This window comes from Mercenaria mercenaria, chromosome 5 (assembly GCF_021730395.1).
Source record: "Mercenaria mercenaria strain notata chromosome 5, MADL_Memer_1, whole genome shotgun sequence".
In the NCBI taxonomy this organism is placed as follows: domain Eukaryota; kingdom Metazoa; phylum Mollusca; class Bivalvia; order Venerida; family Veneridae; genus Mercenaria; species Mercenaria mercenaria.
In genome coordinates, this window is record NC_069365.1 from 8,904,432 (window position 1) to 8,976,520 (window position 72,089).

Sequence of the window (72,089 nt, forward strand, 5' to 3'; positions counted from 1 at the left end):
TATGGTAAAAGTCCACCTGCTCAGTGTGATGAGCAAAATGCTTTAGATATATCATAATCATAGGGTTCAAAGGGATTAAATGAATTGCTTAGTCTGTCCTACTGCTGCAGCCATCACTTTTCGAGTGAGTGGTGTTTCACTGTGAGGGTAGAAAGCTTGATATTTGGTAGTACTTATTATTCTCACCTGAGCACAGTGTTCAGGGTGAGCTGTTGTGATACCCAAGTGTTTGGCATTGTTCATCAGTTGGTTTATAAGATCAGAAACAAGGTCTTGGTGGGTTAATTCATAGAAAATCTTTGTTCTTTACCTGAACCTAGTAAATCCGTGTAAGAGTATTTGTCTTCATGAATTGTAGGTAAAGTTCAAAACTGAGTTACCCAGAGGTCAAAAACTGGGTTAAATCATAAAAAAGGCCTGCTGACACTGTAGAGGCCACATTTTCTATCTTTTCATCATAAATCTTTGTCACAATGTTTGTCTCTATGAAATCTAGGTCAAGTTCAAGTTTGGATTACTTGAGATTTGAAACTAGGTCAGTAGGTTGAGAAAAACCATGTTAACCACTCAAGAGATATAAGACCAAAAACTATGACACTCAAATACATGTAATAGAAAAGACTATTAGCACATTGTGTACCTGGTGTTCACAAACCTTTTGAGTGTCTATAAAGTATAGGTGAACTTTGAAACTGGAGTAGCTATGGTTAGAAACTAGGTCACTAGGTCAGGTCATATCAAAACCTTGTTAACACTCAGTAAGCTACATTTTCGACATGATCTTCATGAGACTTAGTCTGAATTATTGTTGGTGTAAAATCTAGGATTACTTTGTATCTGAGCCGCTTGAGTAAAAAAAAAATAGCCACTATGTCAGATCATTAAAAACTTGGTTAATGATCTGTCTGGTTTACATAAAATATGCTTGGGTTGTATTTTAGGAAATCTAGGTCAAATTAGTATTGATTATTAATTAGTAATCTGAAATTTTTTACATTGAACTGATGATGTCTTTCAAGTCCTTTAATATGTGTCACTTATTTTTGGAAAAAATTTAATATTGTTATGGAAACTGCTGAAAAAATGTTTTTTGTTTATGATTTACAGACTGTAACTGTTCAGTGTGGTAGAGGGGAAACTACAGACGAGGAGAATGGAAGGCCGGGTACTGTGACGTATCAGACAGTAGTCGTGCAGGTGGGCCCAGTACTTACCCAGATGATGCAGAATGGATTATCTCATGCATCTGTGAACGGAGTTACAATACAGAATGGCGTAACCACACAGCAGGTATCTATCCAATTTACGCAAGATCAGGTATACTAAATGTTGTAATTAACAATTCAGCGTAGCCAGATTAAGGAGGATCTCTAGTGTGAAGCTGAATTCTCTGGGGTAAGCTGACCTAAACAAATTGTAGAGTGTGGCCAATTTCACCAAGGTCATTTGAGATAACTTGTCGATGCAGTACATTGTGTGATGTTGAAATCATTAACAAAAGTAAGAATTATTGTTGTGGCCATAAAAGATTGCGGGTTGTGTAGTAAAAGGTAATACTATATAATTTACAGGTATGCATTGCTGATAGTGAGAATGCGGACAGCCAAATTTTATTACTCTTACAGACAAACAATAAATGTGCTACTGGGGAGGAAATTCCTGATAACATAATAATCAGTGCGAGATGTCAGTACGGGCTCCCCGAGGATGTTGTTGTGTACTGCAACTTTAACCAGCTGTATAAGATAGATCCAGAAACCTTGCAGATGTGGCTGGACATTCTTAAGAGGGTACCAAACAGTGTTCTGTGGCTACTCAAGTTTCCAGCTGTTGGTGAACCAAACATCGTCCAGAAGGCCAAGGATGAAGGGATAGATGGCAGTCGGGTTGTCTTTTCTAATGTAGCCCCAAAAGTAGGTGTCCTAATTATAACTTTCATCCAAAAATATATTTTTGAAGTATTTTTTCTGCTTTGACTATTTTATCAGGTTAAACTTTATTTGATTTTAAAGAGCATAATTAACACCTAATCCATGTTTGGAAACAGTTTTCATCTTGTTCTGCTTATGCCTGGCTTGTTCTGTGAAGAGAGCTTTGAATATGGATTAAAAGTTTGTAATTTTATTAAGTCCCAGTTCATACCAATTTTAAGATGTAAAAGATGCAAGAAGTCTCATCTTCAATTTTGTATAGGAATTGAACTTGTAAATAAAAGTCAGAAGTCCAGAGACTTGGTGAGATCATGTGTCACAGTATGTTAAAAAATTCGAATATAGTATCTCAAAGAAAAAAAACAACATTTTAGTCAAAAGTGAAAACATTATGTCTTTTAGAAAATGCTAAATTTGTATTGTACTCGCTGTATGAAGAATTATTTGCATAAGAAAAAATATGTGCATGTTAAGTACAATCTTTGGATGTTGTTGCATGGTTTGTTGTAGGAGGAACATGTACGCCGTGGACAATTAGCTGATGTATGCCTGGACACGCCCCTGTGTAATGGTCACACCACAGGAATGGACGTGCTGTGGGCTGGCACACCTATGGTGACAATGCCTGAAGAAACCCTTGCTTCAAGAGTGGCCTCCTCTCAGCTGAAGGCACTAGGTTGTCCAGAACTTATAGCTAGAGATAGAGAACACTATGTGAATATAGCAGCCAGACTAGGAACTGATGTAGAGTAGTAAGTCAATTTTATGATAGGTTCTGTTATCAGACTTCAGCTCAGAAGTAGGTGATGATTAAGAATTGGAATAAGTGATGTATGTGTTGCATTCTTGCATTCTTCTGCCTTTATAGTTCAGGAGGTCAAAAAGTTCTTTGCAAATTACTTCCTGCAGCTTGTTAATCCTGTACCATTTCCATTTCACTTTGATGTATATTGTATACATTTATGTCTGATGAAGAGAATAAAAAAAAAGGTTGCAGAATCATGATGGTTATGTTGTAAGTTATTACATTAAGTGAAATATGTGTGAAAATTATCAACTATATTTTTCACTTGTGCAGGATAAAATGAGTAAAATATAGTTTAAACCTTTTTAAACACTTTAAGATCAAAATACATATTGTAAAGCTGCTCTGTCAGGTTTGTTCAAATGATGCTGCTTCATAGAACATAGGCCCATAAGGACTTAGAAAATTTTTAAGCAACTTTTTGTTAAAGTCTTGATAAGGCAGTATTAATCTTCACTTGCTGTATCTTTTTATGGATCTTCTCAAGTTTGTCTTAATGGTTTCTCCCTGCCACACAGTTGGGTCTAACTTGCTGAAAAAAAGAAATCTTACACGACTCTTCACTAAACTTGGTATGTTGCTTGTTTGCATTGACCAAATTCAGCTTGAAAAGACTTCCAGGGTGCTGAGTGGTTGAGGTTGCTGACTTCAAATAGCCACTCACCAATGTGGGCCTGAAACCTCACTGGGGATATAAAATTCTTCATGTGGGGAAGACATCCATCTGGCTTCCATAAGGTAAATGGCTCTACCCGGGTAACAGCCCATGCCTCCACCATCGTAAGCTGGAAAAGTTGCCATATGATCTAAATTTTGTCAGTGTGACTTTGAACGCAACAAAAGAAATAAATGAAAAGATTTCTCTCAATCTTGCTACACACCAGAACTTTAAATGATGTCATCCCAAAAACTACTTGATGTATTTTCATGAAACATGATATTCGGCATGGTAACATTAATTCTCTCAAGTACAGATATGAGAAGCAACCTGACTTTCTGTATGCCTTTCGACTTGATTTTCTTTTTGGTATTGGCCTTTTAATTTTAATGATTATTTTTACGATATTAGATGCCAGTAGGAATACCAATGCAAAGTAATGAATAGTGGTGTTCTTACAGCCACTCAGGAAAATTCTGCATATGATGTTTGCATGGTGAAAGAAATTTCTGTCTTGCAGTGAAATAAATCAATAGATCTGCATATGTGTATCTCACAAGTGCATGATTTGTGAAGCTGTTTGATGAAACCTTTGCCTAGATATGGTGTGGAAATGTGCAACATGTGTTCTTCTTCCATTTCAGTTTACAGGCAATGAGAGCGAAGGTATGGAAGGCACGACTAACCAGTCCATTGTTTAACTGTCAGATGTACGCACACAACATGGAGAAGGTGTTCTGGCAGATGTGGAACACCTGTTCACAGGGAGAACCTCCAAAACATGTAACCCAGCTAGATTAACTACACTAGTTTTAGGTTTTATTTTTAAAAACTGTGTATCAGTTTGTTAATTCTTCCCCACTCCACCACAACACTACATGTACTAATACTTGAACCTTTTCATTTCTCAGTGTTCATAGGTTGATAAAGAGCATTTTCACTGAAGTCTATGTGATACATTTACTTCTATTAATTTCAACAGTTTGCACAAAGCTGTCATTCATTTTTGAAGTAATTCTTAAATATTGGTCTAGAAATAATTTTTTGAAACATACATTTTTTCTTTTTTTTTAAAGGCATTCATTTTTAGCTCATCTGATTTTTTGAAAAAAAATGATGAGTTATTGTCATCACTTGAGCGGTTGTCGGCGTCGGCGTCGGCGTCTGCGTCGGCGTTGCCTGGTTAAGTTTTATGTTTAGGTCAGCTTTTCTCCTAAACTATCAAAGCTATTGCTTTGAAACTTGGAATACTTGTTCACCATCATAAGCTGACCCTGTATAGCAAGAAACATAACTCCATCTTGCTTTTTGCAAGATTTATGGCCCCTTTTGTACTTAGAAAATATCAGATTTCTTGGTTAAGTTTTATGTTTAGGTCAACTTTTCTCCTAAACTATCAAAGCTATTGCTTTGAAACTTGGAATACTTGTTCACCATCATAAGCAGACCCTGTACATCAAGAAACATAACTCCATCTTGCTTTTTGCAAGATTTATTGCCCCTTTTGGACTTAGAAAATCAGTTTTCTTGGTTAAGTTTTATGTTAGGTCAGCTTTTATCCTAAACTATCAAAGCTATTTCTTTAAAACTTGCAACACTTGTTCACCATCATAAGTTGACCCTGGTATAGCAAGAAACATAACTCCGTCCTGCTTTTTGCAAGATTTATGGCCCCTTTTGGACTTAGAAAATATCAGATTTCTTGGTTAAGTTTTATGTTTAGGTCAACTTTTTCTCTTAAACTATCAAAGCTATTGCTTTGAAACTTGCAACACTTGTTCACCATCATAAGCTGACCCTGTACAGCAAGCAACATAACTCCATCCTGCTTTTTGCAATAATTATTGCCCCTTTTGGACTTAGAAAATCATTTTCTTGGTTGAGTATTATGTTTAAGTCAACTTTTCTCATAAACTATCAAAGCTATTGCTTTAAAACTTGCAACAGTTTTTCACCATCATAAGTGGACACTGTACATCAAGAAACATAACTCTATCCTGCTTTTTGCAAGAATGATGGCCCTTTTAAGACTTAGAAAATCATGGGTAGGACAATATTTCTATTACACAAAAAAAATCAGATGAGCGTCAGCACCCGCAAGGCGGTGCTCTTGTTGTTTTGTTCAGATCTGTTTGACAATGTTTACCTGATGATGTGATGAGTTTTTGCTTTGCAAACCACCTCTTTTCCGTGCAAAAATATTTGTAAAGTTGAAAGCTTCTCGTATTCATTTAGGTTAGCTTAAGATTATGATCAGTTTGGAGAATTATTGATATGATTGAAAAACAAAACATTGAATTAATCTGAAAACTCTGTACTTAGATTGAAGTAAAAATTTTGTTTCATTAATTCAAATTACCCATAAAACATTTCAGAAATAACTGCATACACCAGTTTCTCACAAAGTTCTTGACCTGTTCAGATTTAGTATTTTATAAAACTTCTTGTGATGATTCTGTTATACTTCTTCTAGTGATACAGATTTAAATACTTATTTCTATTTTATTTTTAGCTCGACTATTCATTGAATAAGTAGAGCTATCCTACTCGCCAGGGTGTTGGCATTGTATTATAACAGTCACTATCTGTAGGCAGGAGTACATAACTCTGTCAACTATTTTGGCTGAATTATGGCCCTTTTTGGATGTGGAAATTGGTTCAGTTTTCGTACAAGTCCAAGTTTTGTCAAAACTATTTGACGTGGCTTTTAAGAAACTTTGAACACTTACTTATCATCCTGATTTTCATCTGTAGGCAAGAGTACATAGCTCTGTCAACTATTTTGGCTGAATTATGGCCCTTTTTCGACTTGGAAATTGTTTCAGTTTTCGTACAAGTCAACGTTTTATCAAAACTACTTGACATGTGGCTTTGAAACTTTGAACACTTGTTTATTGTGATGATTTCCGTGTGTAGGCAAGAGTTCATAACTCTGGCAACTATTTTGGCTGAATTATGGTCCTTTTTGGACTTTGAAATCAGTTATATTTTTCATACCAGTCCATATTTTGCCTAACCTGTTCGTCATATGGCTTTGAAACTTTGACCACTTGTTTACCATCTTAGTCTACATATGTAGACAAGGCTACAGAACTAGGACAAGGACTTTAGCTCAGTTATGGCCCTTTTTTGACATAGAAATTAGTTTCGCATACCATTCCATATTTTTATGCCCCCACTTTGGGGGGGGCATATAGATTTGCTCTTGTCCGTCCGTCCTTCCGTCCGTCCGTCCGTCCTTCCGAAAATGTTGTGTCGCGCGTAGCTCTGAAAGTATTTGACGTAGAGTCACAAAACTTTACAGGAATGTTGGTCAGCATGTGTAGTTGTGCACCTGGGGTTTCGCTTCCGGATTCATTCAGTCATGTAGAAGTTATGGCCCCTGACTTTGTAAAAATTGGTCATTTTAATGTTGTGTCGTGCCTAGCTCCAAAAGTATATGACCTAGAGTCACAAAACATTACAGGCATGTTGGTCAGCATGTGTAGTTGTGCACCTGGGGTTTCGCGTCCGGATTCATCCAGACATGTAGGAGTTATGGCCCCTGACTTAGTAAAAAATTGGTTATTTTAATGTTGTGTCGCGCATAGCTCCAAAAGTATTTGACCTAGAATCACAAAAGTGTACAGGAATGTTGGTCAGCATGTGTAGTTGTGCACCTGGGGTTTCACGTCCGGATTCATGCAGTCATGTAGAAGTTATGGCCCCTGACTTTGTAAAAATTGGTCATTTTAATGTTGTGTCGTGCCTAGCTCCAAAAGTATATGACCTAGAGTCATAAAACTTTACAGGCATGTTGGTCAGCATGTGTAGTTGTGCACCTGGGGTTTCGCGTCCGGATTCATCCAGACATGTAGAAGTTATGGCCCCTGACTTAGTAAAAAATTGGTCATTTTAATGTTGTGTCGCACATAGCCCCAAAAGTATTTGACCTAGAATCACCAAAGTTTACAGGAATGTTGGTCAGCATGTGTAGTTGTGCACCTGGGGTTTCGCATCCGGATTCATTCAGTATTGTAGGAGTTCTGGCCCCTGACTAATGTCATGTAGTGGGGGCATCTGTGTCCCATGGACACATTTCTAGTTTCTAAATTGTTTTATATATGGCGTTGAAACTTGAAACACTTGCTTATCATCATGGTCACACATTGCCATGTAGTGCAAGACTTATCCAAATCCACAAAAACAGGTACATTGTTTGTCTTGTCAATTTTTTGTCTTTTGTCTGAATATCTATGGTAATATTTTGACCCCATACTTCCATCAATTCTTTAATAGTCGTGCGTGCTGTCAACAGACAGCTCTTGTTGCTACTGTAAAATTCGTTACCTTTTGAAAAATGAAATATTAATGAAATAATTACAAATGTGCATTGATTTTAGGAGTATCTGTTATAGTGTGAGACTGTTGTTTGATTTTCTTTTTCGGTAACATGATGTCTTTTTAAATATGAGGCAAAACTGTTGAAAAATGTTTTTGATGTGATATTTATGATTGAAAATCGCAGCAAGTTTTGACCAGAAAACTTTGAAAAATTATATTTTAAATCTGTTTATTTCTGGATGCATGTGATTCTTAGAATATCTAAAGCATAAAAATCAACATACACTTGTAAAATTTGGTAACACTTTTTCATGGGCCATGCATCTTTAAAAATTCAAAAAGTTTCTACTGTCACCTGTGGAGATATAAATAGAATGATGTATTGTAATGTTGCTAAACAAAGAAAGAAGATAATGGGAAAAAATGTTTTAAACGAAATATAGCATGTTAAGTATTACCTGTACTGTGGTTTCTACTACTGTTACCTTTATTTATTAAATGTAGTTCCTGCTGTTATGAAGCATCAAATTATTGTGAAAATAATTTATTGAATTGTATTTCAAGCCACATGTTATTTGCAGTAACAACAATGTTATCAGATATTGAAGGATGATGATAATAGTATGCCGTAAATGGTAGTGCATGAAAACTTGGATAACATATATTTTGTCAGAACAGAACAAACCAAAACTGTTCTGTTCTATATTTAATTTTGTTTAAGAAACACCAGTATCATATTGTTAACATTAAAATAAAAAGACAGAGCAATGGGTGTAGATTTTGAGATAGTAATTATTGAGCAGGTGAATATACAAGCCAGTCATATTCATTAAATCAGTTTGCCTCAATGTTTACATTAAAATGCTTGAAATTCACACATAACTGATTAGACCTGGTGATAGTGTAGAGTTTAAAGACTTCACTGTGTTGTACTTAATAATAACACTGCTTATAACTCACATGAATCAATCATTTACAAATTGATCAGCATAAAAAATGCCTCCTAAAAAGACCAGCTGCTTTTAGGTTAAAGTAATGCTGTATATATATGCAGTAAGTATACTCCAGCTGTGTCTTTATCAACACTCTGTGACTCATTCAGTCTTTCCTTCAGGTGAAAATGAAGTCTTTGAAATGTGTTGAAACTTATATTCTTTAAAGATCTTATAAGGTAACTGACTTATGTATTTTTACAGAGCATCTGTGTAAAGAATAGAATAAAAACACTGTTTTGAAAAACAAAGACTTAAGATTAAAAAAAATTCTGAGTATTTAATACAAGTTTCCAGCCTTGTTGTCAGGTATAGATTTTACATGTATCTCTCTGTAAATGAAGTCAAGAAGTTCACTCTCTGAGCAAGTAGCTCTGATATGGTTCATGTCAGCAGTGTAGTCCAGTCTTGTTGTTACCCTGAGACTATAAAAATAGTTTTCTTTCAGCTTGCACTTTGTTTAAAGATGCATTTATGCTCAGATTTAGAAAGAAACTTCACAAGTAAATAAGTTGCATGACTTGCGAGCTTTTTATACGCCCGTTTGAAAAACGGGACGTATTATGGGAACGCCCCTGGCGGGCGGATGGGCGGATGGGCGGGCGGGCGGGCGGGCGGGCGGGCGGGCGGCGTCCACAGACCTTGTCCGGAGCATATCTTCTACATGCATGGAGGGATTTTGATGAAACTTGGCACAGTTGTTCACCATCATGAGACGGAGTGTCATGCGCAAGAACCAGGTTCCTAGGTCTAAGGTCAAGGTCACACTTAGAGGTCAAAGGTCAAATTCAAGTATGACTTTGTCCGGAGCATATCTTCTTCATGCATAGAGGGATTTTGATGAAAGTTGGCACAATTGTTTATCATCATGAGACGGAGTGTCATGCGCAAGAACCAGGTCCCTAGGTCTAAGGTCAAGGTCACACTTAGAGGTCAAAGGATACAAGAATGAAAACTTTGTCCGGAGCATATCTTCTTCATGCATAGAGGGATTTTGATGAAAGTTGGCACAATTGTTCATCATCATGAGACGGAGTGTCATGCGCAAGAACCAGGTCCCTAGGTCTAAGGTCAAGGTCACACTTAGAGGTCAAAGGATACAAGAATGAAAACTTTGTCCGGAGCATTTCTTCTTCATGCATGGAGGGATTTTGATATAACTTGGCACAAATGTTCACCACCACAAGACGGAGTGTCATGCGCAAGAACCAGGTCCCTAGGTCTAAGGTCAGGTCACACTTAGAGGCCAAAGGTCAGATACAAGAATGACTGTCCGAAGCATTTCTTCTTCATGCATAGAGGGATTTTGATGTAACTTGGCACAATTATACACCATCATGAGATGAAGTGTCATGCGCAGTTCCCTTCTTTAGAATTACTTCCCTTTGTTGTTACTATAAATAGCTTATATTGTAACTTTTTCATTACTAGTCGTAGGGAAAAATCGAGACCACTTTTCTGTAGTACAACATGCATGCTACATCCAATTATGAGGTGTATTTTGACCAATCTCTACCTGGTAAAGATTTTTGTGTGGACTTACAATTTTTTTTTTGATTTTTTTTTTTTTTTTTTTAAGATTACCTTCCCTTAGTTGTTACTATAAATAACTTATATAGTAACTTTTTTATAATTGACCGTAGGGAAAAAACAAGACCACTTTTCTGTGGTACAACATAGATGTTACTTTCAAATTTTAGGTGTATTTTAAGGTATCTCTACCTGGTAAGAGTTTTTTTGTGGACTTAGAAAAACAAAAGACTTACAATGATTACTAAACAACCACAAAATTAAAATTCCATTTGGAAAACAGGTGCTAGAGTAAAGAAATTTGCTGTGACGGGCGTATATTGTGACATTCTGGCACTCTTGTTATTTTGTGTATTGAATACATTTTCTTTGATACCGGATGTTTCAGTTCTGAAACAGTGCGGAATTGCTTTTGCTCAAATGCTGAAGCAAACGTGCATGTGTTTTCTTCTTTTCATTTCCAGGTAGTTAAGATTGATGGACATGTGTAATTATAATTAAAACTTTTACCATTTGTGTCAATAGTTTGCTTTTGAAGGTACTTTTAAAACGTGTGTATAATAAATAATTTCTTTGAAGTGTCAGCACTGACAAAACCTGCATCACCTCTAGCAAACTGCAACAAGAACATATTGTGAATTTGTGATTGAATTAGCTACAGACTGAAAAACATTCATCATAAGAATGGAATAACAAATGATATGATGAAAATCGTGTATTTACTGACATCATGTGTATCTTTATTGTGATTTATATATTGATGTAAATATATATTTGTTATATATACCGTGTGTAAGTCTAATTATGCAGCATTTAAATACGTTTAAGCTGTTGTGATACAATTTAGCTTTTTACAGTTTTCATTTATTTAATAGAAAAAATTGCATGTCATACATGTATAATGTAATGAGCATTCAAACAACAACTTGTGTTCACTTATAAAATTTTAATTAATTATTTGGTGTTGTGATCGCTTCCTGTAAAAATATATTTCTGCACTTGTTGCTAGTATACTTCTTGGAATGAAATTCCTATTTATATCTCCGATAATTATATATATCAATTTAAAGCTATGTAGATATACTTGCACTGTATATTGTTGGGTATTAGTGTTGGTATGCTTGTTATGTTACTGTAGTTAAGGACTTGAATTGTGTGATCCTCAAAAAATAAAATATTGTATTTCAAAGTTACAGTTGTCTTATCTTTACAATGGTTAGTCACATATTATTAATGGCCAAAGTGATAAGTGATGGGTGGAGAGTAGAAATATGATCTAGAGGTGACAAGATTGATCCATTACAAGGAGATGCAATGGTCCGTTACCTACATGTTATTACCTGTGTAGAGTGTAGAATCCTTTGGTAGTTTTACTGATTGCCTTTAGGGCCATTACACAACTAAACCAGGGCCTCCATGACTGGGCCACTTGCCCAACGTGTGGATAAGACCTCTGTATGGGTAACTGTGAAATAGTTAACTGTGAAGTTTATCAGGCTGGCTTGCGGAGGATGTGGGTTTTACCCATGTTACCCTCTCGTGAAATAATGCATGGAGTGTTACCCAGTATGACCTAAAATGTGTAGGTGTGACATTGAACCTTGTAGAACAAAACAGCTAAGACACTGAAGCGGTTGGCTAATACGTGTACTATTCACAGCTGCTAAAGGCATGTCCTTAAACAATTTCATAAAAACAATAATTGTTCTTTTCAGTTGAAAGAAAAAGCTCCTTATAGTTCCAAAATACTGAATCCACAGGATCCAAGTTAAAGTTGATGCAAATCTGAAAAGTTCAAAGCCACATTATTCAGTAAACTGTTATCAAATATGTCACCCACTTATAAAGTGGTAATTAGTAAAAAATTAATTCTTTTTTACTTTAATTTCCTGTCTTAGCTCACCAGAACCAAAGGTTCAGGATGAGCTATTAGTATGGGGTGGATGGTCCGTCGTCCATCATGGGTATTCAGTTGTCCACACTTTTAGCTTTTAGCTCGACTTTTCGAAGAAAAAGTAGAGCTATTGTACTCACCCCGGCGTCGCCGCTGGTTAAAGTTTTTGATAAAGTCAAATATCTCTGTTACTACAAAGCTATTGACTTGAAACTTAAATAGTTATTTACTATCAAAGTCTACACCAGGAGAAAAATCCCCATAACTCTGGTTTGAATTTTGACAAAATTTTTGCCCCTTTTTAACTTAAAATTTTTGGTTAAAGTTTTTGTTTTAAGTCAAATATCTCTGTTACTATCAAAGTTTTTTACTTGAAACTTAAAATAGTTATTTACTATCAAAGTCTAACACCAGGAGAAACAATGCCATAACTCTGTTTTGAATTTTGACAGAATTTTGCCCCTTTTTAACTTAGAATTTTTGGTTAAAGTTTTTGATAAAGTCAAATATCTCCGTTACTATCAAAGCTTTTTACATGAAACTTAAAATAGTTATTTACTATCAAAGTATACACCAGGAGAAACAATCCCCATAATTCTGTTTTGAATTTTGACAGAATTATGCCCCTTTTTAACTTAGAATTTTTGGTTAAAGTTTTTGATAAAGTCAAATATCTCTGTTACTATTAAAGCTTTTGACTTGAAACTCAAAATACTTATTAACCATTAACAATCGCAATAACTCTGTTTTGAATTTTGACAGAATTATGCCCCTTTTTAACTTGGACTTTTTTTACTGGCAAAGCTCTAATTCAGAGTCAAGCACTGAGAAAAGTCGAGCACGCTGTCTTACGGACAGCTCTTGTTACTTAAACATCTCCTCCTCTGAAACTACAGGTCAGAATAACACCAAATTTGGTCTGTAGCATCCTGGTGAGGTCCTCTATCAAGTTTTTTTCAAATGGGGGCATTTAGCCCCTTTTAGTGGCTGCTAGAGCTAAAAATAGAAAAACCTTTAAACCACTTCTCATGAATCGCTTGATGGATCTTCATCCATCTTAGTCTGTAGCATTATTATAAGGTCCTCTCCAAAGTTTATTCAATTGGGGGTACTTGGCCCCATTTAGGGGCCCTGCTAGAGCTAAAAATAGAAAAACCTTGAAACGACTTCTTATGAACCATATGATAGATCTTCATCAAATTGGTCTGTGGCATCATTATAAGGTCCTCTCCCAAATTTGTTCAAATAGGGGCACTTGGCCACTTTTAGGGGCTGCTAGAGCTAAAAATAGAAAATCATTCAAACTACTACTTCTCATGAACTGCTTGATGGATCTTCATCAAACTTGGTCTGTAGCAGCATTATAAGGTCCTCTTCCAAATTTGTTCAAATGGGGGCACTTGGCCCCTTTTAGGGGCCGCTAGAGCTAAAAATAGAAAATCGTTTATAGGACTTATCATGAACCGCTTGATTGATCTTCATCAGACTTGGTCTTTAACATCATTATATGGTCCTCTCCAAAGTTTGTTTAAAGGGGGGCACTTGGCCCCTTTAGGGGCCGCTAGAGTTTAAAATAGAAATACCTTTAAAAACGATTTCTCATGAAACCATTTTTGTTTGGATTTCATTAAATTTGGTTGCGGTTCATTATAAGGTCCTTTCCATTTGTTCAAATGGGGTGCATTGCCCTTTTTAGGGGCTTGTTGGGGGCTAAAATAGAAATACCTTGAAACAACTTCTATGAACTGCTCGATGGTTCTTCATCAACTTTAGTCTGAAGCATCATTATATGGTCCTCTCTCAAGTTTGTTCAAATGGGGGCACTTGGCCCCTTCTAGGGGTCGCTAGAGCTAAAAATAGAAATACCTTCAAACGACTTCTTACCATGCACTGCTTAATGGATCTTCATTAAACTTGGTCGGGGAGCACTTGGCCGCTTCTGGGGACCGCTAGTGCTAAAAATAGAAATACCTTTTAAATAACTTGTTATCATGAACTGCTTGATGGATCTTCATCAAACTTGGTATGTAGCATAATTATATGGTTCTCTCCCAAGTTTGTTCAAATGGGGGCACTTGGTCCCTTTTAGGGGCCGCTAAAGCTAAAAATAGAAACACTTTTAAAAGTCTTTTTAGTCCCAGTTTCGGGGACTATAGGAATGCACTTTTCCATCCGTCCGTAATAACGTCCATCCTTCCTCTCGTCCGCAATTTCGTGTCCAGTCCATAACTCTGTCATCCATGAAGGGATTTTAATATTACTTTGCACAAATGTTCCCCATGATGAGACGACGTGTCGTGCGCAAAACCCAGACCCCTACTGAAAGGTCAAGGTCACAATTTGAGGTAAAAAGTCAACAGGGCTTTTTTCCTGTCCGGTCCAAACTCTGCCATCCATGAAGGGATTTTAATATTACTTGGCAACAAATGTACCTCTTTAAAAAGTACGATGTGTCTTGCACAACTTTCAGACCCCTAGCTCAAAGGTAAAGGTCACACTTGGCAGTCAAAGTTAACATGGCTGAACAGGGTCTGTTTCATGTCCGGTCCATAACTGTCATCCATGAAGGGATTTTAATATTACTTGGCACAAATGTTCCCCATAATGAGTTGATGTGTCTTGCACAAAACCCTGACCCCTAGCTCAAAGGTCAAGGTCACAATTTGAGGTCAAATGTCAACAGAGCTTTTTTTCTGTCCGGTCCATAACTCTGACATCCATCAAGGGATTTTAATATTACTTGGCATAAATGTTCCCCATGATGAAACGACAAGTCATGCACAAACCCAGAACCCTAGCTTAAAGGTCAAGGTCACACTTCGAGATCAAAGGGTTTAAATTGGGACATTTTTCCTGTCGGTGTATAACTTTGTCAGGCAAAACAGGATTGAATATTACTTGGCACAAATGTTCACCACATGAGGGATTTGTCATGCACAGAACCTGGTCCCTAGGTTGAAGGTAAAGGGTCACACTCAGATGCCAAAGGTCGATACAAGAATGACTTTGTCTGGAAAACTTCTTCTTCATGCAAGAGGGATTTTGATGAACTTGACTTAAATGTTCACTATCATGAACAGATTGTTGTGCACAAGAACAGGTCCCTAGGTCTAAGGTCAAGGTCAGGCTTAGAGGTCAAATGCCAAATTCAAGAATGGCTTTGTCCGGAGCATTTCTTCTTTAAGCATGGAGGGATTTTGATGTAACTTGACACAAATGTTCACCACCATGGGGCACTCTTGTTTTTTAGAGTTATTTCCCTTTGTTTTACTATAAATAGTTATGTTGTAACTTATTACAGGCTGTAGGGAAAAATCGAGACATTTTCTGTGGTACAACATGCATGTTACATCCAATTTTTAGGTGTATTTTGACCTATCTCTCCCTGGTAAAGAGTTTTGTGTGGACTTATACGCACAGACGCACACATGACGGATGACGGATGAAGGGTGATCACAAAAGCTCACCTTGTCACTATGTGACAGGTGAGCTAAAAACACATGTGTGAAATCCAATGCCAGTATGTTTGTAAAATTCAAAATACTATAATTTCATAACAATATGCACAAATTCATTTCACAGTGATGCAATTCTGAAAATCTGTGACAAAAGGGTTACTAGTATCCAGACACAAGACAGTAACTCCTAAACCAGCTACAGCAAATGTATGTCCTGATAAGCACTGGCATAATTATAGGTCATATGGCGACTTTCCAGCTTTGATGGTGGAGGAAGACCCCAGGTGCCCCTCCGTGCATTATTTCATCACGAGCGGGCAGCTGGGTAAAACCACTGACCTCCCGTAAGCCAGCTGAATGGCATCCTCACATGAAAATTTCAACACCCCGAGTGAGGCTCGAACCCACATAAGTGAGGTGCAAGTGATTTCAAGTCAGCGACCTTAACCACTAGGACACGGAGGCCCCAAGTATACATAAGTTCCCTAAATAATTGTATTTTGACCTTTGATTAGATCCCTTGAAAACTGTTGTGCTGGCAAGGATTTCTGGATGGACCACAAATGAGGTGGTCCTACCCTTTCAAAGTTGACAATGTTTAAATGCTCAAGCTTTTTCAAGTCTACCCTGAAATTCATATTTTATTACCTACAGTGAAAACAAGAGGGCCATGATGGCCCTGTATCGCTCACCTGAGTACCATTGCTAACAAGAGGACCATGATGGTCCTGAATCGCTCACCTGTTCCCACATGACCCAGTTTTGAGTATGACGTCGTTTTTTCTATTATTTGGGCATAGTGACCTAGTTTTTTGAGCTCATGTGACCCAGTTTTGAACTTGACATGATAAATTTTCAAGATAAAAAATTCTGACCCAATTTTCCTGAAAATCTATTGAAAATATGGTCTCTAGAGAGGTCAAAAGGGTTTTTTCTTATTATTTGACCTATTGAAACCCTTGTTTTCGAAGGTACATGACCCTGTTTTGATCTTTACCTAGATATCATCAAGGTGAACATTCTCACTAATTTTCATGAAGATCCATTGAAAAATATGGCCTCTAGAGAGATCACAAGGTTTTTCTATTTTTATACCTACTGGCCTAGTTTTTGACCGCATGTGACCCAGTTTCGAAACTGACCTAGATATCAAAGTGAACATTCAGATAAATTTTCATGAAGATCCATATAAAAATATGGCCTCTAGAGAGGTCAAAAGATTTTTCTAATTTTAGACCTACTGACCTAGTTCTTGACCCAGTTGACCCAGTTTCAAACCTGACCTAGAGATCACAAGTGAACTTCAGACCACTTTCATACAGATCCCCCTGAAAAGTATGGCTCTAGAGAGGTCACAAGGTTTTTTTATTATTTGGACCTACTGACCTAGTTTTTTAAGGCACATGACCCAGTTTCAAACCTGACCTAGATATCATCAAGGGAACATTTGACCAATTTTCATGAGAGCCATTCAAGGGTATGGCCTCTAGAGAGGTCACAAGGTTTTTCTATTTTAAAGACCTACTGAACCCAGTTTGTGATCGCAGTTGACCCAGTTCAAACTTGATCTATATTCATCAAGATAAACATTCAGACAATTTCATACAGATTTCCCCTGAAAAATATGGCCTCTAGAGAGGTCACAACGTTTTTCATTATTGACCTACTGACCTACTTTTTGATGGCAATGACCAACTTTCGAAATTAAACCCAGATTATCATCAAAATGAACAATTCTGACCAATTTTTTAAAGGAGATCCATTCACAAGTATGGCCTCTAGAGAGGTCACAAGGTTTTTTTATTTTTAGACCTACTGACCTAGTTTATGACCGCACATGCCCTGTTTCGAACTTGACCTAGATATCATCAAGGTGAACATTCAGACCAACTTTCATACAGATCCCATGAAAAAAAATGGGCCCCTAGAGAGGTCACAAGGTTTTTCTATTATTTGACCTACTGACCTAGTTTTTGACCGCACGTGACCCACTTTCGTACTTGACCTAGATATCATCAAGATGAACATTCAGACCAACTTTCATTCAGATCCCATGCTAAATATGGCCTCTAGAGAGGTCACAAGGTTTTTCTGTTATTTGACCTACTGACCTAGTTTTTGAAACCATGTGACCCAGTTTCGAACTTGACCTAGATATCATCAAGTTGAACATTCTGACCAATTTTCATGAAGATCTCATGAAATATATGGCCTCTAGAGGTCACAAGGTTTTTCTATTTTTAGACCTACTGACCAGGTTTTTGACCGCATGTGACCCAGTTTCGAACTTGACCTAGATATCATCAAGGTGAACATTCTGACCAATTTAAATGAAGATCCATTCACAAGTATGGCCTCTAGAGAGGTCACAAGGTTTTTCTATTTTTCGACCTACTGACCTAGTTTTTGACCGCACGTGACCCGTTTCGAACTTGACCTAGATATCATCAAGCTGAACATTCACACCAACTTTCATACAGATCCCATGAAAAATATGGCCTTTAGAGAGGTCACAAGGTTTTTTTTATTATTTGACCTACTGACCTAGTTTTTGAAACCACGTGACCCAGTTTCGAACTTGACCTAGATATCATCAAGGTGAACATTCTGACCAATTTTCATGAAGACCTTGTGAAATATATGGCCTCTAGAGAGGTCACAAGGTTTTTCTTATTTTTAGACCTACTGACCTATTTTTGGGCCGCACATGACCCCGTTTAGAACCCGACCTAGATATCATCAAGGGGGAAAATTCTGACCAATTTCTATAAAGATCCCATGAAAAATGTGACCTCTAGAGTGGTCACAAGCAAAAGTTTACGCACGCACGCACGGACGGACGCATGCACGGACGACGGACGCTGCGCGATCACAAAAGCTCACCTTGTCACTTTGTGACAGGTGAGCTAAAAATGATATGATCAAGTTTTGACATAGAGCACATAGGCATACACATTAAATATCTTCAGGATAAACATTTTCTTGTAACAGTCCCTTTTGACCTAGTGAGAGCCAATTTCCATACCAAGTTTGAGAATCCTTGGCTCAAATGCTGCATTTTTGTACTAACATGACTATTCCTTACCCTGGAAGACTTAAATAACATCTGAAACCAATTACATGCTGCTTATATACATTCTTTACATCAAATAAAGGGAGGTAATTTGTCATAAATTCAGTCAAAAGTTATCTACTCTGATGGTCCGAGTCCATCTGATGGCCCAAATGACATTTCAAATCAGTATCTTCATTGGTTACTGAGATACACCCATTTTAATTTGAAACAAACGGAGGTAATTTGACATAAAATCTGTCCATAGCTATCTACCCTGATTACCTCAGTCCAACTTAAGACAATAATGAAATTTCAAATGAGTTCTATAAATATTTACCGAGATAAATCCATTTTTATTAAAATCAAGGGAGGTAATCATGCATTGGTATATGCATGTAGAAGATACAGAGTACAAGCCTATACAACCATATATTAGTAAAGTATTCATATCGATAAATGTTCAATCAAGAGTTATCTAAAATGACTATTTCTTACCATTGAAGATATAAATAACGTTTCAAACCAATCTTATTAGAAGCTGCTAAGGTGTATTCATTTAGATAAAAAATAAAGGGAGGTAATTTGTCATAACTTCAGTCAATATGTATCTTCACTGATTGTCCAAGTCCATCTGTTGACATAAATGAAATTTCAGATCAGTATCTTCATTAGTTACAGATATACCCCTTTTAATTTGAAATAAAGGGAGGTAATTTGACAAAAAAATCAGTCCATAGTTATCTACCCTGATTGTCTCAGTCCAACTAATGACAATAATGAAATTTCAAGTAAGTCCTATAAGTAATTACTGATATAAATCCATTCTGATTACAGTCAGGGGAGGTAATCAGATATAAAACTAGAAAATGCTTTTGTAAAAAAGCGCATGTCTCCCCCAATGCAAAGTCCTATAGGCAAGAAGTCAATAGCGGTCAGGAGCGAAAGTCAAAGAGACACTGATGGTTGGCTGCAATAGGGATCATCTTCCTGGCATGTCCAGTCATCCCGCTGAATTTCAACACTCTTGGTCTAGTGGTTCTCAAGTCACTGTTCAGTCTCCTGTGACCTTGACCTTTGATCAAGTGACCTCAAAATAAATAGGGGTCATCTACTCTGCATGTCCAATCATCCTATTAAGTTTCAACATTGTAGGTCAAGTGGTTCTCAAGTTATTTCCAAAAAATGATTTTACATGAACAGGCCACTGTGACCTTGACCTTTAATAGACTGACCCCAAAATCAATAGGGGTCATCTACTCTGCATGTTCAATCATCCTATGAAGTTTCAACATTCTGGGTCAAGTGGTTCTCAAGTTATTGATCGGAACTGGTTATCAATGTTCAGGCTCCTGTGACCTTGACCTTTAACGGAGTGACCCCAAAAACAATAGGGGTAATTTACTATGCATGAACAATCATCCTATGAAGTTTCAACATTCTGGGTCGAGAGGTTCTCAAGTTATTGATTGGAAATGGTTTTCCATGTTCAGGCCCCTGTGGCCTTGACCTTTAACAGAGTGACCCTAAAATCGTTAGGGGTCATCTACTCTGCATGATCAATCATCCTATGAAGTTTCATCATTCTGGGTCAAGTGGTTCTCAAGTTACTGACCGGAAATGGTTTTCAATGTTCAGGCCCGTGACCTGGACCTTTGACGGAGTGACCCTAAAATCGTTAGGGGTCATCTACTCTGCATGACCAATCATCCTATGAAGTTTCAACATTCTGGGTCAAGTGGTTCTCAAGTTACTGACCGGAAATGGTTTTCAATGTTCAGGTCCCTGTGACCTTGACCTTTAATGGAGTGACCCTAAAATCGTTAGGGGTCATCTACTCTGCATGACCAATCATCCTATGAAGTTTCAACATTCTGGGTCAAGTGGTTCTCTAGTTATTGATCGGAAATGGTTTTCAATGTTCAGGCCCCTGTGACCTTGACCTTTGATGGAGTGACCCCAAAATCCATAGGAGTCATCTACTCTTCATGACCAATCATCCTATGAAGTTTCAACATTCTGGGTCAAGTGGTTCTCTAGTTATTGATCGGAAATGGTTTTCAATGTTCAGGTCCCTGTGACCTTGACCTTTGATGGAGTGACCCCAAAATCCATAGGAGTCATCTACTCTTCATGACCAATCATCCTATGAAGTTTCAACATTCTGGGTCAAGTGGTTCTCTAGTTATTGATCGGAAATGGTTTTCAATGTTCAGGTCCCTGTGACCTTGATCTTTGACAGAGTGACCCCAAAATCAATAGGGGTCATCTACTCTTCATGACCAATCATCCAACATTCTGGGTCAAGTGGTTCTCTAGTTATTGATCAGAAATGGTTTTCAATGTTCAGGCCCCTGTGACCTTGACCTTTGACAGAGTGACCCCAAAATAAATAGGGGTCATCTACTCTTCATGACCAATCATCCTATGAAGTTTCAACATTCTGGGTCAAGTGGTTCTCTAGTTATTGATCGGAAATGGTTTTCAATGTTCAGGCCCCTGTGACCTTGACCTTTGACGGAGTGACCCCAAAATCAATAGGGGTCATCTACTCTTCATGACCAATCATCCTATGAAGTTTCAACATTCTGGGTCAAGTGGTTCTCTAGTTATTGATCGGAAATGGTTTTCAATGTACAGGCCCCTGTGACCTTGACTTTTGACAGAGTGACCCAAAAAACAATAGGGGTCATCTACTCTTCATGACCAATCATCCTATGAAGTTTCAACATTCTGGGTCAAGTGGTTCTCTAGTTATTGATCGGAAATGGTTTTCAATGTTCAGGCCCCTGTGACCTTGACCTTTGACCCCAAAATCAATAGGGGTCATTTACTCTTCATGACCAATCATCCTATGAAGTTTCAACATTCTGGGTCAAGTGGTTCTCTAGTTATTGATCGGAAATGGTTTTCAATGTTCATGCCCCTGTGACCTTGACCTTTGACGGAGTGACCCCAAAAACAATAGGGGTCGTCTACTCCAGCAGCTCTACAACCCTATGAAGTTTGAAGGTTCTAGGTCAAATGGTTCTCCAGTTATTGCTCGGAAATGAAGTGTGACATACGGACGGAAGGACTGACAGGGCAAAAACAATATGTCTCCTAGGGGAGACATAATAACTCTGGAACCTACTACTGAATTTGACAGATTAGTCATGGAATCCAAGATTTATTGTTGTTGAAGTTATTTTGGAAGTTTGTATCAAATCAAACCATAAATGAAGTCTCTATATGGCTGCAAAAGCCAAAATAGCAAATTTTGGACCTTTAAGGGACCATAACTCTGGAACCCATAATGGTGATACAACTTGTGTGCAAGTTTGGTTAAAAAAAATCATAAATAAAACCTCTATCATGCAGACAAGAAATTGTTGACGGACGGACGGACTGATGACGGATGAAGGGTGATCACAAAATCACAAAATTAAAAAGAAAAACCCCAAAGAAGACTATAGGGCCTCAAGTTGCCTACCAGTTGACGACGATCTATCAAACGGTTCAGGACAAAAAGTTTTAATGTAAGGCCCGTATGATGCTACAGATCAAGTTTGATTAAGATAGATTATGCAGGTCATGAGACGATGTTTACAGGTATTTCTATTTTTAGCTTAAGTGGCCACCCCATTTGGACGAATTTGAGAGAGAACATTGCCAGGATGCTACAGAACAATTCTGATCAGTAGTTTCAGAAACAAAGATATTTATGTTCAAATTTTGGACAACGGATGATCGATGCCTGACAATCCACCAATAGTTATTGCTTACCCTGAACCCTAGGTACCCTGGTTCAGGTGAGCTGAAAATAATAAAGAAAGCCATATAAACCATATTTCTGTATTTTCTCTCAACCACTACATGCTTAATAAAGGAAGCAAAACTTAATAAACCAATTAAAAGGTTAAAGTTACATGTAAATCACGACTGTATGTAATAAAAGCATTCAATACAATTTCAACTGACACACACACAGAGGATTGTTAACTATAACACAAATTGGTTAACATTTATAAATACAGACATCCTTAAAACTTCAGCAATATATACCCCACTTAATTTGTAATACTGCTCTCAATCATAGTATACAAACAATTACGAAGTGTTTAATTAGAAGGTCTATGTAAGTTAAACATTCAGCTTAATTTTTCTATTGGGAAGTAACTGGTAAAATTTCTGTACAATCCTCTGCAAGCAATTTGAAATACTAAGTCACAACTTGCCGGATAACTAATGCCCTCGTTATGCGCTTTTATTTCTCATTAATATGTGCTTATAAAATAACTAAACCTACTCAAAGAATTCATATATAAATTCAAAAGTAGCGTATAAATGTCTTTCTCTAAAAAGCAAGTAAACTGTTATCAGTTTGAATTTTTAATAAGTTTCATTATCATACTGTAGCCTCAAACCTCTATGTGCAAAACAAGGTCTAATATTAATATATCTCTTGTCTATTTTTATCTTTTTTCTTCTTCAATTTTTGAAAACAAATGCAAAGGATTTATGTTCTGGACAGTTAGTGACTGGTTTCAGCCCGAGAGAAAATGACATCATATTTTGGATAACCAGTTTTGTAACAATGATCTAGATTTATAATGTAACATAGCAATCTACAGTAACAGTGTAACACACAATAACTTAAAAGAGCAATGTAACAGGAAGAATTTGTGAACACAATGGTCTATAGTAACTGTACATACAATTTAAATAATGGAACAACCAAATGCTCTATCAAACTCTAGTACATATAAACACAGAATTTGCAACTACTCATGGTTATTTATAGATGAAAATCTTTTGTATCTGAAGATAATGCAAAACTGACTTCATGTAGAATCATTTTCTGAAATTCTATACAGGTGATATAAACATACATCCGTATTTTTTATACAAGACTAGTTTCAGCAAGAAATCACACAACGACTTCAGTTTAGTTGCCTGTTATTTGTTTTGATCTTTTAAAAATTTATTTAAGAGTTATGCGCTGTTTTTTAAACAGTATTTCGGTTATGTAATGACGGGCATATTACCTGATCAGAGTCCCTGGACTTGAAACAGTATTAACCTGTACATCTCAAATAACTGCCAACTTCTCCACATGAATCAGAGGTGGAGGACGAAATGACTTCAGACACAATTTTTAAATCACGATTCCTGATCAGCAGAACTCGCCCTTTTCAGCTAAGTTGACGGGCTTCGGTTATTTGAGACTGCTAAAAATTATACCCTTTCCACACTATCTAATGTAATTAATGAAAAAAATGTAAACTTTGCATACACAACATTCAAGGCTAAAGTTCGCAAGCTGCACTTTACCTGTGTTTATGAATTCAGAACATTCCTATAGAAACTAAACATACAAAAATGAATTTTCAATAAAACTGAAGATAAAAGTCAACCCCTCTCACACAATTTTTCCCTTCATATAGAAAGTTACCAATCCTTTTGCCTTTCTGTCCTCAGTTTATCATAGTTCATGAATTGACATCATCAAAGGATAAATAGTATTTCAATTCAAATACTCTTTTGCTACATTTATACCACTGATTTCTTTCTTTGTTAGAAGCAGTAGCAGAATTACAAAATTTTACAGTTTATAAAACCTCGCAGAGTGCCTACTAAATTCAACCTGTTCAAAATTTTACACATGTACTGCCCTTAATAATTGGGAGTTAAATATTACACACTACTGCCTGGCTCAGACACTAATCACAGTAACTGATCTAAGAGGTCAAACATCAAGGTTCAGATTACAATCAATGCTATATGAACAATGGCACAATATGAAATAATCAAAGGCCTGAAGGGCCTGAGAGTCAGCTAATGATTGATGTACTGGTAGTATAGTCTACCAGTTTCAAGTTGGTTTTAGCTTTTTTCCCCAACTGAACAGAGATTTTGTTACAATAGATGAAATGGACATTCAATCGATGCCTAGTAAAACTTTGATTGACATTATACAAGTATTTAAACCCAATATATTTCTCTAAAATTGACGAGTGGTTCGCAAAAAAACAAGAGGGCCATGAAGGCCCTGTATCGCTCACCTGACCTATTGACCTAAAGATCATCAAGATTAACATTCTGACCAAGTTTCATCAAGATATGTTCATAAATGTGGCCTCTACAGTGTTAACTAGCTTTTCTTTTGATTTGACCCCGTGACCTAGTTTTTGACCCAACATGACCCAGATTTGAACTTGACCTAAAGATCATCAAGTTTAACATTCTAAGTTTCATGAAGTTACAGTCATAAATGTGGCCTCTAGAGTGTTAACAAGCTTTTCCTTTGATTTGCCCCCATGACCTAATTCTTGACCCAACATGACCCAGATTCAAACCTGACCTAAAGATCATCAAGTTTAATATTCTGACTAAGTTTCATGAAGATATAGTCATAAATGTGGCCTCTACAGTGTTAACAAGCTTTTCCTTTGATTTAACCTAGTGACCTAGTTTTTGACCGAAGCTGACCCAGGTTTAAATTTGACCTAAAGAGCATCAAGATAAACATTCTGACCAAGTTTCTTTAAGATATGGTCATAAATGTGGCCTCTACAGTGTTAACTAGCTTTTCCTTTGATTTGACCAGGTGACCTAGTTTTTAATCCTACATGACCCAGATTCAAACTGGACCTTAAGATCATCAATATTAACATTCTGACCAAGTTTCATGAAGATATAGTCATAAATGCGGCCTCTACAGTGTTAACAAGCTTTTCCTTTGATTTGACCTGGTGACCTAGTTTTTGACCCCAGATGACCCAATATCGAACTCATCCAAGATTTTATGGAGGGTAACATTCTGACCAAGTTTCATTAAGAATGGGCCAAAAATGTGACCTCTAGAGTGTTAACAAGCTTTTCCTTTGATTTGACCTGGTGACCTAGTTTTTTACCCCAGATGACCGAATATCGAACTCGTCCAAGACTTTATGGAGGGTAACATTCTGGCCAAGTTTCATTAAGATTGGGTCAAAATTGTGACCTCTAGAGTGTTAACAAGCTTTTCCTTTGATTTGACCTGGTGACCTAGTTTTTGAACCCAGATGACCCAATATCGAACTCGTCCAAGATTTTATGGAGGGTAACATTCTGACCAAGTTTCATTAAGATTGGGCCAAAAATGTGACCTCTAGAGTGTTAACAGTCAAATTGTTGACGACGGACGGACGCCGGACGCCGGACACAGGGTGATCACTAAAGCTCACCTTTGAGCACTTCGTGCTCAGGTGAGCTAAAAAAGATGTTGAAAGTACAAACTACACTTTGACAGGTGACACTAAGATACTGCCCATGACTATAAATATTTTTCCAGTAAACATTTGCCACCGGCATTACCAAAACAGGCAATTATCGGCTGGTATATATTCGCACATGACAAAATTTGAATATGAAAATTTATATATTGAAATTTTATAGCGCGGATTGCCACATACAATTTGTAACGGATGGACGAAAGAACTGTTCAGATATTTTACAGATAGGGGGCCTGGCAATAACCGTGTCACACGCTAGGTATTGTTCAATCATATTATAAGGGATGTGAATTTAAAGTATACTTACTTTTGCGTTTAAAGATATGTAAATGTTGCCGAGTGTCAATATATAGTGTTATGAATGTTTACACTGACAGGAAAATTGCGCATTCGAAACTAAGAGAAGTTACTCGGACTAGCTACCAATTTCGGAAAAGATAACCAATATTAATAAATGCAGTTCTTTTTTAGTTAAAACCATCATTTATTCTATTTCAGACCTGTTAACCCCTTCAAAACCATGTCAGTAGTCCCCAAGTCTATGAACTTTCAATTATCCGTTTTGATTCATGTAGACAGACAGGCCCAGACTGGGCTGAAAAAATGTTTGAGCCATTTTTACGTGGTCGGTAGCAGGGTGGGTGTGGGGAGGGGTGTTCCTTCCCGCTTTGAACTGCAGTCAGATTTTGAAATGGGCATTGTGGCAGGTGGTAAAAGGGCAAATGTATCAAACTGTAAAGTGGCAATATGGGGGAAGGGTGTGGGAGGATACCCCCTCCTGCAAGTAGGGTTTGGGGTATCACCACAAGGAAATTTTGAAAAGTTAGACCCTTGATACAGCCTTTGGTGCGATTTCTAACTGAAAATTTTATGTTTCAATTTCTAAATATTACCTAGATTCTTTTTAGTATTACAATATTCAAAGTATGAATGACTGTCACTTCATATTTTTACTTTCAGGTCATGCCTCAGCACTAGAATATAAGTCTGATATTGATTCTATGTATGTATTATAAAAATAAATTCTAGAATCATTTCTGTTACAATAATATCTATCATGTCTGTTACTTTTATGTTTAAATTTCATAACACAGCTCGATATTTACCCAAAATATTATATCCGGATATGATTACACTTTCTTTTATACCGCCAAAATCTCCAGTTTCAACAATATGTTTTACAAATTGTGATGATATGAAGACAGTTTAGCAGCAATTGGCAGTATCTGACATTGAAGTTTACGGTGAAATTATTTAAATCATTTCATAAAAAAATTGTTTCGTTTCGTCAAAGCACTCTAACATAACGATCTACTTTCGATTTCAAAAACTACAAGAAAATACAATTTAATGTTTCGCCGATTTGTTTATTTCTCGAAAAATAAGAAATAAAATCATTATTAAAATCAGTAGTAATTAAACAAATCAGTAAGAGCTCTTTCTTGGGATAATTTATCCGCTTACTGACTGCAAAAATCAAGCCATGTGTCATCATGAAAAGCAGAATGGGTGACGGTTTCATTTTTTTGCGAACCTGAATCGTAAGCAAATTATTCAAACCAGTCAAAGTTCCAGAAAGGTTACGATCTAGATTCTTTCTAGTATTACAATATCCAAAGTATGACTGTCACTTCATCTTTTTACTTTCAGATCATGCCTCAGGACTAGAATACGAGTCTGACATAGATTATATGTAGGTGTAATAAAAATAAATTCTAGAATCATTTCTGTTACAATAATATCTATCATGTATGTTACTTGAATGTTAAAATTTCATAACACAGCTCGATATTTACCCAAAATATTATATCCTGATACGATTACACTTTTCTCCAGTTTCAACAATATATTTTACAAATTGTGATGATACGAAGACATTTAGCAGCAATTGTCAGTATCTGACATTGAAGTTTACGGTTAAATTACCTCTTATTTAAATCTTTTCATAAAAAAGTTGTTTCGTTTCGTCAAAGCAGCCAAACATAGACGATCTACTTTCGATTTCAAAAACTACAAGAAAATACAATTTAATGTTTCGCCGATTTGTTTATTTCTTGAAAAATAAGAATTAATATCATTTTTAATATCAGTAGTAACTAAACAAACCAGTAAGAGCTTCTTCTTCCGATAATTTATCCGTTTACTGACAGCAAAATTCAACCCACGCAAAGTTATAAACAGGTCACGCGTGTTCGCCGAGAAGTGTCCAGATTGTAGTTAGGATTCATCCGCGAAGTCTCGCGGAAGAATTAACGTACTGCAGATATCTTATACGGGTCATTTAAAATGAAGCTGTCATAATTTAATTTCATCGATGTGGTAAACTCTTTGATAAGAGACATTCCAATGCTTTCAAAGGTACCCACTCAATAAAATACTAGCAGTATGTTCTGAAATTATATTTTGTCTTTCGCTGGATGTTACGCAAGCTTTGTAAGCCTGCGCAATTCATAAAATGCACAGCACAATAAATTTGTTATTTGCGCAATGATTTTAAAGATTATGTTTTGAAACGGACAGGGTAACAAATGGAAAATTTGGCTAATAAGTTAATATGCAGTTTTTATTTGAATTTGTGAACATCATATTTTCTATTTTGTGACAAAAGGGCATAAAATTCGTCACCATAATCATATGCGCAAATGTATTACCAAATCCCGCAGAATCGTTATGCGTGTTTATGCTTAATGAGTTACCGCGGAAGAAAATACGTGGCTTTATTCGAGTACTGCACAATTACATGTCATAAATATGACAGATTACATCGTATATTGGTCATAGCAAATAGGATTGACATAAATGAACTTCATTCGATCAATGAACTCTTTGAAATTACAGACAATCCAATGGAACTACATCACTTCGCTGTGTTGTGAGGCCATTTAAGAATGAGAAATCGTGTGATAGCAAGGACTCGTCAAACCCTTGACAGCGTTTAGCCGACTCAATTAAAAAATCATTAAAAACAAAAAACTGCAAAATATATATATACATCTTTTCACATAAACCTTTAAATATTAAAAAACACTGAAAATAGGATTTTCTGTGATTATATATTCATTAGTGACAATCAAATACAGAAACTTTATGTACAAACCATTCATTGATTCAACAAATATACAAACAAATCTTTGCAATTATAATTTACAGAACACTGAAAATCAAATATAATCAAACACATTCAAGAAAAAAAATCATACATCATTTAGCACTAACAAACAGCCGTAAAATTCTCAATTCTGCACCCCCACCCCCTCACTCAAACCTGATCACCATTATCTACATCATGTGATAGTTAAAAATACTGGCAGTCTCCTAAAATCATGTCTAGCAATAACATTTCATACTGAACATAAATCTTCTAGTTCATTACGAACAATTTGTTTAACTGGAAAAAACTTTTGTTTTTACATTTCCAAACTTGTGGAACGTTATCTGAAACAAGGTAAGTGAGCACCTGTAACTGAAGCAAATCTCACATTTTAGAAGGAAATACCTGGGACTTTTCCAATATTTCGTATAGCATTACTTGCAACTTTTCCCAATAATGAGAAGTATTACCTGTAGCTGTTCTAATACTAAATAAGGTTTTAACTGTAGCTATTCCCATACCTTGTATACCACCAACTTGAGGTATTCCCATATGCAATTCGCGAGTCTTCCAATACTTTGATTAACATTAGCTGAAGCTATTCCTGTATTTAATACAGTATTAACAACAGCAATTCCCAAATTTATTTGTATAACTGGAACTATTGTGATATTTTATACTGTCAGTATTAACTGGGACTTCTACCAAATTCCGTATGTTTATGTGAATTATTCCCAAATTTTGTATGTTTACTTAAAGTATTCCCATATTTTGTTTAGTAGTATTAGGAAACACTCCTATATCATGTATGGTATAAAGTTGAGCTATTCCTACTCATTTCAAATGGTATCACTTGTCGCTTTCATTGTAACGCGAAGCTATTCTCATACTGGTTTCAGAATAGACTACTCCCATACACAGTATACAGGAATAAATGGAGCAACATCCTCACTATATAGACTATAGTAGCTTGAGACATTACTATAGTTAATTCATTTGTGTGATATGGTCTGGAGCAAAACCCTCAGAGTAATGTTTCCACATCTGCCAGTACAGGATTTCCATGTTGTTAACATATGTCTCACAGTTGAAAAGTGGACTGGTAATTCTTGCTTTCCATACCTTTGCTCTCACTGCATGTAAACTGTAAAATAAAATTAAGGTGTCCTTAGTGGATAACTTGTATGAACAATCAATGCAGTAAAAGCTACACCAACTACTAGCTTGAAACTTCTTTTGAACCACATTTAGTACAAAGAATAGAACTAGCTTTATTTTAGGAGTCACATGAAAGAAGTCTGAGCCACTTTTATGGTAGTGGAGCAAATGGCTCATGGGGCAAATGGCAGTTAGTTCTGCACTACCAATTCCTATTGTTAGTAAAGATATCAACTTTCCACAATTTTTATAAAATACATAAAACAACTGGCCCATCAGAAACTGACACAGTCAGAGTATTCATGGTTACTTAGTTCATAGTTTGGTAATGCGTGTGTTCAGAAAAACACAATTCAGATCATATGTAAAATTTCGAACTTAAACGGTGGAGGATAACTAGAGGTTCCCCTTGATAAACAGCAGACCTGAAACTAAGCTGGATAGCTTTCCCACAAAGTCTTGTTTCAATCCTAACAAGACCAGGGGTAAGTGATTCTAAGTTTACTCTTTGTACAAATTTTGCTACTACTGACTTCTGTATTTTAAGGTATTAGACCCGTAATAGAGTACCTCCTTTTTGAAGAGTATTCAATTCCTACAATAAACCTACTTTGACTGAAATTTTTCAGGGGGCGTAGGTTCAAACCCCACTGGGACCAATTTTTTTCTCTCCTCATTTACCTTTTTTCCTAACTGAAGTTTTACTTTTTTCAAGACATATTATTGATTTATTGTACAAAAGTGGATTTTTTTCATTTGATAAGCAATTTCTTGCCGTTCAAAGTGAATTTACCTCTGAAACAAAAGGGGGCAGAGTTAAACATCTTTAAAAATACGGTACATGCAGTAAAAGTTCTCTATTTTGCCTTTGCTCTTTATATTACATATTGTTGAAGAAATGTAGGTAGGTTTTACTTCTGTCCCAAGATTATTTTTGAATGAAGTGAGCAAAATTTAAAACAGTCCCACTGGACTCATCCATAACTTTTCAATGTTGGGAGTTAGAAATCTGTCTCATTAAATCCATTTACTTGAAGCACCCTAGAAAAAAATGAAATTGACAGTTTTATTTTGTGTTTTGTTATATTTTACCAATAGTTTGGTGTTTCTTTTATTAAAATTAATGGTATAATGAATTTTCTGCAAACGTTTTAGACAGTGGCCATTGCTTTGCAATTTGTTTCTACTTGAGCTTGCGGAAATACTATAAATTATACAAACTTTATAAACAAGAGCACCGCCTTGCGGGTGCTGACGCTCATCTGATTTTTTTTGTGTAATAGAAATATTGTCCTACCCATGACTTTTTAAGTCTAAAAAGGGCCATCATTCTTGCAAAAAGCAGGTTAGAGTTATGTTTCTTGATGTTCAGTGTCACTTATGATGGTGAAAACTGTTGCAAGTTTTAAAGCAATAGCTTGATAGTTTATGAGAAAGTTGACTTAAACATAATACTCAACCAAGAAAATTATTTTCTAAGTCCAAAAGGGCAATAATTATGCAAAAGCAGATGGAGTTATGTTGCTTGCTGTACAGGTCAGCTTATGATGCTCAACAAGTGTTGCAAGTTTCAAAGCAATAGCTTTGATAGTTTAAGAGAAAAAGTTGACCTAAACATAAAACTAATCAAGAAATCTGATATTTCTAAGTCCAAAAGGGGCCATAAATCTTGCAAAAAGCAGGATGGAGTTATGTTCTTGCTGTACAGGTCAACTAGATGTGAACAAGTGTTGCAAGTTTTAAAGCAATAGCTTTGATAGTTTAGGATAAAGCTGACCTAACATAAACTTACCAAGAAAACTGATTTTCTAAGTCCAAAAGGCAATAAATCTTGCAAAAAGCAAGATGGAGTTATGTTTCTTATGTACAGGGTCTGCTTATGATGGTGAACAAGTATTCCAAGTTTCAAAGCAATAGCTTTGATAGTTTAGGAGAAAGTTGACCTAAACATAAAACTTAACCAAGAAATCTGATATTTCTAAGTACAAAAGGGCCATAAATCTTGCAAAAAGCAAGATGGAGTTATGTTCTTGCTATACAGGGTCTGCTTATGATGGTGAACAAGTATTCCAAGTTTCAAAGCAATAGCTTTGATAGTTTAGGAGAAAAGGTGACCTAAACATAAAACTTAACCAGGCAACGCCGACGCCGACGCCGACAACCGCTCAAGTGATGACAATAACTCATCATTTTTTTTCAAAAAATCAGATGAGCTAAAAATGGCATGGTAAAAGCTGTTTAAAATTTGCAACACAATGCAAAACACAGTCAACTTTAAGAATATACCTAGCAAATACCATTTTTTAAACATTACTATTAGGGGTCTAATACCTTAAGTTATAACAGTGTACATACTATTCTCTATCATTTCCAAGTTTTGAAGCTATGTTGATAAAATCCTCTCTATCTTTAGCTATCAATTCAGGACAACCGAGAGCCTTTAACTGTGATGCTGCTACCCTTGAAGCTAGTGTTTCCTTCGGCAAACTGACCATAGGTGTGCCAGCCCACAGAACGTCCATTCCTGTTGTGTGACCATTACAGAGTGGCGTGTCCAGACATACATCAGCTAACTGTCCACGACGTACATGTTCCTCCTAAACAAAAAGTGACAAAAATTGATTACAATTTTCAACTGTTGACAAACCGGTGCCATGTATCGAATTGCATCAATGAAAACATCAACTGTTTGTGAAGAAAGTCTACAAATGAAATGAACAAGTTTTATATAAATTCTTAACAACAAAGTAGAATATTTATATCTGCAGATTTCCTTAAATTTGGTAAAAGCAATGTTAATAAGGGTTAAGTTTTCAGTAGATTTAACTGCAGAGTCTTGATGTGAGCTTGAAATATGTGCCAAGAGGCATGTAAGGTCTTCCTGTACAATTACAGGATTGCCATGCAGCTCTTACCCAAGAAGGCGTAACTTAAAGTCAAAGAATTATTGTGTTTGTGCATAAATATTTCTTTTCTATCTCAAAACATTTCTTTGTCAAGGAGTACATCTAAATCTGAATTTTTACATTTCTGTTGTTCAAATATGGCAATGTATTCTTACACAAGACCATACATGTAGCCTCTCTTCACCTATCCAGTATCAAACAATTCTTTGTACCTTAGGAGCTACTGGAGAGAATATAACTCTGCTTGAATCTAATCCTGCATTTTTGGCTGTCTGTAAAACGTTTGGCTCCCCTACAGCTGGAAACCGTAGCAACCAAAGTACACTATTTGGAACATTCTTCAGAACTTCAAACCACATGTCGAGTGTATCAGGATCTATCTTATACAGCTGGTTAAAGTTACAGTACACAACAGCATCTTCAGGTAGGCTGTACTGACATCTAGCACTGATAATAATGGTTTGAGGTATCTCCTCTCCTGATGCAGTCTTGTTGTTTGTCTGAAAACAGGCAAATTTTCATAAGGATAGGTGTTTCCACACACAAATCACGTGATAAGAATTTTTATAACTAGCTAAAATTCTGCTTTCATTTAATATTAAGTGATGTTAAGTTTACACATTGACAAACAAGAAATATTTTACGAGTTCTGGCAGGATTTCATTTTGGTACTTTCTTGATGCTCTACCAGTTCATTTTCATCCATTGTCCTTGTCTTGATATACAGCAACTTTCAGAATTTCTACTAAAGATTCTGAACCAAAAGAATGTGCTGATACATTCTTTTAAACTGCTTTAAAATACAGCTCCAAGTCCAACTCAACCCCCATCTAAAAACATCTACCAATTCTCCAAGCTTGCAAACTACATAAATGAATGGTGCATGTAAAAATGACAAACAAGAATATGTAGGTCCCCCCCCACACCCACCAAAATAACAAGAGGACCATGATGGTCCTGAATCGCTCACCTGTTCCCACATGACCCAGTTTTGAGTATGACGTCATTTTTTCTATTATTTGACATAGTGACCTAGTTTTTGAGCTCATGTGACCCAGTTTTGAATTTGATCTAGATATCATCAAGATAAAAATTCTGACCAATTTTCATGAAGATCCACTGAAAAATATGGCCTCTAGAGAGGTCACAACGTTTTCTATTATTTGACCTATTGACCTACTTTTCGAAGGTACGTGACCCTGTTTTGAACTTTACCTAGATATCAGCAAGGTGAACATTCTCACTTGAATGAAGATCCATTGAAAAATATGGCCTCTAGAGAGGTCACAAGGTTTTTCTATTTTTATACCTACTGGCCTAGTTTTTGACTGCATGTGACCCAGTTTCGAAACTGACCTAGATGTCATCAAGGTGAACATTCAGACCAATTTTCATGAAAATCTATTGAAAAATATGGCCTCTAGAAAGGTCAAAAGATTTTTCTAATTTTAGACCTACTGACCTAGTTTTTGACCGCAGTTGACCCAGTTTCAAACTTGACTAGATATCATCAAGATGAACATTCAGACCAACTTTCATACAGATCCCATGAAAAGTATGGCCTTTAGAGAGGTCACAAGGTTTTTTTATCATTTGACCTACTGACCTAGTTTTTCAAGGCACGTGACCCAGTTTCAAACCTGACCTAGATATCATCAAAATGAACATTCTGACCAATTTTCATGAAGATCCATTCAAGGGTATGGCCTCTAAAGAGGTCATAAGGTTTTTCTATTTTAAGACTTACTGACCTAGTTTTTGATCTCAGTTGACCCAGTTTCAAACTTGACCTATATATCATCAAGATAAACGTTCAGACCAACTTTCATACACATCCCATGAAAATAATGGCCTCTAGAGAGGTCACAAGGTTTTTTCATTATTTGACCTACTGACCTACTTTTTGAAGGCACGTGACCCAGTTTCGAACTTGACCTAGATATCATCAAGAAGAACATTCTGACCGATTTTTATGAAGATCCATTCACAAGTATGGCCTCTAGAGAGGTCACAAGGTTTTTCTATTTTTCGACCTACTGACCTAGTTTTTGATCGCACATGACCCAGTTTCGAACTTGACCTAGATATCATCAAGATGAACATTCAGACCAACTTTCATACAGATCCCATGAAAAATATAACCTTTAGAGAGGTCACAAGGTTTTTCTATTATTTGACCTACTGACCTAGTTTTTGATGGCACGTGACCCAGTTTTGACCTTGACCTAGATATCATCAAGGTGACCAATTTTCATGAAGATCTTGTGAAATATATGGCCTCTAGAGAGGTCACAAGGTTTTTCTATTTTTAGACCTACTGACCTAGTTTTTGACTGCACGTGACCCAGTTTCGAACTTGACCTAGATATCATCAAGGTGAACATTCTGACCAATTTTCATAAAGACCCCATGAAAAATGTGACCTCCAGAGTGGTCACAAGGTTTTTCTATTATTTGACCTACTGACCTAGTTTTTGGTGGCACGTAACCCTGTTTCGAACTTGACCTAGATATCATCAAGGTGAACATTCGGACCAATTTTCATGAAGATCTTGTGAAATATATGGTCTCTAGAGAGGTCACAAGGTTTTTCTATTTTTAGACCTACTGACCTAGTTTTTGACTGCACATGACCCAGTTTCGAACTTGACCTAGATATCATCAAGGTGAACATCATGGCCAATTTTCATAAAGACCCCATGAAAAATGTGACCTCTAGACTGGTCACAAGCAAAAGTTTACGCACGGACGGACGGACGCTGCGCGATCACAAAAGCTCACCTTGTCACTTTGTGACAGGTGAGCTAAAAATAATGTTCCATGCTATTAAATATTTCTTGGATAAAATAAAGCACACACACCTACTTTTCAAGCAAAGCATGCTTACCTGTTGTGTTGTAACACCACTTTGTACAGGTATATCATTGATTGAAGCGTGCGACTGTCCAGTCTGGATCATCTGTGTGAGTACAGCACCAACTTGAAGAACCACAGTCTCGTACGTCACTGTACCAGGCTCTCCATTCTCCTCATCACATGTCTCACCTGGGGCACATCTTATTGTGGTCTTCTACAACATAGTTATATGAAAGTTATTACTCTTGAACATCAAGTACATTTTATATAGTAGTATGAACAGATCATCCCTAAACTTCAGTTTTGATTTATTTTTGTTTAAATACTACGGTAATATCTTAATCAGAGATAAATAATGAATCCAGTCAAGTAGTTTAAACTTTCAAATTTTATGTATTAACCCATAGCCTGCTGGGGGCAAGTGATTCTGCCTTTGCGACCATTGCAGACCAAGATCAGCCTGCACATCTGTGCAGTCTGATCATGGTCTGCACTGTTCGCTGTTCAGTCAGTAAATTTTCAGTGGAAATCCCTTCATATAATGAATGGTATTGCCCAAATCGAATGATGAACCAGTCCATAATAGAAAATTAGCAGGGTAAGGGTAAGAGAGTACTGAATACCTGTATGTCAGCTGTATCTTTCAGTGCCTTCAGATTGATACCGTTCAATACGATGTTGTTATCTCGGAAAGTCTCCCCCTCTTGCTGCTTCACTATCACTTTCTCCATTAGGTGTGGGAACATTTGCATGTGGTCTCCTATGAAGAATGTGTCTGGCATGTAGGCAAGCTTCTCCGAGTACTGGCTGTGATATTCTAGAGGTGAGGTGAACCGATCCGTCATGATATAGTCCATATAGGATGCTCCACTGGTGCCCGGGTAACCTAGCCACATCACCTAAACACATTCATACAGTTATTTTAGAACAGTAGGAAAGTTGACAAAGTAAGTCTTATTTTTAGCTTCAAAGTCAAACCTGTTTTCTTTGCTTTCTTTCTTATTAAAAGTAAAGTTGAACAAAACTGAAATGCCTACTTCAATTTTATATTTTCAGCATCTCTAGGATCATAGAGTCCATTGAATTCATCTAAATAATAATAAACTGTTTAAGCTGATGAGGTTTAAAGGGTGTTGCACATTTTATAACCTCTTATAAACAGTCCCCTGCTAATGGCTTTTTTTTGGTTGTGTTCAAGGCTTCATTTCTGTCTTACTTAATAGAAGAATCACGTTCAACAAAAACTAAATATCCTACTTGTCAATATTAATGTCATTTCAATATATATAATATAAACTCACCTGAACTGGTGCAGGTCTTAATGCAAATAGTTCATTTCGTGCTCCTTTAGTGTAACCATTCATGTTGACCAATATATGTATACCATCTGAATTGATGCGATCTGCTGCTTTACCGTTACATGGTATCTGTGATTAACAAAAAGTATATATAACATACTTTACATTAGCTTAACTGTAAAGAGATGAAGGTTAAAATAATACAAAAATAGTTTAATATTAAAGACCCACCACAGCCCAGTGACCTACTTTTTCCTCCAACATGAACTTTATGAAAATCATTCTGATAATACTGTTATGATACAGATATACTACATGACAGGTGGGCAATTTAGACCCTTCCTACATAAGTCTTTCCCCAACTTCATCTGCAAACTTTTCAGTCAATCTCTCTGTAGTTCACTTTTAAAAGCACAGATAAATAACCATCTTACACAGAAGAAACAAAGTGGAGTCATAACTCAACTCAATACATCTAGTACTGTGCACAATGCTTTATTAATTTACTGAAATGTTTAAACATTTAACACATTGTCTTGGTCTTATATATAGCACTATCAATTTGTAAGTAGATATTCGTTTTCCCCTATTTTAACATGCAAAGCACGTATAATTACCATAATGGAAAACAAAAAATACAGTTATTCTGTGGGTGGTCTTTAAGCATTTAACCGTCAAAAAATAAAAATCATTGCAAGACAACTTTTGTTTTTGTATAGCAGGTTTACCTGATAAACAAAGTGAAAATGCTCACCAGAGACAGATCTATGAAGTGTTCTGCCTCACGAGAAACTTTACTACGAAAACTTGTCCCATCATCAGCTGTTAATGCATAGCAGAAAACCTGAAATATATTTATCATACAAGGTAAATTCATGTAACCATGTTAAGCTGAATGTGTACCAGTAAAGTAATGTATTACTGACATCCAACATTACAGCTGAAAATTTCTGTTGCACTTTGATTTCTTCTTAAATTAAGAAATCAATGAATATATACAGAAATGTGATATTTACAATCAAAACAGTCTTTACTTCAGATACTATAATACTTTTGCTAAAAATTATCTTAAAAAGTGTAGTATGATTACAGATATTATTTATCAAAATGAAAACTTGATTTCATAAGAACCCATCTAAATTCATGAATACAGTAGAGTTGGACATACCTCAACAGAATCTTTATCATGCAGTCCTGGTATACTCTGCATTAAATGGGATGTCGGATGATTACCAAAGTCTGAGCTTACATAACCAATCCGAAGTCGTCCTCCACTGGCCGATAGATCTTTCGGGTGCTCATAGGGTGGCTTATGTAATATGTTAATCTAGAAAATAGGTATTATCTTTATATAGCACACAGAAAACACTTTATTCAAATATGAAAAGTAATTTAAAACGTAGTGACATTTGTGAGTTGTTGCCATATCATTTATTATTTGTGTATGGTACTGAAAAAGAGCACCACCATGAATGACCTTCTTTTTAATATAAAGAGCATTTCAGAATCAAACTAATATAACAGAATCTCATTACACTTCACTCACATACCCAGAATTCATTATTTATATATAGGCCCCCCATAAATAATTAGACATCTATTACAAGATAATTACTCAGTTGGATGTGTAATCTCTTTACTACGTTTTAAAACCTGCTACTGTGAAATCATTAATATTAGAGGGGGACTATTTTTCGTGGATTTCGTGGTTGAGTCAATCCACGAAATTTCATCCCAACTAACAAGTAAAATTCCAATTAAATTTTTGTTCAAAAGTTGAAATCCACGAATTCATATCCCAACGAAATTGCCATTTTGACCAAAACCATGAAATTCCATGCCCACTAAATTAAGTGATTTTACAGTATTTTCCACTATACACAGGCCAATAAATAGTACTTCCTAACATTCTTTTACTAAACTTACTATGAATATCTTGATAAACAGATCATACATAGTTCTATCAGCAGGAAGAACAAGAGCTGTCACTAATGGTGACAAATGCCCCCGCAGCACCTTGACCTTTGACCCATTCCCAAAGTCAGTAGGGGTGGTGTACTCAATAAGTACTATCAGCATGTGAAGTTTGAAGGTCCTGGGTGCAGTGGTTCACGAGTAAAGTGCCTTCATGCAAAAAGTTAACGTTGGCCCCTGTGACCTTGACCTATGACCCGGTGACCCTAATCAGTAAGGGTGGTGTACTCAATAAGTACTATCAGCATGTGAAGTTTGAAGGTCCTGTGTGCAGTGGTTCGCGAGTAAAGTGCCTTCATGCAAAAAGTTAATGTTGGCCCCTGTGACCTTGACCTTTGACTTGGTGACCCCAGTCAGTAGGGGTGGTGTACTCAATAAGTACTATCAGCATGTGAAGTTTTAAGGTCCTGGGTGCAGTGGTTCGCGAGTAAAGTGCCTTCATGCAAAAAGTTAACGTTGGCCACTGTGACCTTGACCTGGTGATCCCAAAGTCAGTAGGGGTGGTATACTCAATAAGTACTATCAGCATGTGAAGTTTGAAGGTCCTGGGTGCAGTGGTTCGCGAGTAAAGTGCCTTCATGCAAAAAGTTAACGTTGTGATGAACGAACGAACGAACGAACTAATGAACGGACGGACAGTTGAAAACTAATATGCCTCCCCTCGGGGGCATAAAAATTATTGTTTCAGTTTAGTTCAGAGTAAGATCAACACAATTTAGTTGAAACAGTAACTTTTGCAGCTTTTCATAATGGAATCAAGACCCCAGATGCCCCTCAGAGCATTATTTCCGGCATGGCAAACACCTTGGTAGAACCACATACATTCCATATGCTGAACAGTTTCTTCATATGTAAAATTCTACAACACAAGCAAGGCTTCGAACCGACACACAGTGACCGGCAAGTGATTTTAGATCAGTAAATTTAACCACTTAATGGAGGTTCTTTTTTAATGGAAAGCTGCCTTTAAAAAATTCAACATATTACAGTTAATCTAATCCCACTGAATCTGTAAAAGTACCTTTTCAAGACAAAGGTTAGCATGTTTGCCAGCAATTCCCTTCCTCTGCTGATGGCTAAGTGGATATAACATGGTATGGTGAGGATGTACAGAGGGAAGACGATTCTTTTCTAGCTGCTCATCTACAATCTGTACCAATTTCTTCATCCTTGCAGAGTAATCCGTCCAATCACATACAAACTAAAATATTTACACGAAATACCATTTATCAGGTAAAAAATTTGATCATTCAGGTAAAAAATGTGATCATTTATATAACTCAGTTATTTTAATTAATTTACCAACCAGACAAGATAAATTACCTTAAATCTTTGTTTGCATTTTAAGTTAATGTACTGGATGTTGCAACTGACATGCTGTCCTGTTATGGTGGTTATTTGTGCTAAGTTATTTCAAAATCCAACAAAGCACAACACGGTTTGAGAGGACAAGATTTAGTGCAAACATTAACTTGCACACAGATGCACTGACAAACGGGTAACATTCCATGCTTCCCCATTTTTAAAGGCAGTGGGCATAAATCAGTCAAATAGGGAGATAGGAAAATACTTTTTATCAAAGAAGATACAGTTGCCCTATTTTGAAATACCATAAACTTAACAAAAGTTACATCAGAAATAGTCTTAAACAACTGAGCAATGAATAAAATCTTGTCTATGCAATGTAATAGCTCAGTAAATTATAAATCAATTGAACCAAGAACCAGAATCAAACAAAGAAATTAATGTAGACATAAACTGGTACCTGCAAACAGTGAGCAAGGTTACAGTAAGCATCTGGGAATTCTGGTTTCAGCTTGAGAGCTGTTCTGTAAGACTGTATGGCCTCGGGAATATTGCCTGAATCTTTATGTATGGAGGCAAGATTACTGTGAGCATCAGCAAAAGCTGGTTTGATCTGTATAGCTCTCTGGTAACACTGCATAGCACCTTGTATATCCTGCATCTCCTTCAGTAGGTTTCCCATGTTAGAATAGGCATCCGCAAATGATGGCGAGATTCTATAAAATGTTTAGTTTACCAGTAATGCTAAGACAGTACCTGCACCATCAATTATTATATACATATTTTCAATGATCATGTGCTTACAATAGGACCAGAGGTTAATCTGTTTCCATGCTGCCATGTAAACTTCATATCTGGAGCACAACATCACTTGATGACCTTCAAAAGTTCATTAACAGTAAATTTTCAATTTTACTGTTGTCTTTAAAACAGAATGTTTGTTTGCGTAATAGAAAGATACTATATATATGTGTATGTATGTAAATTTATGTGTTTCTAAAGAAGAATCCCTTATTCAAACAGTCTGCTGTTACCTAGCTTGGTAGATACTCTGCTTCCAAAGGAGCTTTTCACAGATTTTATTTACTGGTTTCTATACATCTCTCATAAGGAGGTCAACACTTATATAATATCCACTAGTACCAACCTTATAGCTTCTTTGTAATGTAAAAGAGCTTCATGTAATTTTCCTTGCTGTTGTAAAACACTGGCAAGGTTAGAGTGGGCCACAGCAAATTCTGGGAACACTTCCAGGGCCTTCAAGTACAGACGTACTGCCTCCTCTGTGTTTCCCTGCTCTCTCTTGATGTTTGCCAGGTTGTTTAGGGAATCAGAATGACTAGGTGCCAAAGTAAGAGCTGTGTTATAGCACTCTTCTGCGTCCTGCACCTTTATATGAAAAACATATTTCACTATTAACATCAACTGTTATTAATTTCAACCAAGGTTTTAAAGAACAATGCATTTAAAACAAGTAAACAGATTTTTTTATTATGCTATATAGTAAGGTTAACCATTTAGTATTTAGCTATATGACAGTATATTCACTGACTGTTAAAGTCTTGAAACTGCAACTTCATAGACATTCCTCCACTTCATATTCTCCTTTTAATGTAAACTGACTTTTAAGTACATGTATAAACCACGGCATATTAACTGATCTTGAAAATTCCTTGATTAGTTTTGACTGATTTTGTTTGTTTTGGGTTAAAGGCCATTTTTCAACAGTATCTCAGTTATGTACAGTGAGCAGTTAACATACCCAGTGTTTCAGGATTCTTAACCAGTACTAACGTGTTCTACGCAAGTAAATGTCAACTTCCCCACATGAATCAGAGGAGGAGAATGAATGATTTCAGACACAAATGTCACGGAGAACATTCGCCTTTCCAGGGGCTCAAACTCATTACCCCACAATCCATAGAACTGCTCTCTCCCTAATGAACCATATGGACTGACTTTTTTTTTTTTACTGAAGAAACTACTGCAATACAATACTACTGTAAACATCCATGTACAATGCACACCTACCGTATAACCCCGTTTAAACGCCCCCGGGGGCGATGCATTTTACGAAAAATTTGATCCAAACAAAGTCAGTAACTCGTATATCTACTAATTCCAGTCTAAATGGTGTAAAAAATCTAATTTTCTTAATCAGAAAGTAACAGGGCTAAATAATGAGTAGAAATGGTTTGCAATATACACGACTTTCTTCAGCATATAATTTGAAAAGGCAAAAAATTAACCAGTAACAGGTTTAAAAGAGAAAAGACAACCAATGTCATACCTTTCCCTTTTCCTTCAGGGCATTGGCAAGATTGCAGTAAGCATCTGGGAAGTTTGGCTGAAGTTCTATAGCTTTCCTGTATGTGTCTATAGCCAGGTCTATCAAACTGAAAAATTTAATATTTTCATGCACATTTGTCATTCCAATATTATGAAATAGGCACAATCGTTGTTATACATGTAGACTTGGACATCTTCCACTGAATAAATAATTGCCGGTCTAAGGAAAGTGACTCAATAGATACATACAGTTTCCTAAATTCTATGCTGTTTTGTGTTCATTAAAACCAGATGGTAACATCACATTTACTGTACTGGGAACACATATTTTTGCTTCTGCTGTTTTAACTTACACATAATTGTGGTAGAAGATCCTAGGTGCCCCTTCTTGAATCATTTTGGGACCAGTTGGGCACCTTGTTAGAACAATAGACTTTCTACAAGCCAGCTGGCTGGAATCCTCACACTAAAAAATTCTACATTCTTTACAGGGTTGTACATATTTTAGCCATGATAAAAATCCCTAAGAAATACTTGAATATTTTATCACTTACCCTTGCTCATAGTAGACACAGGCCAGGTTACCATGGACAACGGCATGATTCTGATTCAGACTCAAAGCTCTCAGGTATGCCGTCACAGCTCTGAAAAAAAAACAAGAATATGATCTGAAGGAATGATATTTTGTAAAATAGCAATCTTGGAACTGATTTTTTTTTTCAAATGGAAACTGCAGAATACTCAATTTTAAACAAACTTTTTTTATCTGTAAGATAATGAGAGGATGTATGTGCAAATGTGTAACTAATTTTTCAGCAGAAATACCTGAGCTCAGCACTGGATCATCCACTTAAAATTGGTAGGTAGCAGAAAAAAGACAAATATCTCAAAAACAAATATACATTCAGAAAAACTTGTGTAAGACAAGGTACCTGTCAAATATTCTTGCTTCCTTCAAAACATTGCCCAGGTTTATGTAAGCATCCATAAAATTTGCATCCAATGCCACTGCCTGAAAAGAAACTTCAATATGAACCCTGCAAAACAGTTCAATGACAGTAAATGTAAATGTTGCAACACATTATCTAGATTTATAATTCAACAAGCTTCCATACAATAGAGAAAAGGAGAGAAATTGTACCTTCTCAAAGTGGTGTATAGCCAACCATATCTCTCCCTGCGCATGGAATACACATCCTAAATTGCTCCAAGCTACAGCAAAACTTGGTTGTGTCTCGATGGCTTTTAGATAACATGCCTAGAAAACCAGAAATAAACTCAGTGAAAATCGCATTCATGTCTATATCGGCCATCTAGCAGCAGCATGCGCACATGCGCGCAGCACCGATTTAAGGCGGAATTTGCAATCGCTTGTCGCAGCGCTGCAGCAACGCTATGGAAAATGATAAAATAAGACAGAACATCACTTTTGAATCAACCAATACAGTTACACCTACCAAATAAATATTGTGCTTTGCACATCAAGCCAAAAATTTTTTACAATACATTCTTTTTCCAAGATTTGTAAACCTCATACCTACCAAAGTTTATTATTTCTTGAAACTTCTTCATCAATGTATTCCAAACATTCCAGATATTTTGAGAATAAATCAACACCTGTGTAAAAGTTGTCTTACACAGGAATACAGTGCACTATAAATCTTTGCACAACTTTAAATCTATAATTACTTTTCTTTTCAATTTCATAAGAAGACAATGGCATGTGTGAGGTGTTTATAGTCTGTAGTTAAAGCAGTGACAGTCTGTCAAATTTCCTCGTCATTTTCCATGTTCGCAGTGAACACAAAGTGAACAGAAACGTACATATTGCATTTTCATCCATGAAATATTTAACTGAAAATTTTGAGTTTAACTTGTATAGTTCTTCTTTTGAATTATTTAACAAGCTGAACCAATCAAATTTAACATACAGTAAAAATTACTCTGGTACAAAATCTGAATTGTAATATTAAACATCACATTCCCCCATTTTTGGAAGATAAATTTGGCATTATAGATTATTCTAATAAATTTGATTGGTAGCTTGTTTTACTGTAATTATTGTTCACTTTATCTACACATCGCTAGCGCTAACGCTCCGGCTTGCACGCTCGCAGCAATGCTTAAATCGCATGATCAGGTCGCAAAACGCATATCAGCTTGCAGGGCTAAGGAATGACGCAGCTTTGGCTTGCGTTTAATTTGCGCGCACGCAGAAACATTTAAATGTTGATTTAAATTCTGAAATGAAATTAATAATAATTCTATAGTCAGTCTTCTAAAATTTCAGAAAGAATTGACATTTCTGATGTTTTGAAAAAAAAAGGGAAAAAGAAAGCCAAAATGTTCCAAAAAGTAATATGAAAATACAACCAAAATCATTAAAAAATGAAAAAAATTTGATCAAAATTTTTATTCGAATCTTTAAGAATCAAAACACGACTGACTAGTAGATACATACTACCTGTCTGCTAATTTCACCTCAATGTTATGTATATTTTGATTTATTCCTACCAGTGACCTTGATCCCGGAGTTGAAGTGACTTCGTCCTCCTCTCTATTTTATGTGTGGCATGAACCTTTTGTGTTTAAATAGAAATAGAACAAATAAATTAGTTGCAGTATTAATCAATGTCAAAGCACTGTAACACAGGGGAAAATGGGCAGACAATCATTGGTAAACAAATTGCCTGGTTCTAGATTTTCATGCCATCCTTGCAGCATTTGTATAAAACACTGTTGTAGATACCAGTACTTGTTTTTTATCCATTTCCTGATGGCTAGTTTTCGTGACTGGTCAGAGCTGCACGTAGAAATTTTGATTGGAAAGATCTGTTTATACTATCTTACTTATACTTTTTATTTAACAGATTTACGAAAGCAGCTCGGACGTACTGTTGCCCTTCAGTAAGAGATTTTCAATGTTTCATACCTGGGTTTCTGAAATCACAAAAAATCTCTTCGTTTACATGTGCTTTTTTTACTTCTCATTTAATAGCAAATGTAGTCATTACAGTACTGCTGGAACAAGCATGGTTTTCTACCAATCCAGAACACAGTAACCATAAAATTGAGCAAGAATTTAACTGGCAAAACAGAAAGTTTGCTCTCACTATCTTTTATTCACAGAAGTCTAAATATTTACCCATCAAAAAACAATGTGATCATTTCTTATTCAGAGAATGACCTTGAACTCTTCTCATCACTTTCAAATGTACAGCATGTGTATCCACACATATGTGTGTGTTTACACCATGTTCAAGTGCACAAGAATTATTTTGAAGGAGAACCTGCACCAAAAAGTTGTTCTAGCCCCTTTCAGGTCCAATTAATGTTCAAGAGTTCAATGTCATTCAAACATTTTAGTTAACAGCTTGACAGTATCACCCTTAACACTAAAGGCAATGGTTAGCACATAAAATGGCATTTCACATTAATGTAATACCTAATAAAATTATTATTTTTGTGTTTTAAAATTACATAAAACATTAAACAAGAGGGCCATGATGGCCTAAGACCGCCCACAGAAACTTCAGAGCTTAAAGAGCTAGGCTATTCAGTGTACAACTTTGGAAGAGGATCATAAAATACCGCAGGAGATAAAGTTCCAATGTTTCTTACAACGATACTACTGAACAAGTTAAATGAAGATCCATCAAGTGGTTCATGAGTAGGTCATATAAAGATCATTTTTAGCTTTAATGGCCATTAACAGTGGCCAAGCTCCCAAATTTGAACAAATTTGGAGACGACCTTACAATGATGCTACAGATAAAACTTGATATAGATCAATCAAGCAGTTCATGTGCAAAAGTCATTTAAAGGTATTTCTATTCTCAGCTCTAGCAGCTCCTAAAAGGGGCCAAGTGCCCCAATTTGAAAAACAATATACTGACCCAAGTTTGATGAAGATCCATGAAGCGGTATATGAGAAGAAGTCATTTAAAGGCCATTCTATTTTTAACTCTGGTGGCTCCAAAAGACATTTGAAAAAATTGATAGAAGGCCACACCAGGATGCTACTGACAAAGTTTGGTGCAATTCTGAGCAGTAGTTTCAGAGGAGATGTCATCTGAAGAAAAGTGTGGACGGACTGACAGACTACTGACAATGAGCAATCACAAAAGCTCACCCTGAGCACTTCGTGTTCTGGTGAGCTAAAAAACAGAAGCATAGAGATTAGAAAATAAATAGGGCTAGAAAGCAGTTTAACAATAGTTTTAATGAATAAAAAGACATTTTCTGAAATGCCAGTCTATGTTTAACCTTTACTTTAAATTCTTGAATCTGAAATTTTAATATCACAAGCATTTTACAATTAAATACAAACAACTGTAAGATGGAGTTGCTAGCTGAAGGTCTTTCCAAAGCAAGAAAATTCCACAAGACATTTTTCTCACAATAACATTATCAAATTTTGGCTTTACCTATGAACTAATGAAAAAACTCTTTTGAAACAATGACATTCTATTCTACCATTTTGGGAAACTAAAAGAAAACAAGAGGACCATGATGGTCCTGAATCGCTCACCTCTTCCCACATGACCCAGTTTTGAGTATGACGTTGTTTTTTCTATTATTTGACATAGTGACCTAGTTTTTGAGCTCATGTGACCCAGTTTTGAACTTGACCTAGAAATTATCAAGATAAAAATTCTGACCAATTTTCATGAAGATCCATTGAAAAATATGGTATCTAGAGAGGTCACAAGGTTTTTCTATTATTTGACCTATTGACCTAGTTTTCGAAAGTAGGTGACCCTGTTTTAAACTTTACCTAGATATCATCAAGGTGAACATTCTCACTAATTTTCATGAAGATCTCATAAAAAATATGGCCTCTAGAGAGGTCACAAGGTTTTTCTATTTTTATACCTACTGGCCTAGTTTTTGACCACACGTGACCCAGTTTCGAAACTGACCTAGATATCATCAAGGTGAACATTCAGATCAATTTTCATGAAGATCCATCGAAAAATATGGCCTCTAGAGAGGTCAAATGATTTTAATAATTTTAGATCTACTGACCTAGTTTTTGACCGCAGTTGACCCAGTTTCAAACTTGACCTAGATATCATCAAGATGAACAATCAGACCAACTTTCATACAGATCCCATGAAAAGTATGGCCTCTAGAGAGGTCACAAGGTTTTTTTATTATTTGACCTATGACCTAGTTTTTTAAGGCACGTGACCCAGTTTCAAACATGACCTAGATATCATCAAGGTGAACATTCTGACCAATTTTTATGGAGATCCATTTACAAGTATGGCCTCTAGAGAGGTCACAAGGTTTTTCTATTTTTAGACCTACTGACCTAGTTTTTGACTGCACATGAACCTGTTTCGAACTTGACCTAGATATCATCAAGATGAACATTCAGACCAATTTTCATACGGATCCCGTGAAAAATATGGCCTTTAGAGAGGTCACAAGGTTTTTCTATTATTTGACCTACTGACCTAGTTTTTGAAGGCACGTTACCCACTTTCGAACTCGACCTAGATATCATCAAGATGAACATTCAGACCAATTTTCATACAGATCCCATGAAAAATATGGCCTGTAGAGAGGTCACAATGTTTTTCTATTATTTGACCTACTGACCTAGTTTTTGAAGCACGTGACCCACTTTCGAATTTGACCTAGATATCATCAAGGTGAACATTCTGACCAATTTTCATGAAGATCTCATGAAATATATGGCCTCTAGAGAGGTCACAAGGTTTTTCTATTTTTAGACCTACTGACCTAGTTTTTGACCGCACGTGACCCAGTTTCGAACTTGACCTAGATATCATCAAGATGAACATTCAGATCAACTTTCATACAGATCCCATGAAAAATACGGCCTTTAGAGAGGTCACAAGGTTTTTCTACTATTTGACCTACTGACCTAGTTTTTGACGGCACGTGACCCAGGTTCGAACTTGACCTAGATATCATCAAGTTGAACATTCTGACCAATTTTCATGAAGATCTTCTACAATATATGGCCTCTAGAGAGGTCACAAGGTTTTTCTACTTTTAGACCTACTGACCTAGTTTTTGATGGCACGTGACCCAGTTTCGAACTTGACCTAGATATCATCAAGGTGAACATTCTGACCAATTTTCATGAAGATCTTGTAAAATATATGGCCTCTAGAGAGGTCACAAGGTTTTTCTATTTTTAGACCTACTGACCTAGTTTTTGAAGGCACGTGACCCAGTTTCGAACTTGACCTAGATATCATCAAGATGAACATTCTGACCAACTTTCATAAAGATCCCATGAAAAATGTGACCTCTAGAGTGGTCACAAGCAAAAGTTTACGGACGGACGCACGGACGCACGTACGCACGGACGGACGACGGACACTGCACGATCACAAAAGCTCACCTTGTCACTTTGTGACAGGTGAGCTAAAAAGAACAAATTAAGGAAGTCATCAAAAATGATGTGGAAACACTTGCAAACATTTCTTGCCTTGGTTTAAAGGATACCAGTTCTCAGAAATCTGTGCCGTTTGTGTGAAAACCTTGCACAGATTTCTTAAAAGCATTTCTGGTACAGGTTGCCTCCAGTACAAAGCAATTCCATCACTAAAATGCCTTACATTTAGGCTCCTGCAACTTGAAAAAATGGATTAAAATTGATGGGGAAATATTTTGCTTCTGTTTTTTTTCTAAATAACTTTTGAAAATTTTTATAGTAAGTTGTGTACAGATTTCCTTAAGTTTTTTCTTTACACAAAAAAATAAGAGTGTTCTCTCCTTTAGTGTGGTTTCTATAGTTACCACTCCTACCTTAGCCTCATCAAGTCTTCCTAGAGCTTTCAGCAGGTTACCAAGGTCACTCCGTACACAGTAAAGGTCCTGAAACATAAGAATGCATATGAACACTTAATATAATTTATGTAAAGAATATAAATATCTACTCTTTTTAATTTTACTTTCCAATTATGTACTACCGTAGCTACAAATAAAATCCTTTCCATCAGTTTGAGGCAACTGCATGACACAGCATTTCCAACTTTTATGTAAAGCAGTAACGGTATTAAGTTTATCTTCGTGCACAGGGTGTTTTCCAGGTGAATATAGGGAATATCTCATCAAGAAGAAACACAATTTTTATATTTTCACAAGTGCTAATTGAGAAATATACATGTACAACAATGCTAATCGGCAGTATTTACCCAAATCAGTCAAGCTATACCACTCATAGTGTGACTGGTTGGGATATGACACTGAAATATCTCAGTATTTATTCATACATGTCCTAGTCATTTTTTTGCACAAAACCTGCAGTAATCTTAAAAGGTCTAAGCATTCCAGTTTACCATGTGCCATGTGGTGAACTGAATCAATGATCTACTAATTTATATGTGTTATCTAGAATAATATCAGTATAAGCAAATTATTTTTACAACCACTTACGGGATTATACTGCAGCGCTGTAACATAAGCCTGTACTGCCTGTTCCATGTCCCCTGCAGCCACAAGGGCTGCAGCCAGGTTGATATAACCATCTATGAAGTCTGGTTTTAATCTTACTGCATATCTGTAGTTTTGTAAAGCATCCCTTAGTTGTCCACATTCTTTGTAGACATTCCCAAGGTTTGAATAGGCCTCAGCTAACATTGGATTTTGTTTGATCGCTAACTGGCTAAAATAGGCTGACCTAAACAAAAACATAATTGAATGTAAGGTAAATCATCATGCTGATAACAAAACTGTCAAGCAAAAACAAAGAGCACTGGAACACACCAGATTTAATCTTTACCTATCCATATATATATTTTGCAAAGCAGTAATTGTTTAGAAACATATTTTATGCAATAGAAAGAACATAAAATTTAGATTTACTGTAAGGATCAATGAACAATGTTACAGGATAGCTACTGTGATATTTTGAAGGAAATATCACGTTTTAGTCTGAGACTGAGAGATAAAACACAGTGGAAGAGACTACCAGTAAAGGCTCCTGAACAATTTACTTACTTAATCCTTAGCTGAAGGTTAGATAAGGCACAGCAAAGTTTGACTAACACAATAGGTACACCTAACTCTTGGTTTTTAAATATTTTTCAAGTATAGAGTTATCTTATTACCTATCTAGTTTTCTCTGTTGGAAGTGAATAGAACTAAGCAGGAGTAGAACACCAGTATTGTCTGGTTCCTGTCTCCATAACTGCATACAATGTTGTTCTGCTGATTCATAATCACCTGCCTGGTACTCGGCATGAGCCAACTCTGCCAATCCTGAAGAATTACAAACTTTGCTTATTTAATTTGCCGCTTCCACCCAACCCCCTAAAATGTATGATCATTTGTTTAAATTTCTGTTCATTAAACATTCTATTTGTCTCATATATCTTCCCACTGAATTTCCAGTCTCAGGGTTTTCACTAGGATTTTCAAAGTAGGAGTCCTGGACTCCCTTCCCGGAAAAAATTGGGAGTCCCAGTATGAAAAATTTGAGTCCTATATTTTTGCTGGTCACTCGATAAAGCCACAGCCTTCTGAAGTGCTTCCTTTTGGCAAGGCCATAGTTTATAAAACTTACATCTGAGTAGGGTCTTAAATGTGATGCATATATGATAAGACTATTTAAAGCCTGATTCCAAAATGATGAATCAGTAGCTGCACATTTCAAACTGGTCTCAGTGATGAAGTTTTATAATCTAAATATCTTGGGTCCAATGACTCAAGTTAATAGATCATTTGTTATGTGGTGTTATTAAAGTAACAGTAACTTGTCAGCTGTACTGTGCATGCTTAAAAATCGAATCTAAAGGTCACGAAATGGGAACACAACCATATTTGAAATTTGGAAGCTTTTTTATAAGTGAAAATTACAAACGCTAGAAACGGTATGCTTCTTAAGTTCGATACCATCTGCACCATATTAACGCCATAACAGCAGTATTTTGTAGTTATAATAAAAGAATAACCGCAAAAAATATTTCTGAAAAAAAAAAATAAAAAAAGACTTTCGGTTTCTGAACATCGCAATTCTCCTAACATCTACATCTTTCACCTAACCTTCGATTTCCGACTATCACTGGGCGGCGCTGTGAGAGAAAAAGTTGTTAAAGAAATGATATGTTACATATGTTAAAAGAATAAAAACTAAAAAAGACAGTATGCTACAGTTAAAATAGGACAGAAGCAATAGAATTACATATTGACCACCACCAGCTTCTCTCTAAAGATACTGAGACTGGGGCTAGATTTGACATTTAATATAAGTTGGTAGGGAGTTCCAGAGTCGGATGGTCCTTGGGAAGTAGGAGTTAGAGAAGTACAAAACCGATTGTTCCCGAATATGGATGTACAGTACAGGTATTAGGAACAACCATTTATATTAGGTCGCTTGTGAAGTTCTCTATCTTCCGTAACCGTCAAACCCCTAAAAAAAATGATTCTTCAACTTGTATTAATCACTCTCGGAACCTCATTCCTGATGGAATCCATTCATAATTTTAACAGGTCCAAAACAATGCGGAATGATACTTATTTCACTTGGGTATTCAGCCCTTTTTTTGTAAATTTGGGGAAGGGTACCAGGTCCCTTTTGGAGGGGAAATTTACGTCGCGAAATCATTGTTTGGAGGAATATATTTGCTGAAAAGTTGTTAAAATCAGGACTGAAAATCAAAACTAATTTCATTTTTTTTTTGCACGGGGAATTTTTGGCCAAGGTGGGGAAAAAAGTATACTTTTTAGATTGGGGAATGGGGCCGAATTTCGGCCCTAAAATCAGCATAAAAAAAGGCCTGGTATTGATTACATTTTACTCGGACTTTATCATAGACTCCCTGTGTAAAATCTCAAACTTTTAACTAAAATAAAGGTATCAAATCGATATAATATTTCAATGAAACTTCAAAGTTTTGTTGTTTGTAGCATCATCTGGGGCATGTGCAGTGAAAAATCTTAATTTGATTTCTAAAATAGTGTGATATTTATTTCTAAATTCACTACATGTTCATTGTAAATATACTTCGTTATACCCAAGTGGAAATTGGCAGGTACTCGAAAATGCAGCTCTCTGATTGGTCAGTTAGAACCCCTAATGTATTGTGATGTCATGATAAAATTATGAATTGCCATGAGGATAGAGAAGCCAGTTTCCCTTATAATGCCGACTGCCAAGCAATGGAGCTAATGCCAGTACTGGTAACATTTTTCATGGCTTTGGTTTGGAATGACGCGGCCGGGGATCGAACCCACGACCTCCTGCAGGTCTAGGAAAGTGGAGTATTTACAGATTATCTGTAAATTTACAGATAATCTATAAATTTACAGATTTTTCAATCTGTAAATTTACAGATCAAGTGTTTGAAAACTGCTAAAATTATATTTAGACACAAAATCGCAGCTTGAAATTAATTGATTTACTTATGGTATGTATCAATAAAGGTCAATTGTAACTTTCAGTCATTTCTGTTGCCTTTGATTTTTCTTTAAATGCCAAAAACTCAAAGTCAACAAAAATGGCTGAAACCCACAAATGACCCTAATTTAAGCATGCTGTAAATAAACCAATTAATTCCAAGCTGCGGTTTTGAGGATAAATGTAATTTCATCAGTTTTCATACACATAATCTGTAAATTTGCAGACTGAAAAATCTGTAAATTTATAGATTATCTGTAAATTTACAGATAATCTGTAAATATACTCCACTTTCCTAGACCTGTCCTGTACTCGAACTGGTCGCTTTACCACTTGGCTATCGAGGCAATACGATCACTTGTTAAGTTTCAATACGAGATTCATTTCAGCTCAGAGATCAGTGACAGCATAGTAATCATCTTCGAGCTATGATTGCTCCTGGTGCTGCCTCTGTTCCTACGGGCCACAGACACAGTGTGGGCCGTGGCACAAGTTTAGAGACGACAGAATTTGGTTAGTTTTATTTAATTTCAAACAAATAAGCGTCATGTATGTTTTCTTTTCTGCTAGCACGAACACTTGAAGTCATATCTGACAATTAGTCTTACCGGTAGCATCCGTTATTTGCGACATTTTTTGAACTGATTTTCGATCACCTTGCAACAATGGCGTATCTTCGTATGATCTTTACCACGCATGCGTAGGCTTTATTATTAAAAACCGGAAAAGACGTTTTTCCGCGGAAAAAAACATTCTATCTGGGACATAGGGCGAGGGATAATTCTGCTAATTTTATCTTACGAAACTAAAATGAATATATTGTCCATCAACGTTATAGAACATTCATGAAATGCGCAGTAATGTCAGCGTTGTTTGATCATGTAGACATCATTTCCTTTCGAATAGGAAGTAATACGTTTATGCTTGGCCACGGAACGCGCATATGTAAAAAGTGTGTTACAGCTCATGTGCGTTAACACTGTTAACACATGTTTACTCTGCTGTAAAACACTCCTAGAAAAAGACAAAAACGGTTCCAGTCACCAATAATCACAGGGGCTTAAACAAAAACATGTATTATCTATCCCTGTGTTATTTTTGTATTTTATTGGGATTTATTTGATCATTATCTACATCTACATCTACATAATACTTCCAACAATCATTAACGATTATGACTGGAAGGCGCTTGTCTGGGCAGTGTTAAAAATGAGAAAACTCATTAGGTGCAAAGAATAAAAATTACTACAGGTGCTAAGTTAAAAACATAGTGAAGGAAGTTACTGCAGATGTACAGTGGCCAGCCGCTCAGCAAATATGTTGAGGCTGGGGCTGGACTGTACATATTGGGGAAGGCCATTCCATAGTCTGATTGTACGGGGGAAGGTATTGAGTACGGGACTGTGGAATTAGGTAGTTAAGGTTTCTGGTCGGAGTTAGATGGTTATGGTCGACGCATACATGATTTGTTCGGATTTTGTAAAAATAGATGAGAGAAGATTGTATGCGCCGTTGTTCTAAGGTTTGCCAGTTTAGGGTGTTAATCATCTGGGTTACACTGCTTGTATAGTTATAGTCGTTAAAGATAAACCGTGCAGCTGATCTTTGCACTTTTTCGACTTTGTATGAGAGGGACTTTTGCCAGGGGTGCCAGATGGATGAGCAATACTCGAGTTGTGGACGGACATAGGTGTTATAGGCTTTCTCTTTGACCTTTTTGTTTGTTGTCTGAACATTTCTTTTGATGAATTTAAGAGAGTTGTTTGCTTTAGAGGAAATAGTATTAATATGTTCAGACCAGTTTAAGTCTTTAGTTAGTGTAACACCTAAGTATTTAGCTGTATCGGTAGATTTCAGTTCCTTGTCATGCAGGGTGTAAGGAAACATGACAGGGTTTCGTTTGCGAGTAATTCTCAGCACCTCACACTTGTCTGGATTGAATTCCATTGACCAGTCCCGTTCCCACTTTTCAAGGGCATACAAATCTTTTTGTAGTGTTTGGGCATCAGATGAGGACTTGACTGTAAGGTATACTATGGTATCATCTGCAAACAGTCTTGCCTTACTTCTAATAGAATCTGGTAGGTCATTGATGTAAGCCAGAAAGAGACAGGGCCCTAGGACGGATCCCTGAGGGACACCGGACAGGACAGGCAGGGTGTCAGAAGTGCAGCCGTCTACAACTACTCTTTGGGTTCGACCCTTCAGAAATGACATTATCCACTGTGATACGAGAGGGTGGACACCCAGCTCATTAAGTTTAAATATCAATTTATTGTGATCAACCTTGTCGAATGCTTTACTAAAATCCATTACTATTACATCTGTTTGTTGACCTTGCTCAAGGTTGTCGTAAACTTCTTGTGTAAAGCTGATCAGTTGTGATTCACAGCTATGCTTAGATCTGAAGCCATGCTGGTACTGGCTTAAGAGGTCATTATTGTCAAAATGTGTCATGATGTTGGTGACTAGAATGTGTTCCAATAATTTGGAAGCTATGCAGGTAAGAGATATTGGCCTGTAGTTACTGGCCTTGGATTTCGGGCCTTTCTTATAAACAGGGGCGACAACTGCACTTCTCCAATCTGGCGGGACACAGCCAGTTTCCAGGGATGACCTAAATATAATTGTAAGGATGGGCGCTATCTCGTGGTGTAGCTCTTTTAGAACTCTTGGTGGGAGTTCATCTGGGCCAGAGGCTTTGTTTGGAGAGAGCCCCTGCAGGAGTTTATCAACACCCTCTTCTGTAACGGAGATCATGGGCATGTTGGGTGCTGAAGTGTTTGTAGTAACTTTTTTGCAGAGTTGCTTCAAACTGAGTGGTTGTGGTTTTGAGAAGACCGACTCAAATTGCCTATTTAGTATATTGGCCTTAGTGGCAGGGTCAGTATATGTTAGATTATTCGCATTTCATAAATATGAAATTAAAGGTACAGCTTTCTTAAAAAATCATGCACCTGAGTGCCCAATAAAAATTTAAAAAGTGGCGTATTCGCAATGACAATATTTAGTATTACAAATCCGTTTCAGGAAGTTTATGTTCTATTGACAAACTAAATCTTATTTGCATTTATGATAATCCATAATTTCTGAACGCAATATAAGTTTATTATGAATCTTAGACCGCATTAAAATTTTATATAATTTATAACCCTAGAAGCCAATCTGGAGCCATAAATGTTTCAAATTTAAAAGCTTCTATTCACTCAGTATTTAAATGAGTCGATACTCTTGGAGCAGATGCGATGTCTTACAAAATATAAACAGTATTTGCGTATTTCAGAGAAATACATTTTCTGTTCAGCAATTAAGAAAGCAGTATACCATAAAATTTGAATGTGCCCATGTCGAACAGGAAGCAAATATGAGAATTTTCGACAACATTTTTACCACAAATTAAATACAAATGTGTTTGTATATTCATTCTTTTGAACAATTACATAAATCTGTTTCATATATATCTATCTCTGCATACAGAGGACTAAGATCACGTCGAAATGTTAGTATAAAGAGTGTGGGTAATAAAAGAAATTGGCAACGAATCTTGTCGGAGGACTTCAATGAACGTTTTCCAGTCAGTTGTTAAAGTAAGAACAGAGTAATATGTAAACGGTAAAAACATCGGACACCGGACTGATATTAAGTCTTTATCACAGCCTGCTTCAACAGGTTAAGGGAAGGTAATTTTATGATGTTACAATACTAGAAAGCCTTTGACCCCAAAGGGAGTATTATAGCAACCCGTCTATAATATTTTTCCGTTACAGCTTCTTTTTGCTGTAGGCCTACTTTGCAAATGCCTGGCTCTGAGGCTGTTTGTGGTGGTGCTCTGTGCTTCCGAGAAATCCACCCTTACCTATTATCTTTTATAGTTTGTTAGTTAGCTTTTGTCATGAGGGAAATATTCTAAGACTTGGTCATGAAGATAGTATTTATTTTTAATGACATTTTTATTGATTTGTAAGAAGTAGTGACTTAACACCTGAAAAAACAACAACCTGTGATTCTTTTATAAACCTTTTTTGGTTTCATCCGTCTATGTAGAAATCAAAGAGTCTTGTCAGAGCATCTCCCTCCTTCTAAAATAGATTTGACAAATTCTGATGAAACATAATATCAGTTACTGTAATAAAATTTGTGTGAAATGTAGTTGACAGCATGTGCTCCAAACGGATAAAACTTTGCAGCAATAAATAATAAAAAGTATAAATATTCTTGTTATTTCTATTTAGCATGTGCTCCAAACGGATAAAACTTTGCAGCAATAAATAATAAAAAGTATAAATATTCTTGTTATTTATATTTCTCGGTTAAAAAACTTTGGTAGACTATACTAAAACGTAGCCACTGTATCATTTTTAATGACATTTTAGAGTTATAAGAAGTATCGATGCGCAAAGCCTCAACTTTTTCCAGTTTGATGGTTATTTGGTTTTTGTTAACTGTGCATCTCCTCTTCAACCGCTTTATGGTTTTGATGAAATATCATGGCAATAAATGGTTTTAACGGTAACTTAACAATATGATTCGGAGCTATCTTTGCCAGGTCATTCCTTTCTCTCTATATATGTTGGCATATTCCTTGATATTTTTTTTTCATAGAAAGCTGTCTTCCATTCACCTTTAATTTTATAATAGCCATGTTGTCGAGAGTATTGTGCATTTTAGAATATGTGGTAAGAAATTACAACTACATGTACTCTTAATCGTTTTTTCTCTTTCACATAAAATTATTACAAAAGTTTTGTAATTATTTTTTAGTTCCTTGTCGTGTCTAGATATTACCAGTTGTTGAGAATGTGACATAGAGTTGTACACTTCTCTTTGGTAAAAAAAAATAGGGCATGCAATGTGTAACGCTTTTGTTAGTTATGCGATCTTAATGAAATTGAAAGTGAATTTCATTTTTTTTTCATGTAGAGTTTATAAAGAATTACGTCAAAAGTTCACGAAACGCTATTGTTATGCTCATACAATGCTACAATCAAGTTATAAATCTACTTTCGTTAATTTGTGTATATATGCTAGTACATCATTAGCTGATAACATGAGAAATGAGTTATGATTGCTTTGTCTTGAAAATGTATGTACGTATGTTTGTGATTATATTAATTACATAATATTTACTTCTAGTTGGTTGATCACCATGCATGTAGTATATACAACTTCGTAAATGCTGATTATCAAGTTCCCTATGATTGAACTCAGAATATTTACATTGTTTTTTCTTTTATATTGTTCATTCTCTACTGATACACAAAAACGCTTTTGCCTATCACGTATATTATATTATATATATAATCCCATTTACATGAATTATATACGTTAATGAAAAAACTATTCTGTTCTGTTCAACCTCACGTATTGAACGCATATTCTATTATATTTCATTACGAAGTGATAGCTTCAACTCATTTTCTAATGTATATTATATTTATGATGACCTTTGTGTTGTGTAAACTTGTCACTATAATTATGTTAATATATTTGTATGTAACAAGAAACAGTATATGTTTACGTTACAATATAATAAAATTAGTTGAATTGAATTGTAATTTATAAGCTGTAATATACAATTGTCACAACAGTTTCACCTGTGTAAGGGTTTGCATAAAAAAAAAATCAATAACATTACCATATTTAAATAATCTTAGCAACATTTTCAACAACTGAACAGTTTAAGAAAAGATGTAAGTAAACATGTTCTACTGCTGTTCACGTTCACTAGTTCACGCTCACTAAGAGATATTGTGCGTTTTAACATGCAAGTGGGATGCACTAAGATTAGTCAGTGTTAAATTCTAGACCGCTTTCAATTCAGTAGTGTAGATTCACTCCGTGTCCCTTTCTATTGATAGGTAATTACAATTCAGTTTCATTCCCGGCACACATCTAAAGCCCATTTAATCAGAACAATTCGTTGGCACGATACAGTTCTTTCTCGTTTTTTCCTGAACAATTGGTCCCTGAAACGTTAAAATATTTTAAATGCTTTCAACAAAAATAAATAGTAGCGTATCATTAAACATCATACTGCATCATTGCGGCTTAACAATTTTCAAGAAATAATAAAAAGTTGCGTCTTTTAGTTTTTTAGAAAAACAACACCTGATATTAATTTAAGTACATAAATTTAGTTTTAGCATTCTGTCATCAATCATGTTTTTATTTGTCTCATAAGTCTTGCCTTGAACTCAATTTCAGAATCAACACCATCTTATTAGACCATTTTCGGTGACATGCCATATATATTTATCATTAAAAATAATTAGAGTTGCTTTGAATAAATTTCGTAAACATACAAGTTAGTAAATTTCCAGAATACTATCAAAAAATTCTGTTTAGAGTGGAAACTAAGTTTAATGAAATCATGTGTTAAAGTCCATAGTTAACTACTTCTGATTGTAAAATTACTAGTATTGGAAATAAATAATCGATTATGTATATACATGCATATTTAGTTGAAATAGCAACCGACACAGTTGTGTTTGGTGCGGAGACCTATTGGGTAAACAAATCCTTGTCTGTGATAATTCCGTCAGCGGATGTTCTCCATTTCTCAAAGAGTTACGTTGTACAGCTTTTCGTGTTAATCACTCAGTGACCCTTTTTAACATTATTGACAATTCGATTGATGCAGACTAGAAATTTTGTCTCTTTTTTATCTTCAATACACCTAAAATGACAAATATAAGTAGTTGTAGAGAACATATATCATACACAAGCACGTTAATATTATACAACAGATGGGCAATACTAGTAGTTTAGTTAGTTTAAACATATTTCATTGCATATAATACATGTATTTAAAATTATGATTTAGCAGGAAATTGATATATTTTATGTTCATAGCAAAAATGTGTTAACCACATAATATACAGAGATCAAAATAATATTTTCTGTCGGTTGCATGAGACTGCTTAGAATATACGTCGTACGTTGAAGCCATCCAAAATCGCAGACTGTTTTACTGGCGAGATGTAGGCACCTTTTAAGACTAACTCGTACAGCTACTAAATAGCGCGTAATTAACGAAAGGCATACTTCCAAGCTTCTCATCGCTCGCGCACTGCGGTTAAACTTGACTCCGAAAAATTAAATGCTTGTTTTCCATGTAAATATCTCCTTAGATATGGGCACGTTTTTTAAAAAAAAATGTCATACAATTTTAAAAATTTAAAATCTTTTAAGCCCCCCATTTAAATTTTGGGGAGAAATTCCGGGGCCCTATTTAAAATTTAAAATTTATCCCCAAATTTTGAGTCTGTATTTCGAAAATTTTAAACAATTGATTTTTTATTTTGTTATCGAAAAAAACAATTTTGGGGATAGGGCAAAAAACCCTTTCAACTCAAAAACCTAGTATGCTTTTCTCCCCGGAATCGGGTTTGAACAAGTGATACTGGTCGGGGCTTCGCTCGGGGGCATAAAAAAGGGCCCAAAAGGGCTAAAAATATAAAAACAAATACGGGACTGGAACCATCAAAAACCCTGTCCTTTGGGCGGGGGGGGAAAGTTTCGGAAAAACGGAGCAAAAAAACCTCCAGAATGAAAAAAGGGAATGCCCGGGGAAGTGAGTTCGCCCTTTGGCCGTTTTATACCTCAATCCCCCAAAAAATGAAAGGGAGGATCTGCGGCAAACCACAATTTTTATCGAGGCTACCGGTCTGATAAGTTGGGGCGAAAAAAGAAAGAAAGAAGTCTTTTGGTTTTTTTAAGTTCAAACCCCCCTTATACCCCTTTGGGAAAACTAATCCGATGGGAAATCAAAAAATACGCATTATAAGTACATCCTAAAGATTTTGATTTTTTTTTAAAAGATGACTAACTTTTTAATAAACTTGGAATTTTTTAAATAAAAAAAAGTTTTTTCTCCCTTTTTTCATTTCCCTTTTCTTTTAACAAAAGATTTTGAAATTCAAAGAAAAAAAGGGGAAAAATTTCCAACTCCTTTTTGTTTATAGGTAATTTTGAACATAAAAAAACTTGAAAACCATTTAGCGTCTTGTTTGTCGGGGTGATTTTCAAAATTAAGCATGGAAATAAATTTTTCGGGGGCCGTATGAAAGTGAACAAGAAAAAAAACACGGAAAGATGAAATTTAAACAAATAGCTCCCCTTTTATTAAAGGGTTTAATGTAAAAAAAATAAGCAACCCCACCCAAAACACAGAAAAAATTCCTACAGTTTTTTCTTGGGAAAAATTTTTAAAAACCGTTTTTTTGGGTTTGTCTTCAAGGTTAAGAAAACTATTTGAAAATTTTAAAGCTTAAACAAGCACTCTGGGGTTTACCCTTTTTTGGGGGGGAGTTTTCTCACATTCAACGGGGCACTCTGTGATTACCCACTCTGGTAGTTTTTTTTCCCACATTAAAACAACCCACTCTGTGAGTCACTCTGATAAAGTTTCTCACATTAAACAAGCACCTTTTGATTTCCCCGGGATAGATTTTTCAACATTCATAAGCACTCTGATCACTTTGAAAAAGGCTTCTCACATTCTTTCAAGAAATCTGGGGAGTCACCGGAAAAGGGGTTTCCCAACTTCATAAAAACTCGTGATCCAAAAGTTAGGGCCTTTTCAATTCATCAACCCAACCCTGTGAGCTGCTCCCCTTGATAAAAGCTTCTACATTCTTCAAGCACTCGGACCCACTCTAAACAGAGTTCCTAACACATAAAGCACTTGTAGTCACCCCTGATAGAGTTTTTAATTCATCAAGCCCCCTTGAGTCACCTGCCCAGAGTTCTCACATTAATAAAGCCCCCTTTTGAGTCACCCCTATAGAGTTTCTCAAAATTTCATCAAGAAATTGTGGTCACTCTGATACGTTTCTGACTTTTCCATCAAGCACTCTTTAAATCAACTATAGAGCTTCTCACTTTCCCCAAAGCACTTTGTAGGGAAAAACCCCGGGGGGGGGGGGGGGGGATTAAGGGGGGGGTTTCCCCACTTTTTTTTTTTTTCACCAAGCACCGGGTTAGTCCCCAATGAAAAGCTTCTCACTTCATAAAGCACTTGTTATTTCACTCGATGGGCTTCTCAAATTCATCAAGCACTAAAGGGGTTACCCCACCCCTATGGATTTTTCTCAATTAAATTAAGCACTCTGTTAATTACTCCGATAAAAGTTTCTCACATCCATAAAGCACTCGTGAGTTACCACTCTGATGATTTTCCACTTAAAAAAAGCACCCCAGAAAGTTACTCCGATTTTTTTCTCAAAACCCAAATCAAGCACCTCTGTGAGTTACCCCTTCTGATAGAGTTTACCCAAAATTAAACAACATTTCTGGGGATTTCCCCTTGATAAAAGTTTCTCAAAATTTTAAACACTCTTTTAAATACTCTAAAGGGAGCTTCTCAATTCATCAGGCACCCCTGTTAGTCACTCTGATAGAGTTTTTTCACATTCATCAACCCCAAGTGAGTCACTATGTTTAGAGTTTCTCACATTCACAACACCCCGGGTGAGTCACTTGATAGAGCTTCTCACATTCCAAAACCTATTTTGGAGTCACCTGATAAGTTTCTCCATTCCCCCCCCCCCCCCCCTTCTGTGAGTCAACTTGATAGAGTTCTCAAAATAATCAAGAACTCTGTGGAACTCTGATAAAATATTTCCTTGATAAAAGTTTCTAAAATTTTCATCAAGCACCTTTTTAGTCACTCGGGATAGATTTTCTAAACATTCATCAAGCCCCTTTTGTTATTTCACTCTGACAAGTTTCTACATTCATCAACACTCGTGAGTTCTCTATAGAGTTAATAAAATTCATCAGGCACTCTGTGAGTTACTCCCCTCTGATAGATTTTTTCTCCATTCATCAAGCACTCTTTTGGGTTACTCACTCAGAATAAATTTCTCACATTCACCAATTCTTTTGTGATTTTCCCACTCTGATAGAGTTTCTTTTTCCCATCAAGCACTCTGAGAGTAAACTCTAAATGATTTTCCAAAATTCTTCAAAACTTTTTTAAATTTAACTCAATCTGGTAGGGGTTTCTCACATTATCAACACTCGGTTAGTCACTCTGATGGGGAGTTTCTCACATTTACCCCGCACTCTTGAGTTACTCTGATAGAGTTTCTCACATTCATCAAGCACTCTGTGAGTCACTCTGATAGAGTTTCTCACATTCTTCAAGCACTCTTTGAGTCACTCTGTTTGGGTTTCCACATTTATCAGAAATCGGGTGATTTTAACTAACTCTGATGGTTTCTCACTTAAATAAAGCACCCCGGGTTTAGCCACTCTGATAGAGTTTCTCACATTCATAAAGCACTCTTGTGAGCCCACCCGGGATAGAGTTTCTCACTTTTTTTTCCAAGGGGAAAACTCCTTTTAAATTCACTCTGATAGAGTTTCTCACTTTTCACAAGCACTCTGTTAGCCCACCTGAATGGGAGTTCTACATTCATAAACCCCACTCTTGGTCACTCGATAGAGTTTCACTTTCATCAAGCACCGTGGTCACTCTGATAGAGCTTCTCACATTCATCAAGCACTCTGTTAGTCACTATGATAGAGTTTCTCACATTTATCAAGCACTCTGTTAGTCACTCTGATAGAGCTTCTCACATTCATCAAGGACTCTGTTAGTCACACTGAAAAAGGAGCTTCTCACATTCATCAAGCACCGGGCGGGGTTACCCCCTTCTGAAACAGTTCTCACATTAACCAGCACTCTTTTAAAGGCATTCTGTTGGGGAAGCTTCCCACTTTCAAAAGGACTATGTTAGTCGCACTGAAAAGGCTTTCACAAAAAATAAGCACCTTTTAGTTACTCACTCTTATAGGGGTTTCTCACTTTAAACCAAGCACTCAGTGAGTCACTTTGATAAATTTCCCCTAAAAATTCATAAAGGGACCCGTGACACTCTGATAAGCTACTACATTCAAAAGGGCACTCTGTTAGCCCACTTATAGAGTTTCTCACTTTTCATCAAAAACCCCGGGGTCACTCTGATAGAGCTTCCAAAATTCACCAAGCACTCTTTTAGTCACTAGGGGATGGGGGGGGGGTTTCTCACATTCAAAAAGCACTGGTTTTTGGTCACACGATAGGTTCTAACTTTCAAAGAACTGGAGTTACTCAACGAAGAGCTTTTAACTTTAAACAACAGTCTGTGAGTCACTCTGAAGAGATTTTCTCACATTCATAAAGACTCCTGTGAGCACTCTGATAGATTTTCTCACATTAAACCAACACTCTGTGAGCCCATTTGGGGGTTTTTTCTCTCATTCCCCAAGCACTCTGGAGTACTCTGACAGAGCTTTCATATTCATAAAAGAAATCTGTGAGTCACTCTGTTTAGAGTTTTTCTCACTTTCACCCAAGGACTCTTTTAGTCACACGGAAAAAGAGTTTTCTAAACCTTTCATCAAGCCTCTGCGAGTTCCCTTGATAAAAGTTTCTCACTTTCATAAAGCACTCGGAAAGTAAAATCTGTTAGAGTTTCCAAATTTTCATAAAGCACCGGGTTAGTCACTCTGAAAGAGTTTTCACATTCATCAACCCCTTGGATTTTACCTGATAGAGTTTATCACATTCATCAAGCAATTTGTGAGTTCCCCCACTTGAAAGATTTTCACTTTAATAAAGCACCTGTGGGTTACTCACCTGATAGAGTTTCTCAAATTCCCCAAAGCCCCCCGTAGTCATTGAAAGATTCTCACTTTTCATCAACACTCCGAGGGGTTCACTTGATAATTTTCTAACTTTTAAACCAATCACCGTTAGTTACTCATTCTGGTAGAGTTTTTCACTTTTCTTCAACCCTTTCTTTTGAGTCACTTGAAAAAATTTTCCCAATTTTAAAACAAGCACTCTGGGAGTTACTCAACTGAAAGAGTTTTTTCACTTTCTCAAGCCTCTGTGAGCAATTTGATAGAGTTTCTCACATTCATTAAGAAACCCTGTGAGTCACTTGTAAAAGTTTTCTCACATTCATCAAGACCCGCATTCACTCTTAGAGTTTCTCACTTTAAACAATGATTTGTTAGTCACACTAAAATTTTGGCTTCCACATTCATCAAGCACTCTGCGAGTTTCCCAAACCCATAAAGCTTTAACATTATAAACACCTTTTTAGGCATTTGATAGAGTTTCCCCAAAAATTCGGGCAAGGACTATTTTGGGTCGCACTGATAGAGTTTTCTCACATTCATTAAGCACTCTGTGAGTTACTCACTCTGATAGAGCTTCTCACATTCACCAAGCACTCAGTGAGTCACTCTGATAGAGTTCCTCAGATTCATCAAGACTCCTGTGATCACTCTGATAGAGTTTTCTCACATTAATCAAGCACTTTTTTAGTCACCGATATTTTTTCTCACATTAATCAAGCCCTGTGAGTCACTCAAAATTGGGGGCGCTCATTTTCCCCCAAGCACTTGTTTTTCACTATGATAGAGTTTTCTCACATTCATAAAAGCCCCGGGGGTTAGCACATGATAAGCTTCTCAAAACATCAAGCCTCTGTGAGTTACTCACTCTGATGGGAGCTTCTAAAAACATCAAGCACTCTTTTGAGCACTCTTAAAAAAGTTTTCACATTAAATCAAGACCCCCTTGTGAGCCCACTCGGAAAGAGCTTCTAACTTTCAAAAAGGGCATTTCTGTGATCACTTAAATAGAGTTTTTCACATTCTTTCCAACACTTGTGAGCCCCTTTTGGGACAGAGTTTTCTAATATTCATCAAGCACTCTGCGAGTCACTCGATGGGTTTTTTCTCACATTCAAAAAGGGGGAACCCCTTTTTAGTCACACGATATGTTTCTCCATTCATCAAGCACTCTGGGGTTTTACCACTCTAAAGAGCTTCCACATTAATGAACACCCCGTTAGTAAACTCTAAAAGGGAGTTTTCCAATTCAAAAAAGCACTCTGTTAGTCACTCTGATAGAGTTTCTCACATTCATCAAGCACTCTGTTAGTCACTCTGATAGAGTTTCTCACATTCATCAAGCACTCGTAAAGTTACTCACTCTGATAGAGTTTCTCACATTAAACAAGCACTTGGGGGGTTTACTCACCTGATAGAGTTTCCAAAAAACACCAACCCACTCGGGTGGCCCACTTGATAGAGCTTCTCCCATTCATAAGCACCCCGAGGGGCACATGATGGGGTTTTTAACTTTTCACCCAAAGCACTCTGTTAGTTTCCATTTTTGGTGGGAATTTTTTAAAAATTAATAAGCTTCTTTGATTAACTCTGAAAAGAGTTTCTCACTTTTACAAGCACCCCGGGGAAAGTTACTCCACTCTGAAGAGATTTTCACATTCATCAAGCACCCCCCCCTTTTAAAGGTCACTCTGATGGGTTTTTCTCCATTCATTAACCCCCCCGGGTGAGCAATCTGAGAGAATTCTCACATTCATCAACCCTCTCAGTCATTTCTGAAAGAGGTTTCTAAATTTCATAAAAGGGGGACTCTGTTTAAAAAATCTGATGATTTTCTCACATTCATCAAGCACTTGTTAGCACTCTGAAAGGTTTTTACATTCATAAAAGCACCTTTTAAGACCCCTTGATAGGTTTCTCAAAATTAAACAAGAACCCTGAAGTCATTTCTGATAGAGTTTCTCCATTAAACAACCCAATCTCTAAAGTCGCTCTGATTAAAGTTTTCTTAATTAATGAAGCCCCTTTTTGATAACTCTGATAGGGGCTTCTCACATTCATAAAAGAACTTTGGGGGGGGGGTTTGGGGGGAATCTGATAGATTTTTTCAAAATTTAAAATCAACACTTTTTTTTAGTCACTCTAAATAGGGGTTTTCTAAATTTCCCATCAAGCACCTGTTAGCCCACTCTAAAAAGGTTTCTCACATTAAATCAAGCCCCCTGGGGAGTCACTCTGATAGAGTTTCTCACTTTTCATAAAGCACCAGTGAGTCATTTTCGGGATGGGGTTTTCTCACATTCAAAAGCATTCTCCCCCCCCCCAACCCCAATATAGGTTTTCCTCACTTTTATAAAAGCACTCGGGAGTTACTCCTCTGAAAGGGTTTCTCACATTCATAAAGACTCTTTTTAGTAAATCTATACAGTTTCCCACTTTCATAAAGAAACCTGTGAGTCACTCTAAAGAGTTTTCACTTCATCAAGCACCCTGGGTCCTCTAAATAGATTTTTTCCTCACATTCAAAAAAGGCACTCCCCTCTTCATTTCTGAAAGAGCTTCCCCCAAAAATTCATCAAGCCCCCAGGTGAGTAAATCTGATAGAGCTTTCTCACATTCATCAAGCACTCTGTCAGTCACTCTGATAGAGTTTCTCACATTCATCAAGCACTCTGTGAGTCACTCTGATAGAGTTTCTCACATTCAAAAAGCACTCTTTTAGTCACTTTTGATAGAGCTTCCCCACATTCATCAAGCCCTCTTTTAAAGTCACTCTGATGATTTTCTCCCCATTCATCAAGCATTTCTGGATTTAAATCGATAGATTTTCTCAAATTAACCAAGCACTCTGTTAGTCACTCTGATAGAGTTTTACTTTTCATCAAGCCCCCCTGTGAGTCATTTGGGATAAAGTTCCTCACTTTCATAAGCCCCCTGTGGCACTTGATGGGGTTTCTCAAAATTCATAAAACACTTCTAAGTCCCGAAAGAGTTTTCTCACTTCCCCCAAAAAGCTCCCCTGTGAGTCACTCGAAAGGGTTTCACATTCAAAAAGCACCTCTCAGTAACTTGATAGAGTTTCTCACATTCAAAAAAGCACTCTTTTGGGTTACCCTGATAGAGCTTCTCACATTAAACAAGCACTTTTTAGTCACTCTTATAGAGCTTCTCACTTTCATCAAGCCCTTTTTAATCACCCGGATAGAGTTTTCTCACATTCATAAAAGCCTCTGTTAGCCCACTCTGATAGAGTTTCTCAAAATTAAACAAGCACTCTTTTTAGTCACTGGGGGATAAAAGTTTTAAAAATTTCCCAAAAAGAAACTTTTGTTGGGTCACTCTAAATAGAGTTTTTCCCAATTCATCAAGCACTCTTTTTAGTCACTTTAATAGGGTTTCTCCCCATTAAAAAGGGACTCCTTTGAGCCCACCTGATAGAGTTTCTCACATTTATCTAACACTCTGTGAGTTCCCTTCCCCTCTAAATGGGTTTTTCTCCATTCATAAAGCACTCTTTACCCCCTAAATAGAGTTTCTCACATTCACCCAACCCCTCTGTGAGTCATTTTAAAAAGGGAGTTTCTACTTTCATAAAAGAATCTGTGAGTTCCCTTTTGAAAAGGTACCTCACTTTAAACCCAAAGCATTTTCTGTGAGTCACTCAAATGGGGATTTTATAACTTTCCCTTAAAGAAATCTGTTAGTCCCCTTGTTTAGAGTTTTTCCCATTAAATCAAGCACTCTGTTGATTCACTTACTGGGGATTTTTCTACTTTCATCAAGCACTCTGAAGATTTTCTAACATTCTTAAAGGGAAATTTGGGGTTTATTCCCCTTCACATTCATCAAGCACCTGTTAGTCACTCGGATAAGTTTCTCACTTTCCCATAAAAGCACTCGGGTTAGCACTTTTGATAGAGCTTCAACATTCATAAAGGGCACTCTGTTAGCCCAAACATGAAAAGGTTTCTAACTTATCAAGCACTCTTTTAGTCACTCTGTTTAAGTTCCTCCATTCATCAAGCACATGTTAGTCACCCCTGTTAGAGCTTCTCACATTCATCAAGGATCTTTTAGTAAAACTGTTAGAGATTCCCCACTTTAATCAAGCACTCGGCGATTTAAACCTCTCAAATAGAGCTTTACCTTTCTTCAACCCACCTTTTTAGCACCCCTAAATAGAGCTTCTCACATTCCTCAAGGACTCTTTTTAGTCACACTGATAGAGCTTCTCACATTCATCAAGCACTCTGTGAGTTACTCACTCTGATAGAGCTTCTCACAGTCATCAAGCACTCTGTGAGTCACTCGATGGGTTTTTTCTCACATTCATCAAACTCCTGGGGATTTAAACTCTGTTTGAGTTTCTCACATTAAATTCGCACTCGTTAGTCACTCGGGATTGATTTTCTCAATTCATAAGAAATCTGTGAGTCACTCTGATAGGTTTTCAAAAACATCAAGCCCCCCCCCCTGGGGAGTCACCTGATAAAATTTTCTCACATTCATCAAGCACTCGTTAGTAAAATCTAAATAGAGCTTTAATTTTTCATCAACGACTTTTGTTAGTCACCCCGATAGAGTTTCTCCCCCATTAATAAAGCACTTTTTTGGGTCACTCTGAAAATTTCTCACTTTTATAAACACTCGGGTGATTTACTAACTCTATAGACTTTCTCACTTTCATAAAGAAATCTGTGATCATTTCTGAAAGGTTTCCCACATTCTTTAAAGCACTCTGTGGGAAAACCCCTTAGAGTTTCCCCCAAAATTCATAAGAAATCTAAAAAACCCCTTTTTGATAGATTTTTTCATATTCATAAAAGCACTCTGAGTCACTCCCGAAGAGTTTTCTCAAATTCATAAAGGGACCTGGGGAGTCACTGGGGGTAGAGAATCTCACTTCTTCAAGAAACTCGGGTTAAAAATCTGAAAGAGTTTCTAACATTCATAAGAACTCAGTAAAGTCACCCCTGATAAGTTTCTCACTTTCCCATAAAGGGGGATTTGTGAGTCACCTTAAAAGGTTTCTCACTTTTAAACAAGCCTCTTTTAGTCACTCTGATGGGTTTTTCTCACATTCTTCAAGCCTTGTTACTCACTTATAGAGATCTCCCCAATTTAAAAGCCCCCTTTTGGATTTCCTCTGAAGGTTTTCCCACTTTCTTCAAAACTCTGTAAGTCACGGGATAGGGGTTTCTCCATTTATCAAGCACTTGTGAGCCCACTTGATAGAGTTTCTCACTTTAAAATCAAGAAATCTGTTACCCCACACGATATTTTTCTCACATTCACCCAAGCACTCTTTTAAACTCACGTTTGATAGAGTTTCTCAAATTTCATAAAAACACTATTTTTAGTCACTCTATAACTTTTTCACATTAATCAAGAAACTCTTTGAGTTCCTTTGAAAAGGGGTTTCTAAAATTTTTTTTAAAGGGATTTCGGGTTAATCATTTAACCCACCTTTAAAACAAGCATCGTTAGTCACCCGATAGAGTTTCTCAAATTCACAAGACTTTTTAAAGTCGTCTGTTTGATTTTTCTCACATTAAACCCCAAGCACCTTTTTGCCCACTTGAAAAGGGGGGGGGCTCACATTCATAAAAGCCTCTGTTAGTCCACTCTGATAGATTTTTCTCACATTCTTCAAGGTCCTGTTAGTCAAACTGATAAGAGATTTCACATTAACAAGCACTTGGCAAATTACTCACCTAATAGAGCTGCTAACTTTCTTTAAAGCCCCTTGTAGTCCTCGGGATAGAGCTTCAAAAACATTCATCAAAGCACTCTGTTGCCCACTCTGTTTTGAGTTTCACATCAATCAAGCACTTTGGGAGTCACTCGATTAGTTTCTCAATTAAACAAGCACTCTGAAGTCATCTGATAGATTTTTCTCACATTCTCAAAAATTCAGTTGGGTTCACTCGGGATGGGGCTTTCACAATTCATAAAAGACCTTTTTGGGCCCACTCTGAAAATTTTTCTCACATTCACAAGCATTTCTTTGAGTCATCAAAATGGGTTTTTCCCCATTTTTAATCAAGAAATCTGTAAATTTAAACTCACTTGATAACTTTCTCACATTCCTAAATCACTCTGTGAGCCCATCTGATAGAGTTTCTCAAAATTCATCAAGCATCTGTCATCACTCTAAAGATTTTTCTCACACAAAAGCACTCTGTTAATCACTCGGGAATAGAGTTTTTTCATATTAAACAAGCATTTCATTGAGTCACTTGATAGAGTTTTCACAATCATGCATCGTGAGTCACTGTGGGAAGGTATCTCACTTTCATAAAGCACTGGGGGGGGGGGGGTTTGTCACTTATGGGAGTTTCTACATTCACAAGCACTCAGTGAGTCACTCTGATAGGGTTTTTCTCACTTTAAACAAGCACTCTGTGAGCCCTTTTTTTTTGGGGGGGGGGGGGGGGGGGAAGAGGTTTTTCTCACTTTTATCAAGCACTTGTGAGTTTGGTCTTTCGGGTTTTAGTTTTTTTTTCACTTTCACAAGCACCTTTTTATTTAAATTCATTCTGTTTAAGCTTCTCACATTCATAAAGCACCTGTTAGAGTTTTCTAACACTTTATCAAGCACTCTGTTAGTCACCCGTAGAGTTTCTCACATTCATCAGAGCACTCTGTTGGGTCACCCTGATAATTTTCCCTCCCCATTAATCAAGCCTCTTTTTTATTTTATCATTCGGGAGATTTTCAATTCAAAAGCATTTCCCCTTTGTCCTCTGATAGATTTCTCACATTTTATCAAGCACTCGGGGGGTTTTAAATAATTTGGTAAGTTTTCCCACATTAATCAAACATTTCCGTGAGTTACCCCAATCGGGTATTGTTTGCCCCATTCATCAAGAACTCGGTGATTTAAACTCCCCGGGGTAGTGTTTTGTCCAAAACATCAACACTCTGTGCGTTTACCCCTGGTAGTGTTTGCTCTAATTCATAAAGCACTCGGGGTTTTCTCATTCGGTTTAGTGTTTGCTTCATTCATCAAGCACCCCGGTGCGTTACTCACTCGGGTATTTGGTTTTGCCTCATTCATCAAGCACCCCGGGTAGTTATTTCACTCGGGGTGTGTTTGGTTCTTTCCCATAAAAGCACTCTGTGAGTTACTCCTCTGGTAGTTTTTGGGCTTTTCATTAAACAAGCCTCTGTGAGTTCCTCACCGGTAGGGGTTTGCTTAAACCATCAAGCACGCGGGAGTTCCTGACTCTGGTAGTGTTGCTCTCATTCTTAAAAGGCACGCTGTGAGTTCCTGACCTGGTGGGGTTTTGCCTAAATTC

At 36.5% G+C, this 72,089-nt stretch overlaps 2 protein-coding genes across 3 annotated transcripts in view; one reads left to right on the forward strand and one right to left on the reverse strand.

Moving 5' to 3' along the window:
• The window catches only part of LOC123556390 (UDP-N-acetylglucosamine--peptide N-acetylglucosaminyltransferase 110 kDa subunit-like), a 24,871-nt gene extending 18,770 nt beyond the window's left edge, over positions 1-6,101 (forward strand). Inside the window, exons 16-19 of one of the 2 annotated variants that reach the window (XM_045347054.2) lie at positions 1,108-1,290; positions 1,572-1,913; positions 2,442-2,683; positions 4,039-6,101. In XM_045347054.2, coding sequence (XP_045202989.2) covers positions 1,108-1,290; positions 1,572-1,913; positions 2,442-2,683; positions 4,039-4,195 — 924 coding nt within the window. In that variant the 3' untranslated portion in view covers positions 4,196-6,101. The remainder of the gene's footprint in view (positions 1-1,107; positions 1,291-1,571; positions 1,914-2,441; positions 2,684-4,038) is intronic. The other variant, XM_045347055.2, reaches the window with a different exon arrangement.
• Positions 6,102-22,463: 16,362 nt separating this feature from the next.
• LOC123558091 (UDP-N-acetylglucosamine--peptide N-acetylglucosaminyltransferase 110 kDa subunit-like) lies at positions 22,464-54,004 on the reverse strand. The gene is made up of 19 exons (XM_053542614.1): positions 53,766-54,004; positions 50,870-51,020; positions 50,196-50,439; positions 49,566-49,634; positions 43,918-44,034; positions 43,709-43,788; positions 43,331-43,420; positions 42,778-42,883; positions 41,635-41,876; positions 40,948-41,203; positions 40,204-40,383; positions 38,377-38,535; positions 37,963-38,052; positions 37,212-37,337; positions 36,534-36,809; positions 35,942-36,124; positions 33,267-33,554; positions 32,504-32,745; positions 22,464-30,134 (listed from the first exon to the last, which is right to left on the reverse strand). The coding sequence occupies exons 1-19, from the start codon at positions 53,788-53,790 to the stop codon at positions 29,978-29,980; spliced, it is 3,081 nt and encodes a 1,026-aa protein (XP_053398589.1). The 5' UTR covers positions 53,791-54,004; the 3' UTR covers positions 22,464-29,977.
• Between the last annotated feature and the right edge of the window lie 18,085 nt (positions 54,005-72,089).

Coding starts and splice junctions, on each gene's coding strand:
- LOC123558091 (XM_053542614.1), bottom strand. CDS start 53,790: ATGTCGCAAATAACGGATGCTACCG. Junction 36,810..37,211: donor TAAGACCTGCACCAGTTCAG/GTGAGTTTATAT, acceptor GAATGTGTTTAG/GTGATGTGGCTAGGTTACCC. Junction 32,746..33,266: donor TCTCTCCAGTAGCTCCTAAG/GTACAAAGAATT, acceptor CTTTTTGTTTAG/GAGGAACATGTACGTCGTGG.